We start from the raw sequence: 72,089 nt of genomic DNA on the forward strand, positions 1-72,089 counted from the left end.
CGCGCTTACCCCTGCGTGGCTGCTGGTCCGTTTGGCGGTCCTCGCCTCCAGCGGTCCTCAGGTCCTGGCGTCTGGCTGGCGCGGCTCCCGGCGGTTCCCCGGAGCGTGGGCGCCGCCATGACAGCCGGCATCACGTGGGCGGGGAGCAGGTGATGTCACAAACTCGCTTCACCAATCCAATAGAGGTGGGAGATTCAAAACCGGACGCCGGGCAGAGCCTCGGCGCCTGAGTATCATCTCTTTTCTGAAGTGAATGCCAGAGCTCCCGTATGCAGTGTGTTTCCCAGCAGCTATACTCCAGTGCATCTAGCATTCAGGGTGCCTTCCTGCAGCACCGTCTCCAGTGATCCGAGCAACTAGTGTGTGCCTCTGCAGTGCAGTTGCCAGCGCTCCCTGGATTCAGCAAGGCCTGCGGGCCGAACCAACTTTAGTGTTTCCAGCGTTCAGTGTCATTTACCTTCACTCACAAGTTCCTCATTCATCAGTGTTCTTAAACATCGCTCACCAATTCTTCAGTGTGATCTACCATCGCTTACAAGTTCCTCATTCGTCAGTGTCCTTAAACATCGCTCACCAATTCTTCAGTGTCATCTACCATCGCTCACAAGTTCCTCATTCGTCAGTGTCCTTAAACATCGCTCACCAATTCTTCAGTGTCATTCACCATCGCTCACAAGTTCTTCATTCATCAGTGTCTTTAAACATCGCTCACAAATTCTTCAGTATCTTTTATCATCGCTCACAAGTTCTTCATTCATCAGTGTCTTTAAAACATCGCTCACAAATTCTTCAGTGTCATTTACCATTGCTCACAAGTTTTTCATTCATCAGTGTCTTTAAACATCGCTCACAAATTCTTAAGTGTCTTTCATCATCACTCGCAAGTTCTTCATTCATCAGTTGAACATTGCTCACGAATTCTCCAGTAATGTTTTGACATTGCCCACAAGTTCACTTTCTTTCATGTGCCGCTGTATTGCTCCCTTCCCTTAATAAAGTTCCTCAGCATTCTTTCACCAAACCTAACTATCAGAGTCTTGTATGAGGAAATCCTATATCCGACCATCCCTGCTCCGACCCACCTGTGGTTCCTTTTCCCGACCATCGGAAGAACCCCCTAGTCCACAACATCCCCAACCCAAGTCAGTGGCAGTATACTCAGGCCACATGGACCCGGGGGATCGGAACCCAGAGGCAAGCGCCATTCAGGATCTGGTTTCCCGAGTTCAAAGTCAGGAGACGGCACAAAGCTAAGTGATGCAGTATCTCCAGGAGTTATCTGGTCGGCTGGATCAAATTCAGGCTTCTCTGGCTTCAGTAGTTCCGGCTCCAGCTCCAGTACCCGCTCCTGTGGTTGTCCCTAGTAATGTTCAATCCCTGTCTGGAACCAGGTCACGCCTTAAGCTTCCCACTCCTTCTTGCTATAATGGGAATCCAAAGAATTGCCGTGGTTTTCTCAACCAATGCGAGGTACATTTTGAACTTCTCTCATACAACTTCCCCACAGATGGGTCCAAGGTGGCGTACATTATTTCCTTGCTTGAAGGTTCAGCGTTGGATTGGGTGTCTCCGTTATGGGAGCGTTCTGACCCGTTGGTTTCCAGTTACACCAATTTCATCACGTCATTCCGTAGGATCTTCGATGAGCCCGGCAGAACGACCGCTGCTTCCTTGGATTTGCTCCGAGTCCGACAAGGCTCCCGTTCAGTGGGACAGTATGTGATTCATTTCCAAACCATAGCCTCGGAACTGCGCTGGAATAATGATGCTCTCCGGGCTGCTTTCTGGAATGGGCTCTCTGACCGACTAAAGGACGAACTGATCACTAGGGACTTGCCAGATTCCTTAGAAGAGTTGATCTCACTCTGTGTAAAGGTGGATCTTCGTATGCAGGAACGAGGTGGTGAACGTAGTCAGACAGAACGATCCAGATTCCGGTCTCTCCCGACTAAGCAAACGATCACCCCAAGTCCAGACGAACCTATGCAAATTAATCGATCTCGGCTGTCCCCGGAAGAACGATAGCGCCGTCGTGAGGATAGACTCTGCCTCTACTGTGGAGATGCGGATCACTTTCTCAAGTTTTGTAAGTCCCGTCCGGGAAACGGGCAGTCCTAGCTAGTTCCGGAGGAGTCGAGTTAGGGGTTACATCTAAACCTTCTCCGACAGTGGACTGTTTACTCTCCGTGTCTCTGTTTTCTGGGTCTATAGCCAAACCTGTTAAGGCCCTGCTGGACTCCGGGGCTGCAGGGAATTTTGTTTCTCTTTCTTGCATCCAAAAACTGGGTTTACAGTTACAATCCGTTGAACGACCTATTACGCTGACTGCCATCAATGGTACCCAAATTTCTAATGGTCTTATTTCAAGTCGCACAGTGCCAATCAAACTGCAGGTTGGAGCTCTACATCAAGAACATCTGGAGTTCCTAGTGATTCGGGAGATGCCTCACGATCTGGTTCTTGGTCTTCCTTGGCTTAAAGTACACAACACTCACGTCGACTGGAAGTCATCACAAGTAGTATCTTGGAGTTCATTCTGTCATTCTAATTGTCTCACTCCTGTCTACCCGCTCCGTGTATCTTCCAAGTCGGAGGAGGAGCTCATTCCGGAGGCCTATCTGGAGTTCGCAGATGTGTTTTCAGAACAGGCGGCCAATCAGTTACCACCCCATAGACCCTGGGACTGTCCCATTGAGCTCATCCCAGGGAAGATGCCACCCCGGGGGCGCATTTACCCTTTGTCATTGCCCGAGACCCAAGCCATGCGGACTATATCAAGTCTAATCTGCAGAAAGGCTTCATTCGCCCCTCTACTTCCCCGGCGGGAGCAGGCTTCTTTTTTTGTGAAGAAGGAGGACGGAGGGTTGAGACCATGCATTGACTACCGCGGCTTAAATCAGATCACCATTAAGAACAAATATCCTTTGCCGCTCATCACGGAACTATTTGATAAGGTTCGCGGAGCCCATGTTTTCACGAAGCTCGACTTTAGGGGAGCTTATAATTTGATTCGTATTCGACAGGGGGACGAATGGAAGACGGCCTTCAATACCAGGGACGGGCATTACGAATATCTGGTAATGCCGTTTGGGCTCAGTAATGCCCCTGCCATCTTCCAAGGTTTTGTGAATGAAATCTTCCGGGATATGTTATACCTAAGTGTAGTGGTATACTTGGATGACATTCTGATATTTTCTAAGAATCTCACGGAGCATAGAATTCAGGTCAAGGAGGTACTTCTTTGTCTACGAAGGAACAATCTCTACGGTAAGATCTCCAAATGTACCTTTGAGGTTCCTTCAATTCCATTTCTTGGTTACGTCATCTCAGGTACGGAGCTTCGCATGGATCCGGAAAAACTCACGGCTATTCGGGACTGGACTCAGCCTCTTTCTTTGAAAGCGGTACAAAGATTTCTGAGTTTTGTGAATTACTACCGGAAATTCATAAAGGGATTCTCTACCATTGTGGCACCTATTACTGCTCTAACCAAAAAGGGGTCTGACCCAAGTCACTGGTCTTCTGAAGCTGTAGCAGCGTTCGCCCAGTTGAAAGCAGCCTTTATGTCCGCTCCGGTACTCCAGCAACCAAATTTTTCAAAACCATTCTTCTTGGAGGTCGATGCTTCCTCGGTCGGCATCGGTGCCGTGCTTTCACAGTATTCCTCTAACGGGAAGTTACATCCATGTGGTTTCCATTCTCGCAAGTTCTCTCCTGCTGAACGAAACTACACCATCGGAGACCAGGAACTCTTGGCAATAAAATCTGTCCTGGAAGAATGGAGATATCTATTGGAAGGTGCTAAACACCTAATTACGATTTATACCGATCACAAGAACTTGCTGTATCTCAAGACAGCCCAGTGCTTGAATCCCCGTCAAGCTAGATGGGCGCTCTTCTTCACTTGATTCTCGTTTGTCATTAAGTACCGGTCCGGGGCGCTTAACGCCAAAGCTGATGCTTTATCTCATTCCTTGATGGCTTCAGATGAGGAGAATTCCGTTGGAAAGACTTTGATTCTCAGTCCAGTTTCTATTTCGGCAGCTCCCACCGCTTTGGGTTCTCCTCCTGGGAGAATGTCTGTACCAGCTGAATTCCGACCGAAGTTGCTGCAGTGGGCTCATACCTCCAAGTTTTCCGGTCATCCTGGAGTTCAAAAAATGTGTGAGTTTCTACGAAGGTCATACTGGTGGGACACTATGAAGAAGGACATACAAGATTATGTCAACTCTTGTCCTCAATGTGCTCAGCACAAAATTCTTCGTCTGCCTCCTGCAGGGTTGCTTCATCCACTGTCCATTCCTAAGAGGCCTTGGACCCATATCTCTATGGAATTTGTCACCGAACTGCCCCTCTCCAAGGGTCAGAATACCGTCTGGGTGATTATTGACCGCTTTTCTAAAATGGCACATTTTGTTCCTTTGACCGGGTTACCGTCAGCTCCCAAATTGGCTTTATTATTTATCCGTGAACACTTCCGCCTGCATGGGTTACCTCAGGAAATAGTCTCTGTTCGGGGGGTGCAGTTCACTGCAAGATTCTGGAGGGCTCTCTGTTCAGCCTTACAAATAAAACTTAAGTTTTCATCTGCCTACCATCCTCAGACCGATGGGCAAACTGAACGCGTCAACCAAGATTTAGAGACTTTTCTCCGCGTTTATCTCTCTCCTTCGCAAGATGATTGGGTGGAACGGTTGCCCTGGGCCGAGTTTGCCCATAATCATTTGTACCACTCTTCCACTGGTGAGTCCCCATTCTTCATTAATTATGGATTCCATCCTCAAGTTCCAAAATTACTGTCCTCCAGAAGATGTTCCTGCTGCAGCTTCTACTCTTCGGCACTTCAGTCAAATCTGGAGTAGGGTTCATGTTAACCTCAAGAAAATCTCCGTCCGCTACAAATTCTTTGCGGATAGGAAGCGACGGGCAGCTCCCCAATACAAAGTTGGTGATAGAGTATGGCTCTCTACCCGCAATTTCCGTTTAAGAGTTCCCGCTATAAAGTTTGCCCCAAGGTTCATTGGTCCTTATCCCGTGTTGCAAGTTCTGAACCCGGTTGTCTGCAAATTGGGTTTGCCTTCCCACTTTCGGGTACCAAATTCCTTCCATGTTTTTCTCCTTCATCCCCTTATTTTAAATCGGTTCCATTCAGAGTCACCTAGGCCAACCTCTGTAGAGACTGAAGCCGGAACGGAATTTGAAATTAAAGCTATTCTTGACTCTCGTTATCTTCGCAAGAATCTGCAGTACTTGGTAGAATGGAAGGGTTATGGCCCTGAGGAGAGGAGCTGGGTCAAAGCTACTGAAGTTACGGCCCCCTGACTGGTGCGGATCTTCCATTCCAGACATCCAACAAAGCCTGAGAAGTGTCCAGGGGCCACTCCTGGAGGAGGGGTTACTGTCACATGCCAGGGGCAGCGGCTACCGCGCTTACCCCTGCGTGGCTGCTGGTCCATTTGGCGGTCCTCGCCTCCGGTGGTCCTCGGGACCCGGCGTCTGGCTGGCGTGGCTCCCGGCGGTTCCCCGGAGCGTGGGCGCCACCATGACAGCCGGCGTCACGTGGGCGGGGAGCAGGTGATGTCACGAACTCGCTTCACCAATCCAATAGAGGCGGGAGATTCAAAACCGGACGCCGGGCAGAGCCTCGGCGCCTGAGTATCGTCTCTTTTCTGAAGTGGATGCCAGAGCTCCCGTACGCAGTGTGTTTCCCAGCAGCTATACTCCAGTGCATCTAGCATTTAGGGTGCCTTCCTGCAGCACAGTCTCCAGTGATCCGAGCAACTAGTGTGTTCCTCTGCAGTGCAGTTGCCAGCGCTCCCTGGATTCAGCAAGGCCTGCGGGCCGAACCAACTTTAGTGTTTCCAGCGTTCAGTGTCATTTACCTTCGCTCACAAGTTCCTCATTCATCAGTGTTCTTAAACATCGCTCACCAATTCTTCAGTGTCATCTACCATCGCTCACAAGTTCCTCATTCGTCAGTGTCCTTAAACATCGCTCACCAATTCTTCAGTGTCATTCACCATCGCTCACAAGTTCTTCATTCATCAGTGTCTTTAAACATCGCTCACAAATTCTTCAGTGTCTTTCATCATCGCTCACAAGTTCTTCATTCATCAGTGTCTTTAAAACATCGCTCACAAATTCTTCAGTGTCATTTACCATTGCTCACAAGTTTTGCATTCATCAGTGTCTTTGAACATCGCTCACAAATTCTTCAGTGTCTTTCATCATCACTCACAAGTTCTTCATTCATCAGTTGAACATTGCTCACGAATTCTCCAGTAACTTTTTGACATTGCCCACAAGTTCACTTTCTTTCATGTGCCGCTGTATTGCTCCCTTCCCTTAATAAAGTTCCTCAGCATTCTTTCACCAAACCTAACTATCAGAGTCTTGTATGAGGAAATCCTATATCCGACCATCCCTGCTCCGACCCACCTGTGGTTCCTTTTCCCGACCATCGGACGAACCCCCGAGTCCACAACATCCCCAACCCAGGTCAGTGACACCTAAACAAGCTATCCCCTTGCTCATGGGCAAACTGCCTGACTTTGAATCGATAGCTGGCTTTCAGAAATACACTACAAAAACTGAGGCACTAACATTTTACCCTGAAGCTAAGTCAGGTTGGGGGGAAGTCCTTCTCATTCAAATGGACATCTTCACCCTTCAAATATCTTGGTATAATGATCCCCTCCCATCCTTCTCAATTGTATGCAGCTAACTCCTTGCTCAAACATTTGACGACTTTCAGAAATGGGGATCCTTGCCCCTTTCTTATATAGGCAGGTGCCATTAAGTTAAAATGGTCAATTTCCCTTGCATATTGTGCATGATCCAGATGCTACATCTCCTCCCCTCTAAAATAGATTTGCAAGAGAGAGATGCAGCACTATATATGGGTCAGTTAGCGCCCTAGGATCTCCCTACACAAGTTGCAATAGATTACTGAATTAAGGGTTGTTAATCTATCTTGTATTCAGAGAGCCTCTCTTGCAGCCATTTATTGATTTGCCACGGATTAAATAGTTGAGGCCAATAATTACACCAATTTTCCCATAGAACAGGCTTTTAGCCCTCATATTCACTTAGCCTCATTGCTTCATACTTCAGCCACCTCACTCCCATGGAAGATATGAGATAATATTCTACTGTCTACCACGTGCAGTGCTTGGAGTCAGACCCACTTAGTTGTGAAACTGTCCTCATACTTTTCTCTTTGTCTTCCACTAATGGATAGTCCTACATTTGCAGGTGGACGACATTCACAACACATTTTTAAATTGTCTATTGAGGGGTTAAAATACTTACATCAATGTGTGGAGGTCGATACATTATATCCTCTCACACTTAGTAAGCTGCATAGTAAATTCCTTCAAATTTCCATACTGCTCTTTCTTTATTTACAAGTGCAGAGTTACATTCATAAAATAATATGGATGCTGACTGATAGTGACAGTGTAAAATTGATGGTGCACTGCGGCTCAGACATTCGGAAACTTTATTTGTCCTCACATATTTATTCATGCATTCATCTTGTTATTGATTTGGAAGGAATTACAAGTACCGATTGTACCATTCTTTCTAGATAATGGGCCATATGTAATGATGCCCGAGTTCTGCGGCCCTGCGGATGCAGGTCAAGCTCAGACGTTTTTTTTAAAGGGGCAATAACTTTCAAGGCAAAACCATGCCGCTAAACTCGGGCATCATTACTTCCGGCCCAATATGTGAACCGTATTAGGTTTCCCTGGATTTTTGTGGGAGGAGGTGGACTGATGTTTGGTTTGAGGAGTACAGTATATTTTCTTGGATTTAGGAATGTTGGTTGCTTTTGTCTTTTTATTAGGCTAAAGCCTCTCTGATGCGCCAAAGTTCCTTGTTACTTACAACTAATTAATTGTTATTTACTTATTATTTGTTACTTATTATTATTTATTGTCTTAATTTTGAATTTCCCCCTTTTATATTATTGTTTTACAATGTGAATCTACAGTAGTTATGTATGATGTTGTTGCACCAGTTGGTCATGGAGGGACATGACTCTTGTGCATATGTTCTTTCACTATATACAGTAGTACCACTAATGATATGGACTGCGATGGACTGGTTATAGTACTTATTTCACCTTTAAAATATAATTGTTAAAGCATAAATATCATTGAACTACTTTACTGTTTTATTAGTCGGAATTTTTTTCTCTATATGCCACATACATTTCTCCTATGAAATACACTTCTTTAATACAACAGCATTTACGCATATATAAAAAGTACAGATGTGCACCGGAAATTTTTCAGGTTTTGTGTTTTGGATTCGGTTCTGCGGCCAAGTTTTGGATTCGGATGCGTTTTGGCAAAACCTCCCTGAAAATTTTTTGTCGGATTCGGGTGTGTTTTGGATTTGGGTGTTGTTTTTTTTCAAAAACCCCTCAAAAACAGCTTAAATCATAGAATTTGGTGGTAATTTTGATCCTATAGTATTATTAACCTCAATAACCACAATTTCCACTCATTTCCAGTCTATTCTGAACACCTCACACCTCACAATCCTATTTTTAGTCCTAAAATTTTCACCGAGGTCGCTGGATGACTAAGCAAAGCAACCCAAGAGGGCGGCATAAACACCTGGCCCATCTAGGAGTGGCACTGCAGTGTCAGACAGGATGGCACTTACAAAAATTGGCCCCAAACAGCGCATGATGCAAAGAAAAGAGAAAAAGAGGTGCACTGTGGTCGCTGGACGGCTAAGCTAAGTGACACAAACACCTCAATATCACAGGAATTATTCGTTCTAATCAATGGTATTATTGGTCCAAATCACTGGAAGAAAATGGCAAAATCACTGGAATTATTCGTTCTAATCGATGGTATTATTGGTCCAAATCACTGGAAGAAAATGACAAAGTCACTGTAATTATTCATTCTAATCAATGGTATTATTGGTCCAAATCACTGGAAGAAAATGGCAAAATCACTGGAATTATTTGTAACATTTGTAGAAAGTCGCTGCTTTCTGATTACAGAAATTCTCAGATATTCCTGCAAATCCACAATCCCTTGCCAGAGGAAAAAGAGATTGAGAAACCGTTGTTTGAGAACGTTTGTTCTTTTTCCCTTACAAAGGAACAAACCACTTTCCAAGAAGACTGACGTTTTTGGGATTATGGAGACATAATGTTTTTGAATATAAATCCTAAAGCAGGTGGTGTATTAGAGCAAAATAGTGCAAGAGACCAGCCATGCAGTTTCTGAAATATTATGACAAAATGTTACTGTATTTCATAAGCACTCATTCCTAACTCTGCTAAGTACTGTTTGGTATACTGTATCTGGCTTCCATGAGGTAGTTGTCCATTATTTCAGCTTCCATTGACCTTTTTGAAAGCGGTAGAAGTTATCGATTTTTTTTTTTTTTTTTTTTCCCGTATTTTTAATTTTCTCCTGCATAGCCCAGTAAAATGTTGCAATGTTAAGTATTGACTTGTGCCTTCTGGGGGTCCACTTCTTCACCAAACCCAGCCAAATCTCATCCTAACCCTCTATTCCACGTTCTCTATGTACCCCATCTGTATCACCCATGTCTGTCTACCCCTTCCCTTTAGATTGTAAACTCTCACAAGCAGGGCCCTCTTCCCTCATGTGCTTATCCTTTGTCTTACTTTAATAATCTTCAGCTGTACCACATCCAGCAGTCTTCTGCCACCTGATACTTATTCCAGTGTCATCTGCTGATGTAACTATGTTTATTTACCCTGTACTTGGCCTATACTGTCATCAACTGTAAGTTGCGGTTTTCCTGTTTGATTATTTATGTACTCTGTAATTGGGTGCTGCGGAACCCTTGTGGCGCCATATAAATAAAGGATAATAATAATAATAATAATATAGGGTGTATAATCCCCAGGTGTATCTCACACATCACACAGTACAGTATATAGGGTGTATAATCCCCAGGTGTATCTCACACATTGCTCAGTACAGATTACAGGATGTATAATAACCAGGTGTATAACACACATCGCACAGTATATAGGGTTTATAATCCCAAGGTGTATCTCACACATCGCTCAGTACAGTATACAGGGTGTATAATCACCAGGTGTATCAAAAACATTGCACAGTACAGTATACAGGGTGTATAATCCCCAGGTGTATCTCACACATCACACAGTACAGTATATAGGGTGTATAATACCCAGGTGTATCTCACACATTGCTCAGTACAGATTACAGGATCATTGACCTGCTGGAAGGTGAACCTCTGTCCCAGTCTCAAATCAAAGGCAGACTGAAACAGGTTTTGCTCAAGAATATCCCTGTATTTAGCACCATCCATCTTTTCCTCGACTTGAAACAGTTTACCAGTCCCTGCTGCTGAAAACATCCCCACAGCATGATGCTGCCACCACCATGTTCCAATGTGGGGATTGTGTTCTTGGGGTGATGAGATGTGTTGGGTTTGCACCAGACATAGCGTTTTCCTTGGTGGCTGAAAAGTTAAATTTTAGTCTCATCTGACCAGAGCACCTTCCTCCATACATTTGGGGAGTCACCCACATGATTTTTGGCAAATTCATAAAGCGCCTTCTTATTTTTTATCACTATGTAATGGCTTTTTTCTGGCTACTCTTCCATAAAGCCCAGCTCTATGGAGTGTACGGCTTATTGTGGTCACATGCGCAGATACAACAGTCTCTGCTGTGGAACTCTGCAGCACCTTCAGGGTTACCTTTGGTCTCTGTGCTGCCTCTCTGATTAATGCCCTCCTTGTCCGGTCTATGGGTTTTGTGGCTGGCCCTCTCTTAGCAGGATTGCTGTGGTACCGTGTTCTTTCCATTTGAAGATGATGGATTTGATGATGCTCCGGGGGATCATCAAAGATTTGGATATTTTTTGTATAACCCAACCCTGACTTGTACTTCTCAACAACTTTGTCCCTGACTTGTTTGGAGAGCTCCTTGGTCTTCATTGCGTGATGCCTCTTGCTTAGTGGTGTTCGAGCCTCTGGGGCCTTTCAGAATGGTGTTTTTATACCAACAGATAATCTGACACTTAGATTGCACACAGGTGGACTTAATTTCACTAATTATGTGACTTCTGAAGGTAATTGGTTGCACCAGAAATTTTGAGGGGCTTCATAGCAAAGGGGGTGAATACATATGCACATGCCAATTTTAAAATTTTTATTTATAAAAATGATTTTTTATATAAATATATTTCATTTTACTTCACCAATTTAGACTATTTTGTGCAGATCAAACACATAAAATTCATATAAAAACTAAAATAAAAAAAATTACAGGTTGTAATGTAACAAATTAGGTAAAAAGCCAAGGGGGGTGAATACTTTAGCAAGGCACTGTATGATATCACCCATAGTAGGTGCCTCAGTTGTCTACCATGCTGATGCCATGATGCATATACTGTAGCTGCCAGAACCATATAAGTAAATAATTTAAACTGGTGATAAGAAACTCCAGGGACAAATACAGGGAGAAAAAAGTATTTAGGGCTAAAAGGGACCTGAATACCTAGGATAGCGCTAGATAGGGCAGCAATTTCCTCCCATAGTGACTCCACCAAGTATGTAGGAACGTTCAGTCAGCCGTGCATCTTGTTGAGTCGAGTAGGAATATAATACCATCTATAAAATAATTTGTATGCGTTTTCTTTTACACAAACACGGATGGAGCTTGAGTCTATGTTAGAATAAATGTCAGTCCAATTTTCGTTATCTTAGGTTTCCCCCAAGTCGGACTCCCAGGCCCTTTCATGGGAGTCTCTGTCCTCCGGGGTGAATGCAGAAGTAAAGTGCTTAGGGTAGAAATAAGCCTTTGGTAGTTGCCCCATGTAGAGTTACTGTAGGCCCTCCAAGGTGGTGAGAGACCTATGGTTAAGTTGCATTGCTGTCGCGTAATGAAAATACAAGTTTGTAAGTACTGGAAGAAAAAATTTGGAGGAATTTAAAATGTGTCCTTAATATTTAAAAATGTGTGTAAGGACGAATCCTACGTGATGTCATTTAAAACTTTATTCCACTGTTCTGCCAACACGTATAATAATAATTTTATTTTTCTCTACTTTTCTCTAGCAAGACTCAAAGTCATTTTACAGACATAAAAAACATTGGAGGTCATTCCGACCCGTTCGCACGCAGCGGTTCTTCGCAAATGGGTCGGAAATGTGCATGAGTTGCGGACGCATTGCGCACGCTCGTCATTGCCTGGCGACTACCGTCGCCGGGCAATGATGCCACCACCGACAAATGTGATTGCAGCGGCGATCGCAAGATGATGGACAGACGGAAGGCGTTCCGGGGCGGATACTCACCGTTTTCCAGGCATGGTGAGTCAAACGCAGGCGTGTCGAGGCGTTTGGAGGGTGGATGTCTGATGTCAGGACCGGGACCTTCATCGCTGGATCCGTCGCACAGGGTAAGTAACTTTTACCCTGGTCTTGTTTTGCAGGAAACTTTTTTAGCATAGCAGGGCTTCACAAGCATTCGCAGCCCTGCTATGCTAAAATACACTCCACCATAGGCGGAGATTAGTTGATCGCACCAGCAGCAAAAAGGTGCTTGGTGGAATCAACACGGAATGAGGTCCATAGTACATAGTAAACATAGCAGCCCCCGGTGCTATAGCCATAAATGGCCTTCATTAACAGTACCTGCTGGAAAGCTCCAGGAGATGGGTGCCAGCAGGGCTGCTCTCAGAAATGTGGGGCCTGGAACTGAAAAAATAGGCAGGGCCCCTCCGAGCAGCTATATAGACTGTGGTGTCCCCCCTTTTCTGTTTCAGTAGCACAGCAGCTGGTGAGAAAGGAGTTAGTTAGTAATGTGCCAGTAATCCTGCCAGTTGAGAATAATCACCAGCCACTTCCCCACTGTTCTCTTCAGCCTCATCCCCCATGTTTCTGCAGCTCCAGCCTGCCACCTTCTGTCGTTCCAGCCCCCCAGTATGTCCAGCTCCAGCCAGCACCCCTTCTATCTCACCAGGCAGCCCCCCCCCCCTTCTGTTTCTCCAGCCAGCACTCCTTCTGTTTCTCCAGCTAGCACCCCATTCTGTCTCACAGCCAGGCCCCCCTTCTGTCTCACTAGCCAGCCCCCTTCTATCTCACCTGCCTTGCTCCTTCTGTCTCTCCAGCCAGCAACCATTCTGTCTCATCAGCCAGCCCCCCTTCATCTCACTAGGCAGCCACCCTTTCTTTCTCTCTAGCCAGCCACTCTTCTGTCTATCTAGTCATCCCCCTTCTGTCTCCCCAGCAAGCCTCCCTTCTGTCTCCCCAGCTAGCAACCCATTCTGTCTCACCAGCCTGGCCCCCCTTTATGTCTCACTAACCAGCCCCCTTCTGTCTCAAAAGCCTTGCTCCTTTTGGCTCTCGAGCCAGCCCCCTTCTGTCTCATCAGCCAGCCTTCCTCCAGCTCACCAGGCAGCCACCCTTTCTTTCTCTCCAGCCAGCAACCCTTCTGTCTCACCAGCCAGCCCCCTTCTGTCTATCTAGACAGCTCCTTCTGTCTCTCCAGAAAGACCCCCTTTTGTCTATCCAGCTAGCAACCCCTTCTGTCTCACCAGCCAGCCCCCTACTGTCTTTCCAGCCATCCCCCATACTCTCTCACCAGCTATCCCCCCTTCTGTCTTTCCAGCAAGCCATCTTCTGTCTCTCCAGCCAGCCCCCGTTCTATCTCACCAGCAAGCCCCCCTTCTGTCTTACAAGTCAACCCTCACATGGTTCCACAGCCAGCCCCCTTCTGTCTCTCCAGCTAGCTTCCCTTCTGTCTCACCAGCCATCCCCCCTCCATCTCACCAGGCAGCCACCCTTTCTTTCTATCCAGCCAGCAACCCTTCTGTCTCACCAGCCTGCCCCCTTCTGTCTATCTAGACAGCCCCCTTCTGTCTCTCCAGAAATACCCCTTTTGTCTCTCCAGCAAGCAACCCCTTCTGTCTCACCAGCCAGCCCTCTACTTTCTTTCCAGCCATCCCCATTCTCTCTCACCAGCTAGAACCCTTCTGTCTTTCCAGCAAGACATCTTCTGTCTCTCTAGCCAGCCCCCCTTCTGTTTCACCAGCAAGCCCCCCTTCTGTCTTACCAGCCAACCCTCTCATCGGTCCATAGCCAGCCCCCTTCTGTCTCTCCAGCTAGCTTCCCTTCTGCCTCATCAGCCAGCCCCTCTTCTGTCTCACCAGCCAGCCCCCTTTTTGTCTCTCTAGCCAGCCTCCATTCTGTCTCACCAGCCTGCCACCTTCTGTCTCACCAGCCAGACCTCCTTCTGTCTTACCAACAGCCTTCCTTCTGTCTCACCAGCCAGCTCCCCTTTTGTCTCTCAAGACAGCCCAACCTTCTTTCTCACCAGCCAGTGTCTCTTCTGTCTCTCAAGCCAGCCCCCTTCTGTCTCTCCAGCCAGCCCTCTAATGTCTCAACAGCTAGCCTAATTTCTTTCTCTCCAGCCATTCATGATGTCATGGCTGCCCGGCCCCAGACCCCACAACACAGTGATCTATCTACACTGGGTAGCACGGCTGTATCTAGACAATTTGGCTCCCAATGCGACCAGTAAAAAAAATGTGTGTCCCCCATAGACAAAAAAAATAAATTTTGCTCCCTTCGAGGGTGCGTGGTCTCACTAAAATAGGCGTGGCCTCACTGTTCCAAAAGTACACCCCTGATGGCTGTCCTGGGTTATCTTAGGCTATTGGAGGAACTCTGTGACATCTTCTACTTGAGAGAGGGTGTTTCTCTTGGCAAGGTCCATATTGTGTCATTACATGTTGGTAGCAGCAGCTGCAGCAGTGGTCACGGCTCTTCTCCCGAGGTATCTAACTCCAACTGCTCTTCCTCCTGTTTATATTCAACTTGCGCATACCAATCTCCTGCTCCAGTAGTGTACTCCTATATTATCTATCTATCTAGCTATCTATATATCTATCTATCTATCTATCTATCTATCTATCTATCTATCTATCTATCTATCTATCTATCTATCTATCCCACTATTCAGACTGGTTTAGAAGATTCAACATTTCAGCTTTACTCAACTTTCAACAGGGATAAAGATACTGTAACAAGTTACTTCTAACCTTAAATAGCTACAGTCATATAACTGCAAGTGGAGAGCTGTCTAACTACCTTGCAGGTCTGTAAGATGCTAATATTTGACATGCGCAATGCAAAAAATTGCAGATGCTGTCACTGTGCATGTGACCTTCAATCTGCATTTTTGAAAAATCTCACCTTATTAAATAACCCCCAGTAGCTGTGTGAACATATACAAATGGTAAATGTCAGTACTGCTCTATTAATGTGTTCTACGTTGTAATCATAATTTTGTTTGATTGCGTATTGAGACATTGTAAATACAATTACTATAGAGAATGATTATTTCTTCAGCTCTACTCTAGAGCTGTAGTATATTACTCATAAAATGAACATTACAGAAGATCCTTGCTTTCATCTCACATCGTGGAACAAGACTACCATCTACTGGACAGACTCATGTAAGCATTTTGAAACGCAAGCAAATTTGTTTATTAAAAGAAGGCAACTTTGTGCAGAGCTTTTATAACCAAAATTCTATATAATTACCATGTTAGCACTATTCTGCCAATAAAAAAAACGTTTAAAACGCTTACATGAATTGCCAGGCATACAATACAACACCATTGGCTTAACAGAAGGCTGGTGACACATTTTGACAGCTGTAAGAAAATAACAGTGTTTACAAAATGTAATCCTTTTATTTTTGATTTATTAGTCAAGTACTCAAATTTTGCATTTTTTTGTGTAAGAAACACAATGCTATTATTTAAAGGAGTACCTGGAAGATTATGATTTACAGCAATCAAAATACACTGCCAGACGGCAAAGGGAATGCACAACATACTTTTACCAAAGTTCCGGAAAAAGTACAGTATATATTCAGTAGTTCCAGTGTATTTATTTACTGTAAGTTCAACGTGTGTAATCACATGACAGAGTGAACTGTAAAGTACAGCAAGCAGCCCAAAAAGTCATCAGAAAGTCAGTGGTTAGGATAATACATACTGTATAATTCCCCTCACACTGAGGATGCATATCATTTGGGTATAGATCCCCTATAAATAATAAGCAGTGCTCTGTGAAATCAGCTCGGGGGGTATAAGTAAGTACAAAGGACCTGAGAAACCTGAACTACAGGAAAAAGGAATCTGTGCCATTTAAACCAGACTGGGAACTGAACAACACATTTAAGCTTACCAATAAGATCAAACTTTATTGCAGGATGCCGCACACTGCACAACTCCTTTTCTCGGCCATGTAAAACAGTCTGGCTGGACTGTGCTTTCTACACCTAGTGGGATTGTTTAGCACCAAGACTATACTGAATATATTTGTTTTATCCAACCATCACAGTCTCACTCATGGGGGGGTCATTCCGACCCATTCGCATGCAGCGGTTTGTCGCTGTGGTGCGAACGGGTCTGGAATGCGCATGCGCGGCGTCTGCACTGTGCATGAGCGGCATCCACACTGCGCACGTGCATCGTTGCCCGCCGGTTACATCACGGGCAACAAAGAAAGTGGTCGCAGAGGCGACCGCAAGAAGATTGACAGAAAGAAGGCATTCCTGGGCGTCACCAGACCGTTGCCTACCGTTTTTGGGGAGTGGTGAAGAAAATGCAGGCGTGTCCAGGAGAACGGAGGTCGGATGTCTGACGTCAAAGCCGGCCCCAGCATCGCTGAGATCGTCGCACAGGGTAAGTATGTCCAGGCTACTCTTGTTCTGCATGACATTTTTTTAGCTTAGCAGGGCTGCACAAGCGATCGCAACCCTGCAAAGCAAAAATACACTCCCCTATAGGCGTGGACTAGTTGATCGCAGCAGCAGCAAAAAGTTGCTGGCTGCGATCAACTCGGAATGACCACCATGATTTATTTCCCTACACACTATGCAGTTAGGGCCCTATGTATTAATAACTGTGCACTGCATACTACTTTGCAGTGGATATTTTCATCTTTTTTTTTCAAAAAGGTTTTATTAGTCGATTTACAGTTATACACAAAATCAAAGTGTTGCACCAGAACAGTAAAAATTACGGTACATATAATAACCCAGAAAAGGAATTATCTAGCGAGCTGACGAGTAAATCTTTTTTTGTCTAAGTAAGCAAGATGACAGAACTAGTGTATGAAGAGAGAGAGTCCCTCAGGCTTATGGTGTGGCCGACCAGCCTAGGGGGGCGAGAGAGTGGGGAAAAAAAGAGACAGGAAGAAAAGAGAATGAGATCGAGAGCAAAGAGAGAAAGGAGGAGGAGAGGGGTCCAGGTGGCGGGGTCCGGGCAGTCAACACAAAAAGTAGGGAAGGTAACTTAGTTAGCTACAGAATGGGGAGGGGGCATTTTGAGAAGCTAGCCAAGGTGGTGGACTTGTCCGAAATTAGTATCTTTATGGATATTTTTTTGATCTTTAATGAAAATATCCCCACTGTGTACTACTGCTAATTGATATGTGAGTTATTTTCCCAGCATGTTGGAGTTTTTCACATGCGCACAGTGTCAGTTTCCAGAATCAGAGCTTGAGGCAGACGGAGTCTGCAGGAGAGGAATCAGAAGATCTCTCTACTGATAGTATTCTTCCATAGGATTAAAGCATCTGAAGATGGTGTAAAATAATGGGCCAAACTAGTTTAGTACATAGGGGTCAGATTGTAGGTCAGATTGCGATCTGCAATGCTAATTAGTTATCTGCGGGAGATTTCTTTGAAATCTTCTGCCTTATACTATTAGTACATAACAACAATTTATAAAATTATACAGAAACTGCAGTCTCTACTTAAGGCCTGTATTCACAGGCAGATGTGGGGAGAGATGTGTGCTGAGCGAACCGCTCAGCACACATCTATCCCCCCGCTCAGCACACATCTCTCCCCCCTCTCAGCACACATCTCTCCCCCCTCTCAGCACACATCTCTCCCCCCTCTCAGCACACATCTCTCCCCCCTGCAGGGGGGACGGGGGATGGGGGGGCGCTAATTTTACCCAGAGGGTGAGATGAGCGATGTGCTAGATTGAGCCTGCATGCAGGCCAATCTAGCACCAGCAATAGCGACGCTTGGGTCCGCGCATCGCTATCGCTGTGGGGGATACACACGGACAGATCATGCTTAAAATCTAAGCAATCTAGTCAGATTGCTTAGATTATCGCTCCGTAAGTACCCCCCTTTAATCTTCTGAAAAAAAGGCTTGATGAGCAGGCCCTTCTCTGGTTGGGATGCTGTTACAATCCCAACAGTCAACAGTTACAATCCCAACAGTCTCGGGAAGTCACGAGATAACGGCGCTGGAATCCCAACACACGACGGAATGCCTACAACGGAATCCCAAAAGGGGCCAGGACATCAACGCCGGAATCCCGGCCTTCGGTATCCCGATCACCGAGACAGTGGGCCGGGAAAGTACTACGCCAGTGTTAGTCGGTTAGGTTGTATGGTAAGGGTAGTCCCTTGCCTACTCAGCCTAGCTGTGTAGGGAGACGGCGGTCCGCCATGATTTGGGTCACAGCAGCTGCGTGTGATGTCATGCAGCCGCCATGGCCCATCCCACAAACCGCCTAGACACGCCTGCGTTGCCTGGACCGCACCCCACCAACCCCCGCAATTCTGCTCCAAAAACACGTCACTGCCACCGCCCATCTGGCGAATGCCCCTGCCTGTCAATTAGGCAGAGGCATTCGCATAAGTGAGATAAGTGCCATTGTGTCTTACTGTGTGCACCCGCGCAGTGCGGCTCCTGAGCGTGCGCACACTGCTCACGGGCTTCAGCATGCAACCGCATCACAGATGCATCTCATGCTGAATTAGCCCCCTAATGTACTCTACCTACCACCCACCATTCTCCAGCCTCATCTTCTCTCCAATCCCTAGACACCTGCCTTTCTGCAATCCCCCTCCACCCAGCATTTTACTTGCAGTCTTCTTATTTTCTGTCTGCCTTCTTCTTCTGTTCTTATTTATATTTTTGTTGCTCCAGTATGTTTCTCTTCATAGTCAACAATGCGACTTCATGATGTGTTTTCTACAATAGAGAGGAAGCAGTCTACAGAGTCTCTTGCATCTTGGCTCATGGGAGGGCAACTGCTAACTGGGTATTGTAAACCCAGAGAGAGATGATGAACAGTTCAATATGGTTGGGTCATTTAGATTTGGTGCACTAAAGGCCAGAGGGAAACAAATTGTCAGAAAAAGTCAGTGGGGACATGTGTTCCATTGCCCCATGAATCCAACACCGCTACAATTCTTCCCGTATTGTATACTCATATTGTCATTAGTGACAATGCTTCCCGTATTGAATGCTTCCTGTATTGTATACTCATATAGGGGTATATTCATCATGAAAAAATTATGAACTGAGAATTTTTAGTTTTCAATTCTCAGCACAATTTTTTCAGTATTCATTATTCCTACCTAATAAATGTATCACTTCTGAAAAGCTGCTCCTTTTGCGGAGACAGTTTTTCGGAAAGTGATGTTTTTGTCCTTATCTCAGTCTGTCCGGCTGCAGCCATGGCCACCCCGCCTCATTCCCGCGGCAAGTTATTGATGGGCTGCCTGGCTGCTCACTGTAGCAGCAGCCCCCTCCACCCCTCCACCCCAGCTAGCATGTTATTGCGGCGGCACCTGGTACCCCTCCCGGCATGTTATTGTGACTGCTCACTGTAGCGGGTCTCCCCGCTAGGACATTAGCCACAGCCTCCCCTGCCCCAGCCGCCTCCACCTTAGCACCAGGGCTACCAGGCTACAGAGATCACTCTGCAGCTGCGATCCCCCCCCCCACCCCCGGGCATTCACCACCGGGATATTATATGAGTCTAGCCGCAGCTACCCCTCTCCCGCTGCCGGCACCACCTTAGTACCAGTGCTGCCCGGCTGAACAAGTGTAAATGGCAGCTTGTGGAGGGATTAGGGGGCTGTTCGCCTTCTCAGGATGGTGAACAGTTTTCTGATTAGTCTCTGAAAAAAAATGTTTTTTTCCGAGTTTAATTAATTTCACAATTTCTACATCCTATGGGGAGTGTAGAAATTGTGACATTTTAAGGATGATGAATATGCCCCTATGCCACTGATGCAAGTCGCAGGCTATTACATAGCTCAAAAGATATGGTATAGCACATTTAAGGAAATACCCCATCCCCTTGCAAATCCTGCGTTTGTCCTTAATAACAGCAGTATATATAATATCTTTATTATATAGCGTTTTAAATATATGTAGCAATTACTGCAAGCATTATCAATTTTAACCTACTACAATGCCCCCTGTATTTATATAGAGTCCTCCCAACAGAGTCGCCATCCAAGGGGTACAGACCGAACATATGTAAAATAGGGGTCAAATAGCAGAGAGCCTTGGCATGACCCACGATCAGCGATGTTGATACCAGGCTGCGATGTGCTTGCAGAGCTGTGAGGGCAAATGCTGCAAGGTGGTGTGTATCACCTCCTACTGCATTTGCATTGCTATGGATGGCATTTGCATTTTTACAAACTGATTACTTACTGCCACTGCGCCACATGAGACATAGGGCTGCAAAAGTACGTGGGTGAGAAGAAGACATATTAAGGATAGAAATATTCACTTGGTGCCTGCACTGCCTTAAATAAGCAGAAGCTCATTTATCTAAACTTGAGTATATTCTCCTGCACATAGATTCCATCCCCTCCAGGGCTTGCCCTCTGCTCCTCTTGGGCTTCCTCTCTGACCAGGCCTCTTGGGCATTGCAGAAGTCAGCAATGGGTAAGTTACACAGGGATCTTACTCCCCGCGTCTGCAGCTCTCTATTCCTCCCCCAATAATGTGTGTCTGTCTCTGCTGTGTTCCACTGTGTATTTGTCTTTATCCCACTATGTATGACCCCAGGCCAGTGGTGAGGGGACAAGTGTTCCCCGTTGGGCAGTCTCTCAAGATTCGATCCATCCTCTCTCATGTCAGGTGGGCATTGCAAAAGCTCATTCTCATGGTGTAATTGACTGATATTGCAGTGGATGGAGCTTTGACCGGAAATGCAGGGATTTGATTTTTGCGGTGTGTGAGGCAGAAGGTGACTGAGCATCAGTGGTTGTGACAGAATTGTGAGGCTATTATAGAAACATAGAAACATAGAATTTGACAGCAGATAAGAACCACTTGGCCCATCTAGTCTGCCCCTTTTTTTTATCCTTTAGGCAATCTCAACCCTTTTTGAACCTTAATTCTTTGTAAGGATATTCATATGCCTATCCCAAGCATGTTTAAATTGCTCTACAGTCTTAGCCTCTACCCCCTCTGATGGGAGACTATTCCACTTATCCAGGCTTGGACTGGCCCACAGGGGTACAGGGGAAACCACCGGTGGGCCCCGCTGCCAGGGGGCCCACCTCCTACTCTAAGGATCAGGTTCCAGACTGTGCACTTGAATTATACATTAGTTACCTTATACTGGACTATGGTGTATTTTCTACAGTACATTGCTGTTATTAATCTGGTACATTATCATGCATGCAGCAGCTGAATTTACTGTATATATTTATGAAGGGGTCCAGACATTGCACTCTCTAATGCAGGCATGTCCAAACTGCAGCCCTCCAGCTGTTGAGAAACTATATATCCCAGCATGCCCTGACACAGCATTAGCATTCTCTGACAGCAAAACTGTGTCAGGGCATGCTGGGATATGTAGTTTCACAACAGCTGGAGGGCCGCAGTTTGGACATGCCTGCAATGGTTAATCAAACCAGTCAGGTGGCAGGCCACACCCCCTCTGAAGACTGGCCACACCCCTAACATGGGCCCCTGCCACTGCATTCCCCGGTGGGCCCTACACGCCTCAGTCCGACACTGCACTTATCCACTACCCTTTCTGTGAAGTAATTTTTCCTTAAATTTCCCCTGAACCTCCCCCCCTCCAGTTTCAGTGTATGTCCTCGAGTTCTAATATTTCTCTTCCTTTGAAGAATGTTTCCCTCCTGAACTTTGTTAAGACCCTTGATATATTTGAAAGTTTCTATCATGTCCCCCCTTTCCCTTCTCTCCTCCAAACTATACATGTTATGATCTTTTAGCCTTTCCGGGTACGTTTTGTGATGTAGGCCATGCACCATTTTAGTTGCCCTTCTTTGTACACTCTCTAATGTATTTATATCCTTCTGGAGATATGGTCTCCAGAACTGGACACAGTATTCCAGATGGGGCCGCACCAATGACCTATACAGTGGCATTATCACTTCTTTTTTCCTACTACTGATTCCTCTCCCTATGCAACCAAGCATCTGACTTGCCTTTCTCATTGCTTTGTTGCATTGCTTTCCTGCCTTCAAGTCACTTGAAATAGTGACTCCTAAATCCCTTTCCTCCTCAGTAGTTTCCATTATAGTACCCTAGATACTATATTTAGCCTTTGGGTTTTTGAGACCCAAGTGCATGATTTTGCCTTTTTTAGCATTAAACTGTAGTTGCCACGTTCTTGAGCATTTCTCAAGCCTACCTAGGTCTTCAATCATTTGTTTTACCCCTCCCGGTGTGTCTACCCCTGTTGCATATCTTTGTATCATCTGCAATAAGGCATACCTTCCCTTCAATACCATCTGCAATGTCACCAACAAAGATATTAAAGAGAACTGGACCAAGTACAGATCCCTGGGGTACTCCACTGGTAACATTTCCCTCCATAGACTGCACTCCATTAACTACAACTGTCTGTTTCCTATCCTGCAACCAGGTTCTTATCCATTCAACTGTTTTATAATCCACCCCCACGCTTTCAAGTTTATTTAGCAGTCTGTGATGTGGGACAGTGTCAAATGCCTTACTAAAGTCTAGATATGCTACATCTACAGCTCACCCTTGATCTATTATTTTTGTCACAGAGTCAAAAAAGTCAATAAGATTTGTTTGGCATGATCTACCACCAGTAAATCCATGCTGTTTTGGATCCTGTAAGTGGTTTGATTTAAGATATTCCACAACTCTTTCTTTTAATAGTTTTTCAATTACTTTTCCCACTACTGATGTAAGGCTTACTGGTCTGTAGTTACTTGCTTCTTCCTTGCTTCCACTTTTGTGCAGTGGAACTACATTTGCTCTTTTCCAGTCCTCTGGAATAGCACCTGTATTTAGTGACTGGTTAAATAATTCTGTTAACGGTGTAACCAGCACATCTTTTAGCTCTTTGAGTATCCTTGGGTGTATCCCATCTGGTCCCATTAATTTATTCACTTTTAGATATGAAAGTTCTGTTAGGACATTCTCCTCTGTAAATGTACTTTCAACTACCTTATTTTTATGAATGTCCTTGCAACTTAACTGTGGCCCCAACCCTTCTTCTGTAGTAAATATTGAGCAAAAATAATTATTTAGGTGATCTGCTATTGCCTTGTCACCCTCCACCAAATGCCTTAAGTCTTAAGTCTTATTATTCCTCCATTTGATTTTCTCCTTTCACTTATATACTTAAAAAAAGTTTTGCCCCCTTTATCTACTGACTGGTCCATTTTTTCCTCAGCTTCTCCCTTTGCACGTCTGATCACTTTCTTAGCATCCTTCCGTCTGTCAAGATACACCTCTTTGTCATTATTATTTTGAGTCTGTTTGTATTTCCTAAAAGCCATCTTTTTTGCTTTCACACTAGTTGATACTTCTTTTGTGATCCACACTGGCTTCCTTTTGTGCTTTTCCTAACCCTTTTGATACAAAGATCAGTTGCACTTAGTATTGCACTTTTCAGTTTTTCCCACCTCTCCTGCACTCCTTCCAAGTTCCACCAGTCCGCCAATGAATCACTTAAACATCTCCCCATTTTTGCAAAATCAGCATTTCTAAAATCCAACACCTTTGTTTTTGTGTGACAGGAGTTGGATCCTGTCTTTATACTAAACCATACTGCTTGATGATCACTGGATCCCAGGTGCTCATCCACATATATGTCGTGTACATCTAACATAGATGTGCACATGATCCACTCAATGCACCCCCCCCCTCCCCCCAAAGCGGGGCACCTGCTGAATTGAAGATTAGAAACACCCTAGGCAAATTTGGAATGCAAATTAGAGTCATTTAGTGGAAGGTACTAGTGCTCACTGGAAGTTTATCAAGATTAATCCTAAAACGATCATAAAAGCTATGGATTTTCTTCTGGATTTTTCTAGTTTTTAGAAGCTGTATTAGCGTTATACAGTATTGTACACTGTTGGCTACCATTACTGTTAACCAAGTCAACTTTCCACCCTTGGGGTTTGCCAATGGTGCAAGACATGGCTGTCCCTTCTCTCCATTAATTTTTGACTTAATCATGGAACCCCTGGATGCGAGGATTTGCAATAAATAATAACATTGCTGGAATAAGAGTAGAGATGTGCACCGGACATTTGTGTTTTGGTTTTGGATTCGCTTCTGCGGCCATGTTTTGGATTGGGACGCGTTTCGGCAAAACCTCCCTGAAAATTTTTTGTCGGATTCGGGTGTGTTTTGGATTTGGGTGTTTTTTTCAAAAAAAACCCTCAAAAACAGCTTAAATCATAGAATTTGGGGGTAATTTTGATCCTATAGTATTATTAACATCAATAACCATAATTTCCACTCATTTCCAGTCTATTCTGAACACCTCACATGTCACAATATTATTTTTAGTCCTAAAATTTGCACCGAGGTCGCTGGATGACTAAGCTAAGCGACCCAAGTGGGCGGCACAAACACCTGGCCCATCTAGGAGTGGCACTGCAGTGTTAGACTTGCCAGTGACATGGCCTCCTGGACTATTGGCTTTCCTGTCTAAGGAGGAAATTGACACTGAGGGAGTTGGTGGTGTGTTTTGCAGGAGCTTGGGTACAAGAGGAAGAGATTTCGTTGTCAGTGGACTGCTTCCGCTGTCACCCAAAGTTTATGAACTTGTCAATGACTTCTGATGAATGCGCTCCAGGTGACGTATAAGGGAGGATGTTACTAGGTGGTTAACGTCCTTACCCCTACTTATTACAGCTTGACAAAGGCAACACATGGCTTGACACCAGTTGTCCACATTTCTGTTGAAATAATTTCACACCAAAGAGGTGATTTTTTTTTGGTATTTTGACCAGGCATGTCAATGGCCTTATTCATCCTACGGACAACAGGTGTCTCCCCGGGTGCTTGACTTAAACAAACCACCTCACCATCAGACTCCTCCTTGTCAATTTCCTCCTCAGCGCCAGCAACACCCATATCCTCATCCTGGTGTTCTTCAACAGTGACATCTTCAATTTGACTATCAGGAACTGGACTGTGGGTGCTCCTTCCAGCACTTGCACGGGGCGTGCAAATGGTGGAAGGCACCACCTCTTTCCGTCCAGTGTTGGGAAGGTCAGGCATTGCAACCGACACAATTGGGCTCTCCTTGGGGATTTCTAATTTAGAAGAACGCACAGTTCTTTGCTGTGCTTTTGCCAGCTTAACTCTTTTAATTTTTCTAGCGGAAGGATGAGTGCTTCCATCCTCATGTGAAGCTGAACCACTAGCCATGAACGCAGGCCAGGGCCTCAGCCGTTCCTTGCCACTCCGTGTGGTAAATGGCACATTGGCAAGTTTACGCTTCTCCTCAGACGCTTTTAATTTAGATTTTTGGGTCATCATTTTACTGAACTTTTGCTTTTTGGATTTTACACGCTCTCTACTATGACATTGGGCATCGGCCTTGGCAGACGACGTTGATGGCATTTCATCGTCTCTGCCATGAAAAGTGGCAGCAGCTTCACCACTAGGTGGAAGTGGATCTTGATCTTTCCCTATTTTACCCTCCACAGTTTTGTTCTCCATTTTTTAATGTGTGGAATTATATGCCAGTAATATTATTATATCAATAGCATTGGCCTACTGTACTGTACTATTATATATACTGCTCACAAAAATGCAGCACAGATAAGGAATGGATACTTGCAGTGATACGGAGCTGCAAGATACAGCAATGGCCTACTGTACTGTACAACTATATACTGTTGGTCACCAAAATGCTGCACTGTACTACTATATATACTGCTCACAAAAATGCAGCACAGATATGGAATGGATACTTGCAGTGACACGGAGCTGCAAGATACAGCAATGGCCTACTGTACTGTACAACTATATACTGTTGGTCACCAAAATGCTGCACTGTACTACTATATATACTGCTCACAAAAAGGCAGCACAGATATGGAATGGATACTTGCAGTGACACGGAGCTGCAAGATACAGCAATGGCCTACTGTACTGTACAACTATATACTGTTGGTCACCAAAATGCTGCACTGTACTACTATATATACTTCTCCCAAAAATGCAGCACAGATATGGAATGGATACTTGCAGTGACATAGAGCTGCAAGATACAGCAATGGCCTACTGTACTGTGCAACTATATACTGTTGGTCACCAAAAAGCTGCACTGTACTACTATATATACCGCTCACAAAAATGCAGCACAGATATGGAATGGATACTTGCAGTGACACGGAGCTGCAAGATACAGCAATGGCCTACTGTACTGTACAACTATATACTGTTGGTCACCAAAATGCTGCACTGTACTACTATATATACTGCTCACAAAAATGCAGCACAGATAAGGAATGGATACTTGCAGTGACACAGAGCTGCAAGATACAGCAATGGCCTACTGTACTGTACAACTATATACTGTTGGTCACCAAAATGCTGCACTGTACTACTATATATACTGCTCACAAAAACGCAGCACAGATATGGAATGGATACTTGCAGTGACACGATGCTGCAAGATACAGCAATGGCCTACTGTACTGTACAACTATATACTGTTGGTCACCAAAATGCTGCACTGTACTACTATATATACTGCTCACAAAAATGCAGCACAGATATGGAATAGATACTTGCAGTGACATAGAGCTGCAAGATACAGCAATGGCCTACTGTACTGTACAACTATATACTGTTGGTCACCAAAATGCTGCACTGTACTACTATATATACTGCTCACAAAAAGGCAGCACAGATATGGAATGGATACTTGCAGTGACACGGAGCTGCAAGATACAGCAATGGCCTACTGTACTGTACAACTATATACTGTTGGTCACCAAAATGCTGCACTGTACTACTATATATACTGCTCACAAAAATGCAGCACAGATATGGAATGGATACTTGCAGTGACATAGAGCTGCAAGATACAGCAATGGCCTACTGTACTGTGCAACTATATACTGTTGGTCACCAAAATGCTGCACTGTACTACTATATATACCGCTCACAAAAATGCAGCACAGATATGGAATGGATACTTGCAGTGACACGGAGCTGCAAGATACAGCAATGGCCTACTGTACTGTACAACTATATACTGTTGGTCACCAAAATGCTGCACTGTACTACTATATATACTGCTCACAAAAATGCAGCACAGATATGGAATGGATACTTGCAGTGACACAGAGCTGCAAGATACAGCAATGGCCTACTGTACTGCACAACTATATACTGTTGGTCACCAAAATGCTGCACTGTACTACTATATATACTGCTCACAAAAATGCAGCACAGATATGGAATGGATACTTGCAGTGACACGGAGCTGCAAGATACAGCAATGGCCTACTGTACTGTACAACTAAATACTGTTGGTCACCAGATATTTGCAGCACACTGAGCACAGATATTTGCAGCACACTGAGCACAGATATTTGCAGCACACAGAGCACAGATATGGATCTTTTAAGGCAGAGAACGTAGCCACGTCCTCTCTGTTCAATCTCCAATGCACGAGTGAAAATGGCGGCGACGAGCGGCTCTTTATGTATAATACGAATCTTGCGAGAATCCGAAAGCGGGATGATGACGTTCGTCCGCGTTTGGGTTAACCGAGCAAGGCGGGAAGGTCCGAGGCTGCCTCGGACCCGTGTAAAATAGGTGAAGTTCGGGGGGGTTAGGATTTCGACGAACCAAACCCGCTCATCTCTAAATAAGAGTTGGTCCTTCTGAACATAAATCCCATTATACACTGATGATGTTCTCATTTCGTTGGCTGATCCAACCCAGTCCCTACAGTCCCTCTTTGCGGAATTATACTCTCGATATTCAGGTTATAAAATCAACACTTGTAAAAAGGAGGGCTTATACTTCTATATTACTAAAATTCCATAATATCCCACATTGGTACACACACCGTATGGAATACATGACCAGTATAATTACTCTTCCTAATCCTTTGATAGCTTTGGGGTCCCTGGATCCCTTTACAAAACTCACCCTCCCCATTTGGATTAGGTTGAGGCAAGCTATGTCAGCCTTTTGGTCAATTTCTTTCCCCTTCTCTCTTCTTTTATGTCCTCATCTATATCTGACTCTTTTCTTCCTTCTGTCTTTGAGGTCTGCCACTCCGCAGAGTTCTTTCCTAGTTTCTGTTAACCATAAAACTGGTCACTTTATTATAATCTATATTTTGATTATTATTGACTGTATTCCATTTTTCATCTTTCTGATGACTGATTTGTATAATTGCCTGTAGTCACCATGACCTTTCAATACATTATATTAAATTAAATTAAATAAATCTAATGTACTGTATAGATTAAAATAGGACTTTAATACCTACCGGTAATTCCTTTTCTCCTAGTCTGTAGTGGATACTGGGGAATTGAAGATTACCATGGGGTATAGATAGGGTCCATTGGAGAATGGCACTTTAAGAAATTAATAGTGTGTGCTGGCTCCTCCCGTCTATGCCCCTCCTAGCAAACTCAGTCTAGGAAAACTGTACCCGAGGAGACGGACATACTTTGAGACAAGGATATAACACAAAAAAGCGGTAAGGTAATGAACCAGTACACAATAACAAGATAGCAGAGCAAACCAGAACAGAGGAAAGCAACGCTAACTGTAAGAAGGATAGCAACCCTAACCAAACATGGCACAGGGAAAGCAACAGCAAACCCAACTAAGAACTCTTACAACCAGGTAAGCAGGAAATGAAGCACAGAGATGGGCGCCCAGTATCCACTACGGACTACGAGAAAAGGAATTACCGGTAGGTATTAAACTCCTATTTTCTCTAACATCCTAGTGGATACTGGGGAATTGAAGATTACCATGGGGACATCCCAAAGCACCCAGAATGGGTGAGAGAGTGCTGAGACCCCTGCAAAACTGCCTGACCAAACTGAAAGTCATCCTTGACCAAAGTGTCGAACCTGTAGAACTTTCCGAACATGTTCGAACCAGACCAAGTAGCTGCCCGGCATGACTGCAAGGCCAAAACACCCCAGGCAGCTGCCCAGGAAGAACCTACCGACCTTGTGGAGTGGGCCTGAATCAAACTTGGCAGCGGCAGAGCTGCTGAAGATTAGGCTTGTTGAATAATTAATTTGAGCCAACTAGCAATAGACTGCTTGGAAGCAGGGTGACCAATTTTGGTAGCATCATAAAGAACAAAAAGGGAGTCAGACTTCCTGTGATGAGCAGTTCTTTTGATGTTGTAAACCTTCAAAGCCCTCACAACATCTAGGGACTTTGGAGCAACGGAAGTGTCGGATAACACTGGAACCACAATAGGTTGATCTACATGAAAAGCCGACACTACTTTCGGCGAAAACTGCAGGCGAGTTCTGAGCTCTACCCCTATCCTCATGAAATATCAAGTATGTGCTCTTATAGGATAAGGCCCCAAATTCCGACACATGCTGAGCAGAAGCTAAGGCCAGTAACATAACTGTCTTCCACGTTAGGCATTTTAGGTCTGCCCTATGTAAGGGTTCAAACCAATCCGACTGGTGAAAAGGTCAAGACCACTTAAGGTCCCACGGAGCTGTGGGAGGAACAAAGGGTGGTTGAATGTGCATAACCCCCTTTAGAAAGGTCTGTACTTCAGGAAGTACCACCAGTTGTTTCTGTAAGAAGATAGCGAGAGACGAAATCTGAACTTTGATGGAGCCTTATCCACGCCTGCTTGCAGGAACAGTAGAAAATGGGCCAGATGAAATTCCACAGAGGAATATTTTCTACCCTCGCACCAAGAAACATATTTCTACCAAATACGGTGGTAATGTTTGGATGTAACCATTTTACGGGATCATAGTTGAAATAACCTTGGATGGGAGGCCCTTTCTGGTTAAAATCTCCCTCTCAACTTCCAAGCTGTCAAACGTAGCTGCTGTAAGTCTGGATAGACAAACGTTCCTTGTTGAAGAAGGTCCTTGAGCAGCGGCAGAGGCCAGGGTTCCTCCAGAGACAAGGTCAGGAGGTCCGCATACAAGGCTCGTCGAGGCCAATCCGGGGAAATTAGAATTGCCTGAACTCTTTCCCTTTTGAGCCTTTTTAGACCTCTTGGAATGAGAGGAATTGGAGGAAACAGGTACAAAAAACTGGTAAGTCCTCTGTCATCAGAGCATCCACCGCTATCGCCTGCGGGTCCCTCATTCTGGAACAGTAATGATGGATCTTCTTGTTGAGACGAGAAGCCATCAGGTCTATTTGCGGACAGCCCCACCGGTGAATCAGTTGTTGAAATACCAGAGGGTGATGGTCCCATTCCTGCAGGCGGAGGTCGTACCTGCTTAGGAAGTTTGCTTCCCAGTTGTCCACTACTGGAATGTATATGGCTGAGATGGCCCTTGCGTTGCCTTCTGCCCAGAGGAGTAGTCTTGGCACCACTTGCATTGCAGCCCTGCTTCTTGTTCCTCCCTGTCGGTTGATGTATGCCACTGCTGTGGCATTGTCCGACTGCACCATGATGGCCTGATTCTGAAGGAGGTATGAGGCTTGCAGGAGAGCACTGTAAAATGCCCTGAGTTCCAGGATGATTATTGGAAGTGTAGATTCCTGACACAACCATTTCCCCTGGAACTGTGCCTGTTGGGTCACAGCCCCCCAACCCCGGAGGTTGGCAACTGTTGTTAACAGAGTCCAAGACTGGGTATTGAAACTCTGACCCGCCACAAGATGGGAGACTTGTAGCCACCATAGCAGGGATATCCTTGCTTTCGGTGATAGAGTTATATTCTGATGCATGTGTAGGTGAGATCCCGACCATTTGTCCAACAGATCCAGTTGAAATGGTCATGCATGGAACCTTCTGTACTGTTTTGCCTCGTAGGAGGCTGCCATCTTGCCCAGCAAGTGAATGCAAAGATAAATCGAGATCCTGCATGGTTTTAGCACCAAACGGACCAAAGACTGAAAAGTCAAGGCCTTGTCCATTGGAAGGTAAACCTTCTGGGACAATGTATCCAGGATCATTCCCAGAAACTGAATTCTCTGCGACGGGTCCAGGTGAGATTTCTGGAAATTGAGGATCCATCCGTGGTCCGTAAGCAGACGAGTAGTCAAGTTGATGCTGTGCAGCATCTTTTCCTGGGACACTGCCTTTATCAGGAGATTGTCCAGGTACGGGATTATGTTGACACACATCATGCACAATTGTAGTATCATTTCTGCCATGACTTTCGTGAATACCCTTTGGGCTGTGGAGAGACCAAAGGGTAAGGACTGAAATTGGAAATGTAGGTCCAGTACAGCGGACCAGAGGAATGCTTGATGAGGTGGCCATATTTGGATATGCAGGTATGCATCCTTGATATCCAGGGATGCTAGGAACTCCTCTTTCTCCTGACTAGATATCACCACTCTCAGTGATTCCATATTGAATTGAACACTCGAAGATAAGGGTTCAGGGATTTGAGATTCAAGATTGGCCGTACCGAGCCATCCGGCTTCGGGACTACAAAGAGGCTTGAATAAAACCTCTTTGTGTGGAGCGGAGGAGGTACTGGAACAAGAACTCCTGTTGACAGCAGTATTTGAATTGCCTTTTGCAAGGTAACTCTTGCTATAGGTGAAGTTGGTAAGCCTGACCTGAAGAATCTGAGAGGAGGGAGTTCCTGGAGTTCCAGCCGGTATACTTGGGATACGAGATCCCTCACCCAAGGATCCCGGCAGGATTCTGTCCATATGTGGGTGAAGTGTTGAAGTCGAGCACCTACCTGAAAGTTGCCTTGCTGCTGGGTCCAACCGTCACACAGAGGGTCCACAGTTCCAGCTGCTGCTTTACGGGAGTTACTGCGAGATACTCTAGCAGCGTTGGAGGCACCTCTGGCTTTGCCTCTGAATCTGGTCACCCAAAAGGACTGCAGAGAGGGCCCAGGATAGGGACGTCTAGCAGGTGGTGCAGCAGACGGCAGGTATGTAGCTTTACCTGCAGTCGCCTGAGATATCCACTTGTTCAGTTCTTCCTCGAATAAGGCATCACCTGTAAAAGGAAGGTTCTCTATCCCCTTCTCAGAATAAGCATCTGCTGACCATTGTCGCAGCCACAGGGTTCCACGAGCCGATACTGCCATAGCAGTGGAACGTCCGTTAATGATACTCAGTTCATTACCAGCCTCAATCATGAAGCTTGCAGAATCTTGAATATGTTGTAGTAATGTAACTATCTCATCCAGTTTACCATGGCTCTAGAAATCCAGCTGCACACTATGGTAGGTCGTTGGACTACACCTGCTGCAGTATAAATAGCCTTAAGAGTGGTCTCAATTTTGCGATCAGCTGAGTCTTTGAGAGAAATGGACCCCGGTACAGGTAGTACAATCACATGACAGCCTGGACACAGACGTATCCACTGTTGGAGGGTTTTCCCCAGATTTTCCTATCCTCTGTAGGGAAAGGAAAGGAATTTAGTACCCGTTTAGTAGTAATACATTTTTTTGTCAGGCTTTATCCATGCGGCCTTTGCGCGGGAATCTAATTACTTAGAAACTGGAAAGGTTGCAGAGGATTTTGGTTTCAAATTAAAAAAACAATTCCTCTGTTGGTTCTGCTTCTGGAATATTGAGGACCTCCCTAATGGCATAAATTAGGGCCTCAACTCCCGGGGACAGAGAATTATCCTCATCCACCTCCACCTCTCCCTCATCTAACTCTGGTCATTCAGAATCAGAGTCAGACTGCAATTTCTGTGGGACAGTGCGTTTATGAGAGACCAACGGGGGGGGGGGGGGGGGCTGAGGAGCTTGTCTGTGGTCGGGAGCAGTTAACATGAAAGTGTCCATAGACTGCTTCAGGGTTTGTCTTTCTTGCTTAGTCGTAGCTATCTCTGAATTAATATTTGTAATCATAGTTTTAAAAGATTCCATCCACTCAGGTTCCTGCATATTACTACCCTGTGAAGGTATTGAGCATTGGGTACACATTAGAGACCCTTGTGAGGAAGGTGTAAACCTAGCCTTGCATGAAGTACACACAGACTTATTTGCCGACATGCTTATGCAGAAAAGACAGTGTTAAATATGAAACACAGTATTAGAGACAGCACACTTATTACAGACAACCCTGAAAGGAGTGACACAGAGAGGATTTGGACCAGCACACAATACCACAGTCAGAGCAGCGCCCCGCTTGGTATCTTTTATGTGTAATTTGCCTCACAGCGGTATAACTGCTCACTATGTGCTCCCCCCTTTCTCTATAACCCCCTGGTACCAGTTCAATTGGTGATTCAGTGAGTGTGGAGGAGCAGTCTCCACATGCAGCCTTGTACACAGCAGCAGCAGGAAATGGCGCCTTGAGCCTCTGGTCCCGCTCTCCAGGAAGCCCCGCCCCGTAATGGCGCGCTGTCCCTGTTAATTATTTACACTGGCTTCTCCATTGTGTAAAAAAAGAGTAAGCAGCCTTCTTTTTAAATATATAGCCAATGTGGGTACACAGCGGGCACCGCAGCCCATAGCTGGGTGATCGCTGTACCTTCATGCCGCCATTTGCACCGGGGACCCACTAACTGGGACCCCAGCGTATCACTCACCGCACCGAGTCTGTCTTCGGCATCTGTTACGGGTGGCAGCATGCTGCCAGTGTGGGCTCACACCCGAGGGGTTTGAGAAACATCACCTCAGGAGCTCAGTGCCCTGTCAGCAGGAATATGAACCATTAACTTTGAGGAAGTTGGTTGCCCCTCCCCCCAAGTCCCATGATGCAGGCACACTGGTTGCCAACCATTCTGCATGAAAAGAATAAACTAAAATATATTTCTGAAGAAAACTCTCTGGAGAGGAACAGAATGCACCCGGCTCCTTGGGCACATTTTTCTATACTGAGTCTACTAGGAGGGGCATAGAGGGAAGGCGCCAGCATACACTATTAATTTCTTAAAGTGCCAGGTTCCAATGGACCCGATCTATAATAAGAATTTACTCACCGGTAATTCTATTTCTCGTAGTCCGTAGTGGATGCTGGGACTCCGTAAGGACCATGGGGAATAGCGGCTCCGCAGGAGACTGGGCACAACTATAAAGAAAGCTTTAGACTACTGGTGTGCACTGGCTCCTCCCACTATGACCCTCCTCCAGACTTCAGTTAGGATACTGTGCCCGGAAGAGCTGACACAATAAGGAAGGATTTTGATTCCCGGGTAAGACTCATACCAGCCACACCAATCACACCGTATAACTCGTGATACAAGACCCAGTTAACAGTATGATAACAACTGAGCCTCTCAACAGATGGCTCAACAATAACCCTTTAGTTAAACAATAACTATATACAAGTATTGCAGACAATCCGCACTTCGGATGGGCGCCCAGCATCCACTACGGACTACGAGAAATAGAATTACCGGTGAGTAAATTATTATTTTCTCTGACGTCCTAAGTGGATGCTGAGACTCCGTAAGGACCATGGGGATTATACCAAAGCTCCCAAATGGGCGGGAGAGTGCGGATGACTCTGCAGCACCGAATGGGCAAACTCTAGGTCCTCCTCAGCCAGGGTGTCAAACTTGTAGAATTTAGCAAATGTGTTTGACCCCGACCAAGTAGCTGCTCGGCAAAGTTGTAGAGCCGAGACCCCTCGGGCAGCCGCCCAAGAAGAGCCCACCTTCCTCGTGGAATGGGCTTTCACTGATCTAGGATGCGGCAGTTCAGCCGCAGAATGTGCAAGCTGAATCGTACTACAGATCCAGCGAGCAATAGTCTGATTTGAAGCAGGTGCACCCAACTTGTTGGGCGCGTACAGGATAAATAGCGAGTCAGTCTTCCTGACTCCAGCTGTCCTGGAAACATAAATTTTCAGGGCCCTGACTACGTCCAACAACTTGGAAGCCTCCAAGTCTTTAGTAGCCTCAGGTACCACGATAGGTTGGTTCAGATGAAAAGCTGATACAACCTTAGGGAGAAATTGGGGACGAGTCCTCAATTCTGCCCTATCCATATGGAAAATCAGATAAGGGCTTTTACATGACAAAGCCGCCAATTCTGATACACGCCTGGCCGAAGCCAAGGCCAACAACATGACCACTTTCCACGTGAGATATTTCAATTCCACGGTCTTAAGTGGCTCAAACCAATGTGACTTTAGGAAATCCAACACCACGTTGAGATCCCAAGGTGCCACTGGAGGCACAAAAGGGGGCTGAATATGCAGCACTCCCTTAACAAAAGTTTGAACTTCAGGTAGTGAAGCCAGTTCTCTCTGGAAGAAAATCGATAGAGCCGAAATCTGGACCTTAATGGAACCCAATTTTAGGCCCATAGTCACCACTGACTGTAGAAAGTGCAGGAAACGGCCCAGCTGAAATTCTTCCGTTGGGGTCTTCCTGGCCTCGCACCACGCAACATATTTATGCCATATGCGGTGATAATGGTTTGCCGTTACTTCTTTCCTAGCTTTAATCAGCATAGGAATGACTTCCTCCGGAATGCCCTTTTCCTTCAGGATCCGGTGTTCAACCGCCATGCCGTCAAACGCAGCCGCGGTAAGTCTTGGAACAGACAGGGCCCCTGCTGCAGCAGGTCCTGTCTGAGCGGCAGAGGCCATGGGTCCTCTGAGATCATTTCTTGAAGTTCCGGGTACCAAGCTCTTCTTGGCCAATCCGGAACAACGAGTATAGTTCTTACTCCTCTTGTCCTTATTATCCTCAGTACCTTTGGTATGAGAGGAAGAGGAGGGAACACATAAACCGACCGGTACACCCACGGTGTCACTAGAGCGTCCACAGCTATCGCCTGCGGGTCTCTTGACCTGGCGCAATACTTTTCTAGCTTTTTGTTGAGGCGGGACGCCATCATGTCCACCTGTGGCCGGCCTTTCCCAACGGTTTACAATCATTTGGAAGACTTCTGGATGAAGTCCCCACTCTCCCGGGTGGAGGTCGTGCCTGCTGAGGAAGTCTGCTTCCCAGTTGTCCACTCCCGGAATGAACACTGCTGACAGTGCTAACACGTGATTTTCCGCCCATCGGAGAATCCTTGTGGCTTCTGCCATCGCCGTCCTGCTTCTCGTGCCGCCCTGTCGGTTTACATGGGCGACCGCCGTGATGTTGTCTGACTGGATCAGTACCGGCTGGTTTTGAAGCAGGGGTTTTGCCTGACTTAGGGCATTGTAAATGGCCCTTAGTTCCAGAATATTTATGTGCAGTGAAGTCTCCTGACTTGACCATAGTCTTTGGAAGTTTCTTCCCTGTGTGACTGCCCCCCAGCCTCGAAGGCAGGCATCCGTGGTCACCAGGACCCAGTCCTGTATGCCGAATCTGCGGCCCTCTTGAAGATGAGCACTCTGCAGCCACCACAGCAGAGACACCCTTGTCCTTGGAGACAGGGTTATCAGCCGATGCATCTGAAGATGCGATCCGGACCACTTGTCCAACAGGTCCCACTGAAAAGTTCTTGCATGGAACCTGCCGAATGGAATTGCTTCGTAGGAAGCTACCATCTTTCCCAGGATCCGCGTGCAGTGATGCACCGATACCTGTTTTGGTTTTAGGAGGCCTCTGACTAGAGATGACAGCTCCTTGGCCTTCTCCTCCGGGAGAAACACTTTTTTCTGTTCTGTGTCCAGAACCATCCCCAGGTACAGTAGACGTGTCGTAGGGACCAGCTGTGACTTTGGAATATTTAGAATCCAGCCGTGCTGTTGTAGCACCTCCCGAGATAGTGCTACCCCGACCAACAACTGCTCCCTGGACCTCGCCTTTATCAGGAGATCGTCCAAGTACGGGATAATTAAAACTCCCTTCTTTCGAAGGAGTATCATCATTTCGGCCATTACCTTGGTAAAGACCCTCGGAGCCGTGGATAGACCGAACGGCAACGTCTGGAATTGGTAATGACAATCCTGTACCACAAATCTGAGGTACTCCTGGTGAGGATGTTAAATGGAGACATGCAGGTAAGCATCCTTGATGTCCAGTGATACCATGTAATCCCCCTCGTCCAGGCTTGCAATAACCGCCCTGAGCGATTCCATCTTGAACTTGAATTTTTTTATATATGTGTTCAAGGATTTCAAATTTAAAATGGGTCTCACCGAACCGTCCGGTTTCGGTACCACAAACATTGTGGAATAGTAACCCCGTCCTTGTTGAAGTAGGGGCACCTTTACTATCACCTGTTGTGAATACAGCTTGTGAATTGCCTGTAACACTGCCCCCCTGCCTGAGGGAGTGGTTGGTAAGGCAGATTTGAGGAAACGGCGGGGGGGAGACGTCTCGAATTCCAGCTTGTACCCCTGAGATACTACTTGAAAGATCCAGGGATCCACCCGTGAGCGAGCCCACTGATTGCTGAAATATTTGAGACGGGCCCCCACCGTACCTGGCTCCGCCTGTGGAGCCCCAGCGTCATGCTGTGGACTTAGAGGAAGCGGGGGAGGACTTTTGCTCCTGGGAACTGGCTGTATGCTGCAGCTTTTTCCCCCTACCTCTGCCTCTGGGCAGAAAGGACGCGCCCTTAACCCGCTTGCCCCTATTGGGCCGAAAGGACTGTACCTGATAATACGGTGCTTTCTTTGGCTGTGAGGGAACATGGGGTAAAAATGTAGACTTCCCAGCTGTTGCTGTGGAAACGAGGTCCGAGAGACCATCCCCGAACAACTCCTCACCCTTATAAGGCAGAACTTCCATGTGCCTTTTGGAATCTGCATCTCCTGTCCACTGCCGTGCCGAGTCCATAACCCTCTCCTGGCAGAAATAGACATTGAACTAATTTTAGATGCCAGCCGGCAAATATCCCTCTGTGCATCCCTCATGTATAAAAGTGCGTCTTTAATATGCTCTACGTTTAGCAATATAGTGTCCCTGTCTAGGGTATCAATATTTTCCGACAGGGAATCTGACCATGCAGCTGCAGCACTGCACATCCATGCTGAAGCAATAGCTGGTCTCAGTATAACACCTGTGTGTGTATATATAGACTTCAGGATAACCTCCTGCTTTCTATCAGCAGATTCCTTCAGGGCGGCCGTATCCGGAGACGGTAGTGCCACCTTCTTTGACAAGCGTGTGAGCGCTTTATCCACCCTAGGGGATGTTTCCCAACGTGCCCTATCCTCTGGCGGGAAAGGGTACGCCATTAGTAACCTCTTAGAAATTACCAGTTTCTTATCAGGGGAAGCCCACGCTTCTTCACACACTTCATTTAACTCCTCAGATGGAGGAAAAGCTACTAGTAGTTTTTTCTCTCCAAACATAATACCCTTTTTTGTGGTACCGGGGGTAACATCAGAAATGTGCAACACATATTTCATTGCCTCAATCATGTAACGTGTGGCCCTACTGGAAGTTACATTAGTCTCATCGTCGTCAACACTGGAGTCAGTATCCGTGTCGACATCTGTGTCTGCCATCTGAGGTAGCGGGCGTTTTAGAGCCCCTGATGGCTTTTGAGACGCCTGGGCAGGCACAGGCTGAGAAGCCGGCTGTCCCACATTTGGTATGTCGTCAAACCTTTTATGCAAGGAGTCGACACTGTCGCGTAATTCCTTCCACAGCACCATCCACTCAGGTGTCGACCCCGCAGGGGGTGACATCACATTTATAGGCATCTGCTCCGCCTCCACATAAGCCTCCTCATCAAACATGTCGACACAGCCGTACCGATACACCGCATACACACGGGGAATGCTCTGACAGAGGACAGGACCCCACAAAGCCCTTTGGGGAGACAGAGAGAGAGTATGCCAGCACACACCAGAGCGCTATGTAACACAGGGATCCCACTATAAATGAGTGTTTTCCCTTATAGCTGCTTATTTTATATATATACTGCGCCTAAATTTAGTGCCCCCCCTCTCTTTTTTACCCTTGTGTAGCTTGACAACTGCAGGGGAGAGCCAGGGAGCGTCCTTACAGCGGAGCTGTGAGGGAAAAATGGCGCCAGTGTGCTGAGGGAGATGGCCCCGCCCCTTTTCCAGCGGACTTCTCCCGCTTTTTCTGGAATTCTGGCAGGGGTATTTTTACACCTATATAGCCTCCCTGACTATATATGGTGTAGATTTGCCAGCCAAGGTGTCTTATATTGCCCTCAGGGCGCCCCCCCCCCCCCCAGCGCCCTGCACCCATCAGTGACCGGAGTGTGAGGTGTGCATGAGGAGCAGTGGCGCACAGCTGCAGTGCTGTGCGCTACCTTGTTGAAGACTGAAGTCTTCTGCCACCGATTTTCCGGAACACTTCTTGCTTCTGGCTCTGTAAGGGGGCCGGCGGCGCGGCTCCGGGAACGAACACCAAGGTCGGGTCCTGCGGTCAATCCCTCTGGAGCTAATGGTGTCCAGTAGCCTAAGAAGCCCAAACTACCACCAGTTAGGTAGGTTCGCTTCTTCTCCCCTTAGTCCCTCGCTGCAGTGAGTCTGTTGCCAGCAGATCTCACTGTAAAATAAAAAAAACTAAAATATACTTTCTTTCTAGGAGCTCAGGAGAGCCCCTAGTGTGCATCCAGCTCAGCCGGGCACAAGATTCTAACTGAAGTCTGGAGGAGGGTCATAGTGGGAGGAGCCAGTGCACACCAGTAGTCTAAAGCTTTCTTTATAGTTGTGCCCAGTCTCCTACGGAGCCGCTATTCCCCATGGTCCTTACGGAGTCCCAGCATCCACTTAGGACGTCAGAGAAACCCCATGGTAATCTTCAATTCCCCAGTATCCACTAGGACGTTAGAGAGATTCGTTTTTTTTTTTTGTTTGTTTGTTTTTTTTTTGACTGACATAGGCTCCAATATATGTGAAATAATTTAACACTTCATTCCACTGTAAGTACCGTATATACTCGAGTATAAGCCAACTTTTTCAGCACTTTTTTTTGTGCTGAAAAAGCCACCTCAGCTTATACTCGAGTCAGCTTTAAGAGGGACACGGAGAGCACAGCGCACGGCTCTCCTGTGTCCCTCCTGCATCTCCGGCAGCAGCGGCGTCTGTGTGGTAAAGGAAGTGCACGAACCGACACTTCCTTTAACACACGCCGCTGCCTGCCGGAGACGCAGGAGGGACACAGGAGAGCCGTGCGCTGCGATCTCCGTGTCCCTCCTTCAGAAGGCAGCGCGGGAGCGACGGAGGGTAAGTATCTAGAACTGTGGGGCATATCTGGCACACCTGGCACTGTGGGGCATATCTGGCACACCTGGTACTGTGGGGCACACCTGGCACTGTGGGGCACATCTGGCACTGTGGGGCACATCTGGCACTGTGTGGCATATCTGGCATATCTGGCACTGTGTGGCATATCTGGCACTGTGGGGCATATCTGGCACTGTGGGGCACTGTGTGGCATATTTGGCACTGTGTGGCATATCTGGCATATCTGGCACTGTGGGGCATATCTGGCACTGTGGGGCATATCTGGCACTATGAGTTCTGTGTACGGCTAGAGCTGCATTTCCCACCCTAGGCTTATACTCGAGTCAATAAGTTTTACCAGGTTTTTGTGGTAAAATTAGGTGCCTCGGCTTATATTCGGGTCGACTTATACTCGAGTATATACCAGTGGCAAACGCAGGATTTTCATGGGGGGGGTTTCCGTACATGTGTTCGCGTGTGTGTATGTGTATATATATATATATATATATATATACCATCACTTACAGCACACTGCACAAGCAGTGTATGTGTATATATATATATATATATATATATACACACACACACACACACACACACACACACACACGCACACACACACACACACACACAGTACATAGACATACAACACAACAACACACACACACACACACACACACACACACACACACACACACACACACACACACACTGTACAGTAGCATACATGCATGCAGACAAAGCATACATACATGCAAACAGCATACATACATACATACATACATACATACATAGCATACATGCACACAGCATACATACATACATACATACATACACAGCATACATACAAACAGCATACATTCACACAAACAGCATACGTGCAAACACATACAGTATACATACATGGTGAGGTTCATGCTGTACTAATTACAGCAGCAATTCATTTTAGAGTGCCCCTCCATTACCTCCTGACATACTGTACAGTATGTTAGAGACATACCTGGCTGCTGCAGATACACTGTGAGTGTTGAACACCGCCCTGGCCTCACCCGACTGTTTCAAACAAGCCCCGTGTATAGCCAGTTCCTGAGAGGAGCTGCTCGCTTCGCTGCAGCTCCACCTACAGGCAGCCAGCAGCTAGCTTCTCACTGTCATACGGACAGTGTAAGGAGCCGAAGAGGAGCCGCTCCCTCTAAAAAAAAAAAAAATAGTCCGCCAGCGCCGATGGATCTGCGGCCAGGGGGGGTTTCTAGGTACTCGGAAACCCCCCCTGCGTGCGCGTGTGTATACGGTATGTCTTACTCGTGTTCAGTCATGGTAATGGTAATGTCAGGGCTGGATATTTTCCATCATTGAACGTGCCATTAATTCTACTCTGTGTTAGGGGATATTACAGGAGAATGTAAATACAAACACACACAAGTACAGTAAGTCTACATCTGAAAGTTGAAGAACAAGACATGTAAGTAATAGAGATGAGCGCCGGAAATTTTTCGGGTTTTGTGTTTTGGTTTTGGGTTCGGTTCCGCGGCCGTGTTTTGGGTTCGAACGCGTTTTGGCAAAACCTCACCGAATTTTCTTTGTCGGATTCGGGTGTGTTTTGGATTCGGGTGTTTTTTTTTAAAAAACACTAAAAAACAGCTTAAATCATAGAATCTGGGGGTCATTTTGATCCCAAAGTATTATTAAACCTCAAAAACCCTAATTTACACTCATTTTCAGTCTATTCTGAATACCTCACACCTCACAATATTATTTTTAGTCCTAAAATTTGCACCTAGGTCGCTGGATGACTAAGCTGGGCGACCCTAGTGGCCGACACAAACACCGGGCCCATCTAGGTGTGGCACTGCAGTGTCACGCAGGATGTCCCTTCCAAAAAACCCTCCCCAAACAGCACATGACGCAAAGAAAAAAAGAGGCGCAATGAGGTAGCTGACTGTGTGAGTAAGATAAGCGACCCTAGTGGCCGACACAAACACCGGGCCCATCTAGGAGTGGCACTGCAGTGTCACGCAGGATGTCCCTTCCAAAAAACCCTCCCCAAACAGCACATGACGCAAAGAAAAAAAGAGGCGCAATGAGGTAGCTGACTGTGTGAGTAAGATAAGCGACTCTAGTGGCCGACACAAACACCAGGCCCATCTAGGAGTGGCACTGCAGTGTCACGCAGGATATCCCTTCCAAAAAACCCTCCCCAAACAGCACATGACGCAAAGAAAAAAAGAGGCGCAATGAGGCATCTGACTGTGTGAGTAAGATAAGCGACCCTAGTGGCCGACACAAACACCGGGCCCATCTAGGAGTGGCACTGCAGTGTCACGTAGGATGTCCCTTCCAAAAAACCCTCCCCAAACAGCACATGACGCAAAGAAAAAAAGAGGCGCAATGAGGTAGCTGACTGTGTGAGTAAGATAAGCGACCCTAGTGGCCGACACAAACACCGGGCCCATCTAGGAGTGGCACTGCAGTGTCACGCAGGATGTCCCTTCCAAAAAACCCTCCCCAAACAGCACATGACGCAAAGAAAAAAAGAGGCGCAATGAGGTAGCTGACTGTGTGAGTAAGATAAGCGACCCTAGTGGCCGACACAAACACCGGGCCCATCTAGGAGTGGCACTGCAGTGTCACGCAGGATGTCCCTTCCAAAAAACCCTCCCCAAACAGCACATGACGCAAAGAAAAAAAGAGGCGCAATGAGGTAGCTGACTGTGTGAGTAAGATAAGCGACCCTAGTGGCCGACACAAACACCGGGCCCATCTAGGAGTGGCACTGCAGTGTCACGCAGGATGTCCCTTCCAAAAAACCCTCCCCAAACAGCACATGACGCAAAGAAAAAAAGAGGCGCAATGAGGTAGCTGACTGTGTGAGTAAGATAAGCGACCCTAGTGGCCGACACAAACACCGGGCCCATCTAGGAGTGGCACTGCAGTGTCACGCAGGATGTCCCTTCCAAAAAACCCTCCCCAAACAGCACATGACGCAAAGAAAAAAAGAGGCGCAATGAGGTAGCTGTGTGAGTAAGATAAGCGACCCTAGTGGCCGACACAAACACCGGGCCCATCTAGGAGTGGCACTGCAGTGTCACGCAGGATGTACATTCCAAAAAACCCTCCCCAAACAGCACATGACGCAAAGAAAAATTAAAGAAAAAAGAGGTGCAAGATGGAATTGTCCTTGGGCCCTCCCACCCACCCTTATGTTGTATAAACAGGACATGCACACTTTAACCAACCCATCATTTCAGTGACAGGGTCTGCCACACGACTGTGACTGATATGACTGGTTGGTTTGGACCCCCACCAAAAAAGAAGCAATTAATCTCTCCTTGCACAAACTGGCTCTACAGAGGCAAGATGTCCACCTCATCATCATCCTCCGATATATCACCGTGTACATCCCCCTCCTCACAGATTATCAATTCGTCCCCACTGGAATCCACCATCTCAGCTCCCTGTGTACTTTGTGGAGGCAATTGCTGCTGGTCAATGTCTCCGCGGAGGAATTGATTATAATTCATTTTAATGAACATCATCTTCTCCACATTTTCTGGATGTAACCTCGTACGCCGATTGCTGACAAGGTGAGCGGCGGCACTAAACACTCTTACGGAGTACACACTTGTGGGAGGGAAACTTAGGTAGAATAAAGCCAGTTTGTGCAAGGGCCTCCAAATTGCCTCTTTTTCCTGCCAGTATAAGTACGGACTGTGTGACGTGCCTACTTGGATGCGGTCACTCATATAATCCTCCACCATTCTTTCAATGTTGAGAGAATCATATGCAGTGACAGTAGACGACATGTCCGTAATCGTTGTCATGTCCTTCAGTCTGGACCAGATGTCAGCATCAGCAGTCGCTCCAGACTGCCCTGCATCACCGCCAGCGGGTGGGCTCGGAATTCTGAGCCTTTTCCTCGCACCCCCAGTTGCGGGAGAATGTGAAGGAGGAGATGTTGACAGGTCGCGTTCCGCTTGACTTGACAATTTTCTCACCAGCAGGTCTTTCAACCCCAGCAGACTTGTGTCTGCCGGAAAGAGAGATCCAAGGTAGGCTTTAAATCTAGGATCGAGCACGGTGGCCAAAATGTAGTGCTCTGATTTCAACAGATTGACCACCCGTGAATCCTTGTTAAGCGAATTAAGGGCTCCATCCACAAGTCCCACATGCCTAGCGGAATCGCTCCGTGTTAGCTCCTCCTTCAATGTCTCCAGCTTCTTCTGCAAAAGCCTGATGAGGGGAATGACCTGACTCAGGCTGGCAGTGTCTGAACTGACTTCACGTGTGGCAAGTTCAAAGGGCATCAGAACCTTGCACAACGTTGAAATCATTCTCCACTGCGCTTGAGACAGGTGCATTCCACCTCCTATATCGTGCTCAATTGTATAGGCTTGAATGGCCTTTTGCTGCTCCTCCAACCTCTGAAGCATATAGAGGGTTGAATTCCACCTCGTTACCACTTCTTGCTTCAGATGATGGCAGGGCAGGTTCAGTAGTTTTTGGTGGTGCTCCAGTCTTCTGTATGTGGTGCCTGTACGCCGAAAGTGTCCCGCAATTCTTCTGGCCACCGACAGCATCTCTTGCACGCCCCTGTCGTTTTTTAAAAAATTCTGCACCACCAAATTCAAGGTATGTGCAAAACATGGGACGTGCTGGAATTTGCCCATATTTAATGCACGCACAATATTGCTGGCGTTGTCCGATGCCACAAATCCACAGGAGAGTCCAATTGGGGTAAGCCATTCCGCGATGATCTTCCTCAGTTGCCGTAAGAGGTTTTCAGCTGTGTGCGTATTCTGGAAACCGGTGATACAAAGCGTAGCCTGCCTAGGAAAGAGTTGGCGTTTGCGAGATGCTGCTACTGGTGCCGCCGCTGCTGTTCTTGCGGCGGGGGTCCATATATCTACCCAGTGGGCTGTCACAGTCATATAGTCCTGACCCTGCCCTGCTCCACTTGTCCACATGTCCGTGGTTAAGTGGACATTGGGTACAACTGCATTTTTTAGGACACTGGTGAGTCTTTTTCTGACGTCCGTGTACATTCTCGGTATCGCCTGCCTAGAGAAGTGGAACCTAGATGGTATTTGGTAACGGGGGCACACTGCCTCAATAAATTGTCTAGTTCCCTGTGAACTAACAGCGGATACCGGACGCACGTCTAACACCAACATAGTTGTCAAGGCCTCAGTTATCCGCTTTGCAGCAGGATGACTGCTGTGATATTTCATCTTCCTCGCAAAGGACTGTTGAACAGTCAATTGCTTACTGGAAGTAGTACAAGTGGGCTTACGACTTCCCCTCTGGGATGACCATCGACTCCCAGCAGCAACAACAGCAGCGCCAGCAGCAGTAGGCGTTACACGCAAGGATGCATCAGAGGAATCCCAGGCAGGAGAGGACTCGTCAGAATTGCCAGGGACATTGGCTGCAGGACTATTGGCATTCCTGGGGAAGGAGGAAATTGACACTGAGGGAGTTGGTGGGGTGGTTTGCGTGAGCTTGGTTACAAGAGGAAGGGATTTACTGGTCAGTGGACTGCTTCCGCTGTCGCCCAAAGTTTTTGAACTTGTCACTGACTTATTATGAATGCGCTGCAGGTGACGTATAAGGGAGGATGTTCCGAGGTGGTTAACGTCCTTACCCCTACTTATTACAGCTTGACAAAGGCAACACACGGCTTGACACCTGTTGTCCGCATTTCTGTTGAAATACTTCCACACCGAAGAGCTGATTTTTTTGGTATTTTCACCAGGCATGTCAGTGGCCATATTCCTCCCACGGACAACAGGTGTCTCCCTGGGTGCCTGACTTAAACAAACCACCTCACCATCAGAATCCTCCTGGTCAATTTCCTCCCCAGCGCCAGCAACACCCATATCCTCCTCATCCTGGTGTACTTCAACACTGACATCTTCAATCTGACTATCAGGAACTGGACTGCGGGTGCTCCTTCCAGCACTTGCAGGGGGCGTGCAAATGGTGGAAGGCGCATGCTCTTCACGTCCAGTGTTGGGAAGGTCAGGCATCGCAACCGACACAATTGGACTCTCCTTGTGGATTTGGGATTTCAAAGAACGCACAGTTCTTTGCGGTGCTTTTGCCAGCTTGAGTCTTTTCAGTTTTCTAGCGAGAGGCTGAGTGCTTCCATCCTCATGTGAAGCTGAACCACTAGCCATGAACATAGGCCAGGGCCTCAGCCGTTCCTTGCCACTCCGTGTGGTAAATGGCATATTGGCAAGTTTACGCTTCTCCTCCGACAATTTTATTTTAGGTTTTGGAGTCCTTTTTTTACTGATATTTGGTGTTTTGGATTTGACATGCTCTGTACTATGACATTGGGCATCGGCCTTGGCAGACGACGTTGCTGGCATTTCATCGTCTCGGCCATGACTAGTGGCAGCAGCTTCAGCACGAGGTGGAAGTGGATCTTGATCTTTCCCTAATTTTGGAACCTCAACATTTTTGTTCTCCATATTTTAATAGGCACAACTAAAAGACACCTCAGGTAAACAATGGAGATGGATGGATACTAGTATACAATTATGGATGGACTGCCGAGTGCCGACACAGAGGTAGCTACAGCCGTGGACTACCGTACTGTACTGTGTCTGCTGCTAATATAGACTGGTTGATAATGAGATGTAGTATGTATAAAGAAGAAAGAAAAAAAAACCACGGGTAGGTGGTATACAATTATGCATGGACTGCCGAGTGCCGACACAGAGGTAGCTACAGCCGTGGACTACCGTACTGTACTGTGTCTGCTGCTAAGATAGACTGGATGATAATGAGATGTAGTATGTATAAAGAATAAAGAAAAAAAAAACCACGGGTAGGTGGTATACAATTATGGATGGACTGCCGAGTGCCGACACAGAGGTAGCTACAGCCGTGAACTACCGTACTGTGTCTGCTGCTAATATAGACTGGTTGATAATGAGATGTAGTATGTATAAAGAAGAAAGAAAAAAAAACCACGGGTAGGTGGTATACAATTATGGATGGACTGCCGAGTGCCGACACAGAGGTAGCTACAGCCGTGGACTACCGTACTGTACTGTGTCTGCTGCTAATATAGACTGGTTGATAATGAGATGTAGTATGTATAAAGAAGAAAGAAAAAAAAACCACGGGTAGGTGGTATACAATTATGGATGGACTGCCGAGTGCCGACACAGAGATAGCTACAGCCGTGGACTACCGTACTGTGTCTGCTGCTAATATAGACTGGTTGATAATGAGATGTAGTATGTATAAAGAAGAAAGAAAAAAAAACCACGGGTAGGTGGTATACAATTATGGATGGACTGCCGAGTGCCGACACAGAGGTAGCTACAGCCGTGGACTACCGTACTGTACTGTGTCTGCTGCTAATATAGACTGGATGATAATGAGATGTAGTATGTATAAAGAAGAAAGAAAAAAAAAAACCACGGGTAGGTGGTATACAATTATGGATGGACTGCCGAGTGCCGACACAGAGGTAGCTACAGCCGTGGACTACCGTACTGTACTGTGTCTGCTGCTAATATAGACTGGATGATAATGAGATGTAGTATGTATAAAGAAGAAAGAAAAAAAAAACCACGGGTAGGTGGTATACAATTATGGATGGACTGCCGAGTGCTGACACAGAGGTAGCTACAGCCGTGAACTACCGTACTGTGTCTGCTGCTAATATAGACTGGTTGATAATGAGATGTAGTATGTATAAAGAAGAAAAAAAAAAAACCACGGGTAGGTGGTATACAATTATGGATGGACTGCCGAGTGCCGACACAGAGGTAGCTACAGCCGTGGACTACCGTACTGTACTGTGTCTGCTGCTAATATAGACTGGTTGATAATGAGATGTAGTATGTATAAAGAAGAAAGAAAAAAAAAAACACGGGTAGGTGGTATACAATTATGGATGGACTGCCGACACAGAGATAGCTACAGCCGTGGACTACCGTACTGTGTCTGCTGCTAATATAGACTGGTTGATAATGAGATGTAGTATGTATAAAGAAGAAAGAAAAAAAAAACCACGGGTAGGTGGTATACAATTATGGATGGACTGCCGAGTGCCGACACAGAGGTAGCTACAGCCGTGGACTACCGTACTGTACTGTGTCTGCTGCTAATATAGACTGGATGATAATGAGATGTAGTATGTATAAAGAAGAAAGGAAAAAAAAACCACGGGTAGGTGGTATACAATTATGGATGGACAGCCGAGTGCCGACACAGAGGTAGCTACAGCCGTGAACTACCGTACTGTGTCTGCTGCTAATATAGACTGGTTGATAATGAGATGTAGTATGTATAAAGAAGAAAGAAAAAAAAAACCACGGGTAGGTGGTATACAATTATGGATGGACTGCCGAGTGCCGACACAGAGGTAGCTACAGCCGTGGACTACCGTACTGTACTGTGTCTGCTGCTAATATAGACTGGATGATAATGAGATGTAGTATGTATAAAGAAGAAAGAAAGAAAAAACCACGGGTAGGTGGTATACAATTATGGATGGACTGCCGAGTGCCGACACAGAGGTAGCTACAGCCGTGGACTACCGTACTGTACTGTGTCTGCTGCTAATATAGACTGTATGATAATGAGATGTAGTATGTATAAAGAAGAAAGAAAAAAAAAACACGGGTAGGTGGTATACAATTATGGATGGACTGCCGAGTGCCGACACAGAGGTAGCTACAGCCGTGAACTACCGTACTGTGTCTGCTGCTAGTATAGACTGGATGATAAATAATGATATAAAAAATATATATATATCACTACTGCAGCCGGACAGGTATATATTATATAATGACGGACCTGCTGGACACTGTCTGTCAGCAGAATGAGTTTTTTAATTTTTATAGAGTAAAAAAACACCACACAAGTCACACGACGAGTGTACTTTTTCAGGCAGACATTCAATCACAATATACTATACTGGTGGTCAGTGTGGTCAGGTCACTGGTCACAGTGGTCAGTGGTCAGTCACACTGGCAGTGGCACTCTGGCAGCAAAAGTGTGCACTGTTTAATATGTACTCCTGGCTCCTGCTATAACCTATAACTGCTCCCCAGTCTCCCCCACAATTAAGCTGTGTGAGCACAGTCAGATATTATACATAGATGATGCAGCACACTGGGCTGAGCACAGATATGGTATGTGAGTGTGACTGAGTCACTGTGTATCGTTTTTTTCAGGCAGAGAACAAGAACAGAACGGATTATTAAATAATAATAAATTATAAAACTGCACTGGTGGTCAGGTCACTGGTCATCAGTCACTAGTATAACTCCTCCTAAGCTCCAGTAAGTAAATGAAGTGTCTCACTCTCACTCTCCTATCTATTTTAATTTCTAAACGGAGAGGACGCCAGCCACGTCCTCTCCCTATCAATCTCAATGCACGTGTGAAAATGGCCGCAACGCGCGGCTCCTTATATAGAATCCGAGTCTCGCGATAGAATCCGAGCCTCGCGAGAATCCGACAGCGTGATGATGACGTTCGGGCGCGCTCGGGTTAACCGAGCAAGGCGGGAAGATCCGAGTCGCTCGGCCCCGTGTAAAAAAAACTGAAGTTCGGGCGGGTTCGGATTCAGAGGAACCGAACCCGCTCATCTCTAGTAAGTAATGGGCTAGATAAAGTCCATAGATAAAGCATAGAAAATACGTTAATCATAAACTGTTCCCACATTGGCAGTGTTATGTTAATGTGCATAGTGCATACACACACAGGGGCAGATGTATTAACCTGGAGAAGGCATAAGGAAGTGATAAACCAGTTATCTGTGCAAGGTGACAAAGGCACCAGCCAATCAGATCCTAACTGTTAATTTACATAATGGATCTGATTGGCTGGTGCCTTGATCACCTTGCACATATCACTTGTTTATCACAGGGCCGGCTCCAGGCCTACTAGCACCCTGAGCGAGAAAATGTAAAAGCGCCCCCCCCCCCATGCGCGCGCCGAAGGCGCGCGCGCTCCCGGAAAAGTGGGTGTGGCCTCTGGAAAAGTGGGCGTGGACTCGTAACTTCATATCATCAAACTGTAAAAATATTTTCACACAATTAGCAGCCTTACACATAGCCACAGTAGTGTTCCTTACACACAATGTCTCCAGTATAGTGCCAGATACACATAATGTGCAGTGCCAGATAGACATGACATGCCTCCCAGCAGTGCCAGCTACACATGACATGCCCCGCAGCAGTGCCAGCTACACATGACATGCCCCGCAGCAGTGCCAGCTACACATGACATGCCCCCCAGCAGTGCCAGCTACACAGGATAGTGTTCACTTTTTAGGGCATGGTGCTGATCACAGGGAGGGCACATTTTTAAGTTATCAGGGCAAAATGATGTACATACTGCTTGTTGTTCCCACACCTATATGTCAAAGCATGGACAGTGCGCGCCAAAGGCGCGCAGCAAAAATTAAGGGGAGTTACTTCGTGGGGAAGGTACGTGGCCACATAATAGTGGCAATTTGCATTACACCACACAGTAGTGCAGCTAATACACACTGCACCAGGTAGAACCTCCTATACACTTTGCGCCAGGCACAGCACTGAGACACATTGCCTAGCCACAGACGCCTAGCGGGAACACTACATGACATGCCCCCCAGCAGTGCCAGCTACACGTGAGATGCCCCCCAGCAGTGCCAGCTACACGTGACATGCCCCACAGCAGTGCCAGCTACACGCGACATGCTCCCCAGCAGTGCCAGCTACACGCGACATGCCCCCCCAAGCAGTGCCAGCTACACGTGACATGCCCCCCAGCAGTGCCAGCTACATAAATGGCCACACAGTGCCAGATATGCACCCACAGTTCAGATACATAAATGCCCCAAAGTGCCAGATACATAAGTGCCTCCACAGTGCAGATATGCCCCCCACAGTGCCAGATACATGATGCCCCCACAGTGCCAGATACATAAGTGCCCACACAGTGCCAGATACATAAGTGCCCCCACAGGGCCAGATACATAAATCCCCCCAGTGCCAGATACATAAATGCCCACACATTGCCAGATGCATAAAGGCCCCCAGTGCCAGATGCATAAGTGCCCACACAGTGCCAGATGCATTATTGCCCCCCACAGTGTCAGATACATTAATGCCCCAAGTGCCAGATATGCCCCCACAGTGCCAGATACATAATGCCGCCACAGTGCAGATATGCCCCCACAGTGCCAGAAACATAATGCCCCCACAGTGCAGATATGCCCCCACAGTGCCAGAAACATAATGCCCCCACAGTGCAGATATGCCCCCACAGTGCCAGATACATAATGTCCCACAGTGCAGATATGCCCCCACAGTGCCAAAAAACATAAACGACCCCACAGTGCAAATATGCTCCCACAGTGCCAGATACATAATGCCCCCACAGTGCAGATATGCCCCCACAGTGCCAGATACATAATGCCCCCACAGTGCAGATATGCCCCCACAGTGCCAGATGTATAATGCCCCCACAGTGCAGATATGCCCCCACAGTGCCAGAAACATAATGCCCCCACAGTGCAGATATGCCCCCACAGTGCCAGATACATAATGCCCCCACAGTGCAGATATGCCCCCACAGTGCCAGATACATAATGCCCCCACAGTGCAGATATGCCCCCACAGTGCAAGAAACATAATGCCCCCACAGTGCAGCTATGCCCCCACAGTGCCAGATATATAATGCCCCCACAGTGCAGATATGCCCCCACAGTGCCAGAAACATAATGCCCCCACAGTGCAGATATGCCCCCACAGTGCCAGATGTATAATGCCCCCACAGTGCAGATATGCCCCCACAGTGCCAGAAACATAATGCCCCCACAGTGCAGATATGCCCCCACAGTGCCAGATACATAATGCCCCCACAGTGCAGATATGCCCCCACAGTGCCAGATACATAATGCCCCCACAGTGCAGATATGCCCCCACAGTGCAAGAAACATAATGCCCCCACAGTGCAGATATGCCCCCACAGTGCCAGAAACATAATGCCCCCACAGTGCAGATATGCCCCCACAGTGCCAGATATATAATGCCCCCACAGTGCAGATATGCCCCCACAGTGCCAGATACATAATGCCCCCACAGTGCAGATTTTAACTTACATGGCATTGTCACTGCGGACTGCGGTGCTGGGAGCCGGGAGGGGGAGTACTGCTGTGGGCGCGGGCGGGTGGGTGGACGGATGAACGATTCCGTCTGCGCTGCGCGGCGCCGGCGTCTAACGTCAGACGCCGGCGCCGCACAGCGCGCTGCACACACACACAGATTGAAGGCTGGCTCCAGGCAGGAATATGGCTGCCGCAGCGTGCGGCGCCCTATAAGAGTGGCGCCCCGCTCGGCCGCTCTAGTCGAACATGCCTGGAGCCGGCCCTGGTTTATCACTTCCTTATGCCTTCTCCAGGTTAATACATCTGCCCCACAGTGCGATTTTGACTATGCAATTTCCCTTGAACTGCCCGGTGCCCAGAACCACGCGGGAGCGTGCATCGGTATCGCATATGCGATATGTGATAACTAGTCTTATGATTTTGACTATATAGTCAAAATCGAAAGGACACATCGTACCGTGTGTATCCACCTTTAGATGTAAGGCTTGTAAGTATTCCAGTTTTCCAACAATAGCTGTTTTTTCCCCACATGAAATATTTAATTCAAAGTACAGGTACTTAGTTACCATAATTCAAACTCCAAACTTTTTTATATACAGTAAGTAGCAATTGGTTTCTATAACTCAGTGACTCACATATCCAGGCCTTACAAACACCCTCAAAGCAAGTTTTCAGGATTTCTGTAATCATGCGTTGGTGAATTAGTTCACTTTGCTGGGTCAGTAATTATTGTACCTGTTTCCACAGACAGAAATCCAAAACATGTCTGGTATTACGGGTGCATGAGGCATACTTGCCTACTTTTGAAAAACCATTTCAGGGAGATTGTGAAAGTAATGGTCGGTACACAGCACACAGAGCGATTTTTGCTTAATTTCTAAGCAATCTGACTAGATTCCTTAGAAAAGAAGCATACATCGCTCCATGTGTATGCCCCATAGCAATAGCGATGCGTGGAGCTATCGCTGACTGCATGTGGGCACAATCTAGTCAGGTTGCTCACTCCCCCCCACCCCCCCGCACCCCCCACCCTTCACGTCATCACACATCGCGCTGTGCTGAGCAGGGGAGAGATGTGTGCTGAGCGGTCTGTGATAGAACATTCAACACACATCTCCCCGTGTGTAACTCCCTTAACACCTATCAGTGCGGACATGTACTGCTACATCTGAGAGGCGTGTGATAAAAATTACTAACATCCAAACGTAAATGAGCCCCAAAGCAGTTAGTAAGATCTACTTGATGAAGAAAAGACACCGATATTTTTCTGGATTTGTTTGTGTATTGTGTTTTACTAGAGCTTCCATAAACTGTAAGTGGCCACAAGAAACCTTATTTACAACACATGTAGCCATAGGGATCATTGTGCCATATAACCAATTTAGGGAAATGACACCGATGACCCATTTGAATGTATGTATCTCTGATTTCTTTTTTCCCCCCAAGAATGTAACAGCTACATAATGCGAGCAAAGTGCAATCAGGGAGATTGCTGGTCTATTCAGGGAGTAAGGGAGATTGCTGCTAGTTCAGGGAGTCTCCTGCAGAATGCGAAAGGGTAGACAAGTATGGCATGAGGACGTGATTTGGAAGATATGTAGTTAATATCCTGGCTGCCAAGATCCTGGCGTTCAGGATCCCGATGCTGGAATTCCGACAACCTAGAATGCCGACATGCTCGCCAGGGCTATTCCCACTTGTGGGTTTCCCCGTCACCCATAGAGTGGGAAAAGAATCTGTGTCAAGTGCAGCGAGCCACCGTGCCCGCAGCATGGCGAGCGCAGCGAGCCCACAAGGGGCCTCCATGCGCTCACCCCGCTGCCGGCATTCCGGCGGGTGGGATTCCACTGTCGGGATATTGACAGCCGGCATCCCATCCATCAGCATTTCATATCCAACCCGATTTGGAAAACACTGCAATAACTGTTGAAACTTAAGTGAGGCCTAAAAGAACGCACAATTTTCTGGGGCTGATGTACTAAGCCTTGGAGAATGATAACGTGAAGAGATGAGAGATAAACTACCAACCATTCAACTCCAAACTGTCGTTTTTCAAACACAGACTGTAACATGCAGTTAGGAGCTGATTGGCTGGTACTTTATCTCTCGCCACTTTATTACTTTCCAAGGCTTAGTACAGCTCCCCCTCTGTCTGAAAACACTTCAGTTTCCATGATCTTTAATTTAAAGAATGATGTTTAATTCATGTTATGAGTTATGACACAGTTATCGACAGTTAATTATTCATTGATTAAATAATGTATTTTTACCAATTTACTTGAAGGCAATTAGCTAGAAAAATTTATTTCTTCCCAAAAGATGAGTCATGGTTTTCAGTCACACATTATTAAAATTCTAACCCCGCCCCTATTCTTTTCGATTATGTTCCATTATCTCTGTAGTTATATTGTTTCATTATACGGGTAGCATGACTGTCAACATGACTTGGAGGGTACACACTAATAGATATATCTGCAGATCAATTGATCTGCAGATATATCTACGGACGGATCGAGCAGTGTGTTCAGCATACACAGTGCCCGATCCATCGGGGACTGACGTCATGAACTGACGCCCGCCCAGTTCATGTACACGCCCGCCCAGTTCAGCTGTCAATCACCGCCGGCCGCCGCAGCATGTGTACACACACAGCGACGCGCCAATATATCGGTAGATATATTGGCCGTCGGCTGTGCTGCGCGGCCGACGCGATACGTCTGTGAATGACGGAGTTCACAGACGTATCGGCCGTACACACTGGCCGACGGTCCCGCGATATATCGGCCGTTCAAGAGATATTTCGACCAGTGTGTACGGGCCTTTAGATGATGTTTCCAGAAATATATTGTGTCAGAAACACTATTTATTTACTGTTTGCCTGTCTATTTATCTGTCAAGCTGTCCATTTTTGTGCATGCATGCTACAAATGTTAATTTAAGAAAAATAATTTGATGCACAGATATAGACTCAACAGCAGATGTCAGCATTGTTTAACTGCAAACTTTGTCAGTCCTCATGTATTGAAATTTCTCCCCCTTTTGATAAAGTTTAGTGGTGAGCAGAACTTTTAAAATCGCTCTGTGAAATGTTTCTTCTACTGTATTCTGCATTTGTCCGCAGAGTTTTTCACATTTCTCTGATGGAATTTGGCAGTAGGAGTTCCCGGACCTATGCCAACCACACCACAGAATAAAGACCATTGTTTATCCTGTGTTATTTCTAGACTATAAATTTAGTCTAACAAAATGGACTGTTCCCCTTTAGAAGTCTATTTGCCTGAAAATTTGTGGCAATTTCGCTCATCTACAGATACTGTATATTAATGTATATTACAAGATGCTGAGGTGTGCTGTAATGTGGATTTGTACAGGTCATGTGCCTTCAAATATCCTTATAATCTAAACAATGCAGACTCCTTAGTCTGTTATACTAGAATACTATTTTGCTACGGTAAAGGGACAAAGAGGTCTGAGGAATAAGTTTGATGATTACTATGTACTGTATGTAAGTGATTTATGTGACTGCATGATTATGTCCATATGAATTTACATACATCACTATTGTACTGCCAGAGTCGGACTGCCCAGCAGCATAGCCTCTATCTTCTACTGCCCACACACACCAACAAAATATTAGAATTTATTATGTCTTCTGAGGATGTGGCCATCCAGTGCATTTTACAGTATATGGGAAAGCAAAAAAAATATGAAAGTGGCCTAGCAGTGCAAAAGAAAAAAAAAAGTCACCTCTGCCTGCCAGTTTCAAAAACTAAGCTTATCCTAGTTACACTACAGTTAGAATCATAGTGTAAAATACACACTGCACCTTAGTGCATAGGCGCCGATTCCGTGGGTGCTCCCGGGCCCGAGCACCCACGGACACTCAGGAGCACCCGCGCAACCAGCCGCGCTGCCCCAGTTGCCGCTATCCGCTGCAGCAACCCGCAGTGCATTGAGAAGCGCTGGGGGCTGCGGAGTTCCGTACAGTGCAATGTAAAAAAAAATCCCACCAGAAATGGTCGTCTCCCCAGCGGTGGGCATTTTACAGTTTGTTTTTTTACACTGCACTGTACGGAATTCTGCAGCCCCCAGCGCATCTCAATGCACTGCAGGGGGCTGCGGCGGCTAGCAGCAGTGGCAAACTATCACCAAGCCTCCCCCTCCCCCAGGATGCAGTGTGTGACACCAGGGCCCCCCTCCCCCAGGACCCACTGTTTGTTTGTATGTATGTGTGTGTGTGTGTGTGTGTGCGTATGACACCATGCCCCCCTCACCCAGGACCCACTGTGTGTGTGTGTGTGTGTGTCACCATGCCCCCCTCCCAGAGGACCCACTCTGGGTGTGTGTGTGTGTTACCATGCCTCCCTCCCCCAGGAGCCACTGTGTGTGTGTGTCACCATGCCTCCCTCCCCCAGGACCCACTGTGTGAGTGTATGTGTCACCCTGCCCCCCTCCCCCAGGACCCACTGTGTGAGTGTGTGTCACCATGCCCCCCAGTATTTGTATCACCAAGTTCCCCCATCCCCCAGGACGTAGTGTGTGTGTTACCATGGCAAACCCCCCCATATGTTTTTCACCATGCTCCCCCACGACCCACTGTATGTGTGTTTGTCATCATGACTCCCCCCATCCCCAATATGTGTATCAGCATTCTCCCCACTCTCATGGGACCCACTGTATATGTGTGTGTGTGTCAACGTGCCCCTCCCCCCAGTATGTATATCACCATGTGCCCCTCCCCCAGGACCCAGTGTATGTGTGTGTTATCATGACCCCCCTCCTCAGTATGTGTATCACCATGCCTCCTACTACCAAGAGACCCACTGTATATGTGTGTGTTTGTGTGTGTCACCATACACCTCCCACAGTATGTATATCACAATGCCCCCCCCGGACCCGCTATATGTGTGTGTCACAATGACCCCCCTTCCCCAGGCCCTAGTATGTGTCACCATGTCATCCCACCTAGGATCCAGTGTGTGTGTGTGTCAACATTCCCCCCAAGCCCTGGTATGTGTATTACCATGTTGTCCCCCCACCTGGGCCCCAGTGGTGTGTGCCACCATGACATCCACCCAGAGCCCAGTGAGTGTCCTCCCTCCCTGAGGTGTGTCGGTGGGGTCCCTAAACATATTTTTGCACCTGGGCCGACCACTTGTTGGTTCCGCCACTGGCTAGCAGTATACTACCAGTATACTTAGTGATGCCCGCACACACCCTCCCCCTCATACTTTGTTGGCAACGTGCATGAGACCCCTGGCAACGTGCTGGAGTTCCCTGACAATGAGCATGAAACCTCTGGCAATGCGCAGGAGACCCCTGCGAGCATGGAACCTAGAGCATGAAACCCCTGACAACACGCATGAAACCCTTGGCAACAAGCATGAAACTCCTGACAACAGGCAGGTAATTTAAAAGTAATTAGAAGCCTTACTGTGTTGCATCATTTGTAAGGGGAATTATTGTGTGTGGGGCATAAAATGGTGTCAGGGTCATAACTGTGCGGCATAATGGGCAATACGGTGTGTGGCATATTGTGTAATGGGCATTACGGTGTGTGGCATAATGTGTAATAGGCATTACGGTGTGTGGCATAACATGTAATAGGCATTACAGAGGGTGGCATAATGTGTAATGGGCATTACGATGTGTTGCATAATGTGTAATGGGCATTAGTCACTGCCGGTCACCCGTTCATTCCCGCTGCCACCTCCCGCCGAGCACCCACCAGCAAAATCATAAATTGGCACCTATGCTTTAGTGACTGCCATATAATAGAAAGATAATCTCAGTGACTGCCGTACAATATGAAGAGTCAGGGGCAAACACAGTATTTGGAGAAATGTGGATATCTATCTATCTATCTATCTATCTATCTATCTATCTATCTATCTATCTATCTATCTATCTATCTATCTAATAAATGCAAACAAAGAACCCAGCACTCACCAAAGTAAACTCACTTATCCTCAACAATTCAATAAATAAATGATGGGGGTTTAGTTGGTGGATTGGCCAATGCACGGAAGCCTGCATACCGATTTTCAAGGTACCCCATCTTCATGCAGGTCCTACACTATCACAGAGTCTTAAAACCTGACTACTTCACTGCTGTTACACAACTCATCTGCCTGCTAGATTTAATGTGTACCTGCCACAGACTTTATGGCTTTTAAAGGCACACTAGTCACCTATTGCACTGGCTCAAAGATGATTGCTAAGAAACAGCTGAGACAGGTTCAGGATAATAAAGTCCACACAGGTGTGCAGTGGCGGATTTAGGGGGGGGGCACCAAGGCACGTGCCCCCCCTGTCATTTTTAGTGCAGACTGACATGCGGACGCGTCCGCATGTCAGTCTGCGGTCTCGTTTCGTCCACTGCTGTTAGGAGGGACACGGAGGGCACAGTGCGCGCCTCTCCTGTGTCCCTCCTGGGTCTCCGGCGGCCGCGGGTCTCATAAAGGAAGTGCCGTTCGTGAGCACTTCCTTTATTACAGTGACCCGCGGCCGCCGGAGACACAGGAGGGACACAGGAGAGGCGTGCACTGTGCCCTCCGTGTCCCTCCTAACAGCAGGGGAGCGGGGGGAGCAGCGGCGGCGGAGGAAGGGGGGGGACGGGGGACGCACGCACTGGGGGGGAATATCTGGCACTGGGGGCATATTTGGCAGGGAGGGGGGGGGGAATATCTGGCACTGGGGACATATATGGCACTGGGGGGAATATCTGGCACTGGGGGCATATCTGGCACTGGGGGGGTATCTGGCACTGGGGGCATATGTGGCACTGGGGGGGGATATCTGGCACTGGGGGGAATATCTGGCACTGGGGGGATATCTGGCACTGGGGCATTGTCTGGCACTGGGGGCATATGTGGCTCTGGGGGGGGAATATCTGGCACTGGGGGGGGAATATCTGGCACTGGGGGCATATATAGCACTGGGGGGGGGGCGATATCTGGCACTGGGGGCATATGTGGCACTGTCGGGGAATATCTGGCACTGGGGGTATTTGTGTACCTGGCACATGGGGGGGGGGGGCTATATTTGGCACTGGGGGCATGTGAGTACCTGGCACCGTGGGGGAATATCTGGCACTGGGGACATATGTGGCACTGGGAGCACAGCCCTAGCAACAAGGACTACCTCCTAGCAACGAGCATGACACCCAGTGCATTAAACCCCTGGCAACGAGCATGACACCCAGTGCATGAAACCCCTGGCAACGAGCATGACACCCAGTGCATGAAACCCCTGGCAACGAGCATGACACCCTGAGCATGAAAACCCCTGGCACCGTGCATGGAACCAAGAGCATGAAACCCCTGGCAACGAGCATGACACCCAGAGCATGAAACCCCTGACAACGAGCAGGTATTTGAAAAGTAATTAGAAGCCTTACTGTAGGACTTAATGTGTAATGGGCATTACGGTGTGTGGCATAATGTATCACGGAAATTGCGGTGTGTGTCATAATGTGTCACAGGCATTACGGTGTATGGTATACTATATCGCTGGCATTGTGATATGTGGTATAATGTCTCAGGGTCATTGCAGTGTGTGGCATAATGTATCACGGACATTGCGGTGTGTGTCATAATGTGTCAGGCATTACGGTGTGTGGTATACTATATCACGGGCATTGTGGTATGTGGTATGTCTCAGGGTCATTGCAGTGTGGCATAACGTATAACGGGCATTGCGGTGTGTGGCATAGGGTATAACGGGCATTGCGGTATGTGTCACAGGCATTACGGTGTATGGTATACTATATCACGGGCATTGTGGTATAATGTCTCAAGGTCATTGCAGTGTGTGGCATAATGTGTCACAGGCATTGTATGTGCTATAATGTATCGGGCATTGCAGTGTGTGGTATAATGTATCACGGACATTGCAGTGTGTGTCATACTGTGTCACAGACATTGTATGTGCTATAATGTATCAGGGGCATTGCAGTGTGTAGCATAATGTATAACGGGCATTGCGATTCCTGTCATAATGTGTCACAGGCATTACGGTGTGTGGCATAATGTGTCGGGGGCATTACAGTGTGTGCATATTGTGTCATGTGCATTATTGTGTGTGGAATAATGTCTAAGGGCCATTGCAGTATGTGGAATAATGTATACTGGGCATTACTATAAGGAGGAAAAATGACAAATAATGTAAGGGGCATGAATCAGGATTATTTTTCTTTCCTGTGGTGGCCAACGTCTGGGCGTGCAGGTTGCAAAACTGGGGTATAAGGTAGTCTTTTCCTGCAATACCACGCCCATTCAAACGAAGCCACGCCCATTCCAACGAAGCCACGTCCCTTATGGTGCCCCCCCTGTAATTTTTTTCTGGATCCGCCCCTGCAGGTGTGCATGAGAAAGCTAGTGGCCACGGTTAATAAGAGCTAACCATAGATTAACACATGCACCCCGCCCTGTGAGTGGTAAGTACAGCTGTGTACCCCGCTTTTGTGGTGGAGAGTGCTGTATTACATGCACCCCACCCTGTGAGTGGTAAGTGCATAGCTGTGCCCCGCTTCTGGTGTGGTGAGTGCTGTGGTTTTTTCTCTGTGTGTATACGATGGGGTTAATCTATGGTTAGCTCTTATTAACCGTGGCCACTAGCTTTCTCATGCACCCCTGTGTGGACTTTATTATCCTGAACCTGTCTCAGCTGTTTCTTAGCAATCATCTTTGAGCCAGTGCAATAGGTGACTAGTGTGCCTTTAAAAGCCATAAAGTCTGTGGCAGGTACACATTAAATCTAGCAGGCAGATGAGTTGTGTAACAGCAGTGAAGTAGTCAGGTTTTAAGACTCTGTGATAGTGTAGGACCTGCATGAAGATGGGGTACCTTGAAAATCGGTATGCAGGCTTCCGTGCATTGGCTAATCCACCAACTAAACCCCCATCATTTATTTATTGAATTGTTGAGGATAAGTGAGTTTACTTTGGTGAGTGCTGGGTTCTTTGTTTGTATTTATTAGAGCGATGTGGTCATGGGCTACATGCACCCCGCCCTGTGAGTGGTAAGTACAGCTGTGTACCCCGCTTTTGTGGTGGAGAGTGCTGTGTTACATGCACCCCACCCTGTGAGTGGTAAGTGCATAGCTGTGCCCCGCTTCTGGTGTGGTGAGTGCTGTGGTTTTTTCTCTGTGTGTATCTATCTATCTATATATCTATCTATACATATATATATATATATATATATAAGATTGAGAAGTGCACAATGGTGCAATATCCTATATGTTCACCAGCATATGCACACTTGACTTAAAAAGTGAATAGTAGCCCCGTGTAGTACTCCTAGAAGTGCCAAGTTTAAATTGATGTGTGGCTTATCTGGGTATCTTTTAAGAGAGAAACATGCTCTGAAAGGATCATTTTGGTCGCTGATGAAACTCGTTAGGTTAAACAGTTAAAACCAGAGTGCTCCAAGTACCGGAAAGGAACAGACTTTAAATGAGTTGATAGTGTCACTGATAGTGTCATACTAGGTCGGTGGTGCTTGGTGTAACCAGGGGCGTAGGGAGGGTGGAGCGAGTGGAGCTCGAGCTCCAGGCACCGCTGGGGACAGAAGGCGCCGGCTCCCTGTAATACAGCTGAGAGCCGGGATCTCAGGGTAGGAGACTAGGAGGAGATGACTAGAAGAGAGAGAAGAGGTGGCCACCACACTGCCTGCATGTTCTATGTCACTGATTGCAGTGCAAAGAGTCCAGTGGAGTGCAGTGCAGTGTGTAAGGGAAGTTGGGAGGTTCAAAGGCTTGTCAGAAGAACCTTCCTTGCTCTCGGGTATCTGCATTCAGTTACCTGGAACATGCAGGCAGTGTGGTGGCCACCCCTTCCCTTTCCTCAGTCCTTTCCTTCTACCCTCAGAGGCCCAGCCTGGCAATCACATAGAAGCTCCGCCCCTCCAGGCTAGAATGAGGAGCTGCTCTGCTGCTGCCCTCTTGGTGAGAATTAATTAATGTGTGTATACTGTGTGTCTATGTGTATATGTTAGAGATGAGCGGGTTCGGTTTCTCTGAATCCGAACCCGCCCGAACTTCATGTTTTTTTTCACGGGTCCGAGCAGACTCGGATCCTCCCGCCTTGCTCGGTTAACCCGAGCGCGCCCGAACGTCATCATGACGCTGTCGGATTCTCGCGAGACTCGGATTCTATATAAGGAGCCGCGCGTCGCCGCCATTTTCACACGTGCATTGAGATTGATAGTGAGAGGACGTGGCTGGCGTCCTCTCCATTTAGATTATAAGAGAGAGAGATTTACTGGAGTTTAGGACTAGGAGGAGTACTGTAGAAGTGTAGAGAGTGCAGAGAGTTTACTAGTGAGTGACCACCAGACAGTGCAGTTTATTTAATATATCCGTTCTCTGCCTGAAAAAAGCGATACACACAGTGACTCAGTCACATACCATATCTGTGTGCACTGCTCAGGCTCAGCCCAGTGTGCTGCATCATCTATATATATTATATATCTGTCTGACTGCTCAGCTCACACAGCTTATAATTGTGGGGGAGACTGGGGAGCACTGCAGTGCCAGTTATAGGTTATAGCAGGAGCCAGGAGTACATAATATTATACAGTGAGTGACCACCAGACAGTGCAGTTTATTTAATATATCCGTTCTCTGCCTGAAAAAAGCGATACACACAGTGACTCAGTCACATACCATATCTGTGTGCACTGCTCAGGCTCAGCCCAGTGTGCTGCATCATCTATATATATTATATATCTGTCTGACTGCTCAGCTCACACAGCTTATAATTGTGGGGGAGACTGGGGAGCACTGCAGTGCCAGTTATAGGTTATAGCAGGAGCCAGGAGTACATAATATTATATTAAAATTAAACAGTGCACACTTTTGCTGCAGGAGTGCCACTGCCAGTGTGACTGACCAGTGACCTGACCACACTGACCACCAGTATAGTTAGTAGTATACTTATATTGTGATTGCCTGAAAAAGTTAAACACTCGTCGTGTGACTTCACTTGTGTGTTGTTGTTTTTTTTATTCTATAAAAATAAAACTCATTCTGCTGACAGACAGTGTCCAGCAGGTCCGTCATTATATAATATATAATATATACCTGTCCGGCTGCAGTAGTGATATATATATATTTTTTATATAATTTATCATCCAATCGCAGCAGACACAGTACGGTAGTTCACGGCTGTGGCTACCTCTGTGTCTGCACTCGGCAGGCAGTCCGTCCATAATTGTATACCACCTAACCGTGGTTTTTTTTTCTTCTTTATACATACATACTACTACGACATCTCTTTATCAACCAGTCTATATTAGCAGCAGACACAGTACAGTACGGTAGTTCACGGCTGTGGCTACCTCTGTGTCTGCACTCGGCAGGCAGTCCGTCCATAATTGTATACCACCTAACCTTTTTCTTTGCATCATGTGCTGATTGGGGAGGGTTTTTTGGAAGGGACATCCTGCGTGACACTGCAGTGCCACTCCTAGATGGGCCCGGTGTTTGTGTCGGCCACTAGGGTCGCTAATCTTACTCACACAGCTACCTCATTGCGCCTCTTTTTTTCTTTGCGTCATGTGCTGTTTGGGGAGGGTTTTTTGGAAGGGACATCCTGCGTGACACTGCAGTGCCACTCCTAGATGGGCCCGGTGTTTGTGTCGGCCACTAGGGTCGCTAATCTTACTCACACAGCTACCTCATTGCGCCTCTTTTTTTCTTTGCGTCATGTGCTGTTTGGGGAGGGTTTTTTGGAAGGGACATCCTGCGTGACACTGCAGTGCCACTCCTAGATGGGCCCGGTGTTTGTGTCGGCCACTAGGGTCGCTAATCTTACTCACACAGCTACCTCATTGCGCCTCTTTTTTTCTTTGCGTCATGTGCTGTTTGGGGAGGGTTTTTTGGAAGGGACATCCTGCGTGACACTGCAGTGCCACTCCTAGATGGGCCCGGTGTTTGTGTCGGCCACTAGGGTCGCTTATCTTACTCACACAGCGACCTCGGTGCAAATTTTAGGACTAAAAATAATATTGTGAGGTGTGAGGTATTCAGAATAGACTGAAAATGAGTGTAAATTATGGTTTTTGAGGTTAATAATACTTTGGGATCAAAATGACCCCCAAATTCTATGATTTAAGCTGTTTTTTAGTGTTTTTTGAAAAAAACACCCGAATCCAAAACACACCCGAATCCGACAAAAAAAATTCGGTGAGGTTTTGCCAAAACGCGTTCGAACCCAAAACACGGCCGCGGAACCGAACCCAAAACCAAAACACAAAACCCGAAAAATTTCAGGCGCTCATCTCTAGTATATGTCTGTGCATACTGTGTGGTTATGTGTATATGTCTGTGTTTGTGTGTAACTGTGTGTGTATATGTGTGTGTGCATATGTGTGTTAATGTGTATACATGTATGTGTGTTTGTGTATACAGTATGTGTGAGTATATGTGTGTGTTTATGTATGTCTGTGTGTATATGTGTATGTGTGTGTATATATGAGATTGTATATATCTGTGTGTGTATATATGAGATTGTGTATGTATGTATGTATGTATGTATGTATGGTGGGGGCGCCGTGACATGACCCTGCTACGGGGGTTGGTTCTAAATCCAAGTTGGGTAAGGGACCTCTGACGTCACCAGGGGGCAGAGCCACATCACCAGGGGGAGTAGCCATGCCGAACAGGGAACCTGAAATGTACCCTTGCGGGCTTGGTGGCGAGCTCCGCTTCGCTCACCACCGCGTTACAAATGGTAGTAGTTGGTGGCATGGATAATAGAAGAACTATCCCGCTGGCCTAGCTCCTCCCATGGTGATGTGGCTCCTCCCCCTGACATCATAGGTCCCTTAGGCCACTTGAATCTAGCATCTACCCGGCTCTGGGTGTCATGTCTCCACGCTAACCAATATCAAATTATGTATTGACCCTCTCAGATGCAAGTCAATATATCAGCCATTATAAAAGTCAGTGAAAAGTCAATAAACATTCCAGTGTGTACCTAAAGATAAAAAAATATCATTAAATAGAGACAGTAATCTATTCCCATGATTACTGACAGTATTGTGCAAAACAATGTCCAATTGTTCTGCACAATGTGGCTTGAAAACAGTCTTGTGAATGATTGTACTGTTCTGTTGATAAAAGAAATATTGTACAAAAGGGATGGTATCGGGATCCTGGCCCTTAGGATGCCGGTGGTCAGAATACCAACAGCGGCATCCTAACATGCAGGATACAGACACCCACTAGGTAAGTATACTAAGCCTAACCTCCTACCTCCCTAACCCTCCCTTCCCACAGCCTCCCTTCCCACAGACAACCTCTGTCTCTCTGTTGGTGGTGGTGTCGGGTGGGGTTAGTGTGTGCTCTGTAGGGGTGCTGCTGCAGTCACTGTGGTGTACCTGTGCTGTATAAGGGGTGCTGTCCTGGCTGTCACTGGTGTTTCATGTGCTGCAACTGTACATAGGTGTTGCTGTCCTGGCTGTCACTGTGTTGTACAGGAGGTAGGGGCACTGTAAAATATAGGGGTGCTGATATCTTAATAACGTTACATTGGCCCTGTCTGCTATACAAATTTTGGTGCAGTTCTTATAAAAAAAAAGCACACTGCTCCTGTATGCTGTCAAATATAGGGGTGCTGATGTCTTAATAACATTACACTGGCCCTGTCTGCTATAAAAATTCATGGTTGCAGTTCGTACAAATTAAAAGCACACTATTCCTGTATGCTGTTAAAAATAGGGGTGCTGATATTTTAATAACATTACACTGGCCCTGTCTGTTATAAAAATTCAGGGGTGCAGTTCTTACAAATTAAAAGCACACTGCTCCTGTATGCTGTTAAATATAGGGGTGCTGATGTCTTAATAACATGACACTGGCCCTATCTGCTATAAAAATTCAGGGGTGCAGTTCCTACAAATGAAAAGCACACTGCTCTTGCATGCTGTTAAATATAGGGGTGCTGATGTCTTAATTACATTACACTAGCTCTGTCTGCTATAAAAATTCACGGGTACAGTGAAAATCAATGTACACTGACCCTGTCTGGTATGCTGTAATAATTCTAGGGTGCAGTGAAAATCAATGTACACTGGCCCTGTCTTGTATGCTGTAAAATTACAGGGCTGTTGTGAAAATACAGGCATGCTGGCACCCCTGTGGTTACGATGCGGTTACAGTCTGCGGTTACGATGTCTAGGCCTGACCTTCACAACACTGTATGGGAAGAGGAGGCTCCTACCACCATTTGCACACACCCTGCAAGTGCTGGGAGGAGCACCGCCAGTCCAGTTGCTGATATTGAGATTGAAGATGTCACTGTAGAAGTACACCAGGATGAGGAGGATATGTGTGTAGCTGGCACTGCGGAGGAAGTTGATGATGAGGATTCTGATGGTGATGTGGTTTGTTTAAATAAGGCACCAGTGGAGACAGTTCTTGGCCATGGGTTGAACAAGCCCATTGTTATGCCTGGGAAAAATACCAAAAAAGCCACCTCTTCGGTGTGGAATTATTTCTCCACAAATCCGGACAACAGGTGTCAAGCCATCTGTTGCCTTTGTCAATCCATAATAAGTAGGGGAAAGGACGTTAACCACCTAGGAACATCCTCCCTTATACGTCACCTGCAGCGCATTGTTCATAAGTCATTGTCACGTTCAGAAACTTTGGGTAATAGCGTAAGCAGTCCACTGACACCTAAATGATGTGGTCTGTTTGAATATCATTTCTCTGTGAGGATGAGGATGTAAACACTGAAGGGTGGGGGGGGGAGGAATCTGAGGATGAGAACGACATCTTGCCACTGTAGAGCCAGTTTGTGCAAGGAGAGATTGAGTGCTTCTTTTTTGGTAGGGGCCCAAACAAACCAATAATTTCAACCACAGTCGTGTGGCAGACCCTGTCGCTGAAACGATTTGTTTGTTAAAGTGTGCATGTCCTGTTTATACAAAATAAGGGTGGGTGGGAGGGTGGGGGGGCCCAAAGACAATTCCATCTTGCACCTCTTTGTTTTCTTTGCATTATGTGCTCTTTGGGGCCTAGTTTTTAAAACTGGCATCCTGTCTACCACTGCAGTGCCACTCCTAGATGTTAGCTTAGTCACCCAGCGACCTTGGTTCACCTCTTTTTTTTCTTTGCATGATGTGCTGTTTGGGGCCTAGTTTTTAAATCTGCCATCCTGTCTACCACTGCCGTGCCACTCCTAGATGGGCCAGGTGTTTGTGCTGCCCACTTGTGTCTCTTAGCTTAGTCATACAGCAACCTCAGCGCAACCTATTGGCCTAAAAACAATATTGTGAGGTTTTCAGAATAGACAGGAAATTAGTGGAAATTAATGTTATTGAGGTTAATAATACCGTATGATCAAAATATACTTCAAATTCTGTGATTTTAGCTGTTACTATGTTTTTCTCAAAAATCATCCAGATCCAAAACCAAAACCCGAAAGGGAGGTTCTGGCAAAACCAATCCAGATCCAACACATGAGCAGAGATCTAGATCCAAAACCAAAACACGAAAAGTGCCCACCGCACATCTCTAATATATATATATATATATATATGTGTGTGTGTGTGTGTGTGTGTGTGTGTGTGTGTTAGCCTCTCCACTAGGAAATGACCACACTGTCTCCAGCAGTTCCGCCTCTGAAACCAAGCTGTTTTATTGTGAGTGGGATACCATCTTAGCTTGAATAAGTAATTGTTAAAACATTATTATGCTATATGATATATTCCTTTTTAAAGGATCCCTTTAAATATTGTCGAGATATTCCACCTGAACCTTTGGGAAATAAGTCCTGCTCACCTTCAATTTTCAAACCAATGGCAGGTGTGCACCCAAATACAAATGTATAAGTAGGAGAAGGGAGAGGGATTGGGTGACGTAAGCGTGCCTTCAGGATTTTGCAGTCCCTTAGTGTGTGTCAGTATTGGGAGGTATATATTTAGGAAAATGGTTAGTAATAGATTAATGTAGAAAATCTGTTTATTTATAATCAGATAGCTCTGAAGATCTAACTCAGTGATTGTGCAGTTTTGCACATGTATGGTCACTAGGAATAATGTTGATAGTGGCCTCATTTGTGTCCTTGTGAATTACTACATGAGACAAAACTTGACATCCATCCCAAATCTGGATGTTTTAGAGGTCATACAAAATCAGGTAGACAGTCTGCAAGATGTGGTTGTACAGCTGCTCTGTGTAGAATAGTAGGTGTTCTGCACTGTCAGACAAAAAAGATTTTGGCTTGTTCTCCATTGCACAGGTTGAAGCAGTTATAAACCAACTGTAATGCTTCACAACTGCATTTTTCCCTCTGTTTATTAAAGGATATCAGAAAGTACATCTTTAAAATCATTCTAGCATGTTGTTCTAAATTGAACGTTTGCAGCAGCAAAGTAAGATGAATTGTACTTCTGCCAGTGCTCGCTCTAAGACTAGATGCATCTCTACAGTGCCTTGGCTGGATTTCTACTGTAGTCAAATAATGATTTTCTAAATAATATAAATGATTTACTTTGTCAAATTACAATTCATGAAATAAAAATTCTTGAACCTAATTTGATTATAATAAGATAGCATGGAGAATTTGGATGAGTGAATAAAAAAAGAAGGGATAATAGAACAGCAAATCCTTTATGACAATTTAACAACTAATGGCATTTGATTAACCACTCACAGATTCCAGTTTATACAATATATCCCATTCATCGTCTGGTCTAAAACGTATGTATCATTCACTACATACCAGAGGTTCTCAAACGCGTTCCTCAAGGCGCCCCAAAGGTCCAGGTGTTAGATACAGTATATTCATGGCTCAGCACAGATGGTTAAATCAAATTGACTGATGTGCTAATTAAGTTACCTGTGGCCAAGCATGGATACATACCTCCCAACATGACCCCCTCCAGGAGGGACAGAATGCTCTGCTCCTGGACTTCCCTCTAAATATATGATTGCCATCACCTGTTTTGAACATGTAACTTGATAAGAAAGGTGTTTCACCACAGGTGATGGCTATCATGAATTAAGAGGGAAGTCCAGGAGCAGAGCATTGTATACCACCTGGAGAAGGTCATGTTGGAAGGTATGTGGATATACTTATAACATGGACTATTTGGGTGCCTTGAGGACCGCATTTGAGAACTTCTGCTACAGTATATGCTATTCACCTGAGCACAAAAGCAGACATCCTGTACATGATACTTACAGTCATATACTGTTATACACGGTACAAAGACTAATTTCCTTCCAGCCACTTGTACACAGATTTTGCAATATATTTATACAGTATGAATTGATAAATGAACATATCACTAGGACAGTGATACTTACTGTATATCAGGAAAGATTGCATGCAGATGTATAGCTTAATTTATGAAGTTATATTCTTATTGATATGGTTTTCATTAACAATTTTACACATTTATTTATATAAATATTATAGATGTGTTAAAGTAAAACTGTGTCAGGGCATGCTGGGATATGTAGTTTCACAACAGCTGGAGGGCTGCAGTTTGGACATGCCTGGCTTACAGTGTTTCTCATCTCTCTGCAATCAATGTTCTCCACATGGTGTAAATTCTGCTGTTTTGATTGGCCTCACATCTTAATCATACCCTAACAGTTCTTGAACAAGTGGCTTCAGCTGCAATGCTGCCTCACTATCTTCCAGAACCGCATCCATGGACACAGACAACTCTTCTGAAAAGCAGAATATGGATGATGCCTTTAATACATTTACATCTCTTCTCAACTGTCTAACCCCAACCCCTCCAACAACAATTACTGCCAATATCCTGATAATTATTTCAAGAACAAAACTGAACTACTTTATGAAACCCTTTTCCTTGAGCAGCAACCTACTGCATTCCTTTTATCAATCCTTTAGCATGTTCTTTATGTTAATTCTCACAATGAAGATTAAGGGGGGAATTTACCAAGCGTCGGATTTGTAAAAACAATGCTTTTTGGAGTGTTTTAGGTAATGTTATAAACTGACAAAATTACTAAAAGCAAAAGCACTGGAAAACTGACATTTTTACAATGTGTCCATTCTTGATTGACTGACGATCTACAAAATAGTATGGGTTTGCCAAAATGTAACTTATGCAGTATGTACTAGGAATACAGGCTGAACAGTCCATTTCACTTCTAATGTTTCTTTTTTTAACCAATGTTTTAAAGCAGATTAAAATAAAAATATGGAAGGTAATATAACCTCTACATTATTGATAATATGGAGAAAACATTATTTTTACTGTAACGGACAAAATATGTATTAGCAACATAAAGGGAACAGATTTTATATTTATTAAAATGAAAGGGGCACATTTTATCATTATTAAAACAAAGCTGCACACATTACTAATTATATAAAAGTGCACACAATTTTATCATAATTAAGGAGATACATACTGTACGTGTTGTTTACAATGAAGGGAGCAAATTTACCTTTTTTTCCCTTATACTCCCCAGCTACAGTAGATGTGGCAAGAAAGTGCCAAGGCTACTAACTGTAGGTCATCCTTATGTGCGAGGTTCACTCCACCCCCAGAGGACTGGGACTAGTGCTAAGTAGCATGGCGCATTAGTGAAGAGGAGGGAAGTGGGTTTTCAATGTAATAAGAATCTCTGAGCAGCTCAATTAATTTATTTTTTTACATTGAGCCCACCCATGGCTTAAGAAAATATCCTGGGTGTCTTTCCAGCTGCAGTGTGCCATCCCAAACTTCCAGCTGACAGGATCCAATCTCTAGTATGCTCTTTGGCACTATCAGAATTGTCCCTATAGGATCTTTGCTCATCACCCATCATCTTCCTCAACAAAAAATAATTTCTCTGATATGGACACCATGTGGCACTGACTCTCCACCAAAAGTACCACTGCCAGCAGTGTTAACCAGCATTAACTCTCTGATCCAATACATTAACTTAGCTGAAAAACTTTCCTACCATATGGAATCTATATATAGATATATTCCAAGATGGTTGTGGCCATGCCCACTCTGATCTTGTCTTGAGTAAGACACAAGTGGTACCCCAGAGGAGATCATGTTTAAGCAGAAACTTTCACTTCCAGACATGCGCACAAAAGCCTTTTGAATTTTCATGTGTCCCTAAAGTATATATTGCAGTCTGTGCCCGCAATGATTATGTCGCCGTGTGCTGGAACTCGGCCGTCTCTTACCAGGTCTGGCAGTGCTAGCGGCAGCTATGTAGCAGGTGGGTGCCAGTCTACTGCTGTCCAGCACCCGTTTCACACCGGCAGCTACTGTGGTGCTGTCTGGTGTCTCTTCTCCCTAGAGATTGCCATCCACTATCATTGGATAATAAATATTGATAAATGACCACAGATGGGTGATTGATACACAATCAATGGCGGAACATGGAGCAACTTCAATGCAATCCATGAAGCCCTGCCTCCAACTCTGATTGTCCCACTGCCCTGTAAATAATAGAGCTGGGGTGACCATTGTTGGGTGAACTGATGATTCCCCCGTCAATGGTTTCATACCATCGAGGTTAACCACAACTGGTGCCATAGATGGTTACCATCGATGGCTAACCCACTGATGGTCATCCCTACTTCTCCCCTGGCTGCTCTGTGATGGGTTTTGGTTCCTCTAGGGACAGCAGTTCCCATATGGATGCATGTGCTGCCCTTTCCTCTTTTTAAAGAGA

Source organism: Pseudophryne corroboree, chromosome 2 (genome assembly GCF_028390025.1).
Source record: "Pseudophryne corroboree isolate aPseCor3 chromosome 2, aPseCor3.hap2, whole genome shotgun sequence".
NCBI lineage: Eukaryota > Metazoa > Chordata > Amphibia > Anura > Myobatrachidae > Pseudophryne > Pseudophryne corroboree.